Consider the following 71,749-nt stretch of genomic DNA (forward strand, 5'->3'; position numbering starts at 1 on the left):
CAGGGTTGAGGAGCATTGACAGAGCTGTATGTTGTCTTCAGTAGGGGTGTAGCCAGAGTATTCCAGGTGCGAGATGCATTGGCAGAGCTGTATGTGGGCATCAGTACTGGTATAGCCAGAGCCGGCCTATGCAAAATAGCACCCTGGGCGTGGGCGGAGATAATTATGGCACCCTTGCTGATGGTAGGGAATTAAACGAGGCAGCAGGGGCCCCTTTGTGTCCACTGGTCAGTAGCTGGATGACTAGGGACTGACCCCTGACCACAAGCATCCCGTGACCTCCCCAGCTCAAGTAAATCACGATAGCTTATCTGCCTCAAGCATATGATGGTTTTGTTGATGTGTGCCAGCTGGGGTCAGAGGGTGAAGGCAGGGCATAGAAGGGGACTAAAATACTGTTAAAACATTGCCCGCCATATGATAATGAAGGACTAAATCCACTTTAAACTGGCAAATCAGACAAAACAAACATGCAGGGAGAAGGACAAGGCTGGAGCAAGATACAGGCACTGCTGTGGGCATGAGTACTGATATAGCGGAGGTGTGTGTGTGTGGGCATCAGTACTGGTATAGCAGAGGTGTGTGTGTGGGCATCAGTACTGGTATAGCAGAGGTGTGTGTGTGGGCATCAGTACTGGTATAGCAGAGGTGTTGCAGGGCATGTTTGAGGTGCATTGGCAGAGCTGCGTGGGGGCATCAGTACTGGTATAGCAGGCGGGTTTCAGGGCATGTTTGAGGTGCATTAACAGAGCTGTGTGTAGGCATCAGTACTGGTATAGCAGAGGGGTTTCAGGGCATGTTTGAGGTGCATTAACAGAGCTTTGTGTAGGCATCAGTACTGGTATAGCAGAGCGGTTGCCGGGCATTGACTTTATAAAAGAATTCTTGAGTCACCCATAAAGCCATTCACGCTTCCACCCCTCACTGTCTAGCAAACTAATTTAAGATATTAGGTGGCTCTTGACCAGAGGTCTTCAAACCTTTTGATGCTGAGACCCCTCATGCCAAACATTTTGAGGCATCAGGACTCCCTCCTGAATTTTGTTTTCTATAAAATAGTGTGTTCTGTATATTTTTTTTAGGTCTTTCATCGTCCGGTACCTACAAATAAAATAATGGGCATCCTAAATGGAAAATACATTTAAAAAGCTGTTACTCAGTGGGAAATGCACAATAGTACTTTTTCAAACCTCTATTAGTTAATGCACTGCAGAGGTCTGTGTGTAACCAAAGAGCCACAGAATTTGATCTTGGTTGGTGCATTGGAGACTTCTGTATGTTTAGTGCTACAAGGTCACAGTCTGTGACACAAAGCACGGTGAATATTTAAGCTAGTATTTTATATTGCATTACATACAGTATAAGATAGACTGATACAAAATGTGCAAAATGTTTTAAAATAAAATGCTTCTTCCAAAATATAGAGTTTAGTAATACCCAGACAGTACGCAGTGCAATTTGTTTTACATAACTGTCTTTTTAACACCTACTCAGGGGTAAATATAATTACAATTAAGAGCATGCACTTCACAGCTCAGTTGTTAACTTTTCACACTACCACTCAAAATAATAAATCTTTGCCATCACAATACTTTGAGTGATTTGATCAATTAAAGCCAGTGCAGGCTCCCAAGCAACCTTTACATTTGCAGATTACCCTTTACGTTGCCAGATTATCTTGTAGCGCACATTTGCATTTCTTTCAGGCAAGCAGGCCCCCTGGCAGGAAGGCTTATTTAGCTGTCTGCCCAGCTTCAGTTTTTCAGCACAGGACACTCCCTGAATGACACTCCAGCTGAAACATTTTAACTACCCGAATTAACCATCCCAGGATGGTCGGGGCATATTCTCAAGAAACGGCGCTAAAATAATCGCCACTTTAGCAGCAGGAAACTGCTGCTAAAGCGGCGATAATGGGCTTGATAATATGCCCTTGTGAATTCCCATAGAAGCCCATGTTCTGGTGTGAACATGGGCTTCTATTGGAATTCTCCAGGGCATATTATCAAGCCCATTATCACCGCTTTAGTGGCAGTTTCCTGCCGCTAAAGCAGCGATAATTTTAACGCCCTTCTTGATAATATGCCCCGTTGTCTTTTACCAAAAAGCAGGGAAACAGTTTTTCATAAATCCGTTGTGTGCCGACAATAAGTTTGGGGAAAGCGAGCCCCCCATTCCCATGATTCCATGGCACCTGTGGGGTCGAGCCCCACCGATTGAAGGCCTCTGCTCTAGACCTTCACGAAACACTGAAAATCTGCTACCCGAACCTCCAACTTTCAAAAGGGAAAGACTTATGGTGATATCTCTCTCAGGTAATGTGACTAGAATTTGGAATTCACCAACTCCAAACATTCGCACCACCACCTCTTTTCGGATCTTCCATACAAACCTTAAACCTCGTCTCTTCCAAGAAGAAATTTTTCTCAATAACACTCTTCACCAAGCTCCCCATCAGGCATATGCCTTCACATTTAATGGTATGACCCTGCCTTTTACATGACACTGTTGAGAGCTACTACGACCTTTCTGTTTTAACTCTGTAAATTTGCATTTATGTAACCCTAATCACTTTCAACTTTTTTAAATATCTAATTTGTAATAAATATTTAATTTATGAATATGCAACTCACTTAATGAGTAACTGTAGTAGGTATACGTATTGTCACCTGATACCATGTTACTCTAAATTTGAGCTTGGGCCAGCCCGGTCCTGCCGCGTTGCTTCATATTCAAGGGAGCGCTCCAGGGTGGTTAGGTTACTACCGCCTAGAACGCATGTGCACGATTGTTGGTTCCACATTGCTTTGTTCTCGCGTTGTTCTGGGAACGCGTTGCCTCCCGACTGGGTGCCCGACGTCCTCGTCTTCATTGTGTGGAACGGGAGAAGGGAGTGAGCACGTGCGTCTGCCTGACTCGCGGTCCTTTTTTCATTTCCTCACTCAAGGCGGCTCTGCGCATGCGCAGGGCCATTTTAGCTGTCTCCGATGTCGGAGACTTGAACAGAACACAGGAGAGCACGTATTAATTTCCTCAGTTGTCCAAAGCCCTTGTGAGTGACTCCCAGCAAAAGCCTGTTGGCAGTGTTAGCCAGAGGGTTGGAAATATTGCATAGGTTTTGCCTATAGTGTCGTCCAGGCCCTCTCTCCACCTTTTATTATTACATATTTTGATTGGCCTGGCTAGGGTCCACTGCCCCTTACTGGTCCTGATTGGGCCTTCATTGCCCCTGAATTTCTATTTTGGTCTCTGGTCATATCCTGATCTGGGACATTGATAGCCCATCTGCATAATGGCAGAATTCTATGAGGAGGATTACTATTACTATGAGGAACCTCTGGCTCCCTGGAGCAGGACCTAGTGAACCCATTCGATGCAGGGGTACAGCATTCCATCAACCGTAAGACAACAAGAAAATGGCAGTAAGGGATTTTCTGTTGCACCACCTAACTATACATAGAAATTCAAGTAGATTGCTCTACATATGCTGCCCACCTCTTAGGTCCACTGCCAAGGGACCATACAATAATAGATAAACAACAAGCAAATGTAGAGGCAGCAATGGAAATGATAAGATAATGTATCAATACATCAAAACGCAACACGTGTCCTTCATTGATATGAAAAAGTCATGTTTTAATATGTCTTCTTGACACGATGATAAAAATAGATAGCCAATATTCTCAACATAGGATGATCAAAGAAACAGCCAAGAAACAGCCAACGCGTTTCGCCCGTTGCGGGCTTCCTCAGGGCAGGTTTTTCCAATTAATCGTAATCACACTTATTTCCAGATGAGTAAATACACACGCATGTAAGCTTGTTGGTACAAGTATCCTGTGCATGTAAGCAAGAACGAAAAAGAGGGGGGACGTGACTTGGACACGATGTGAATCCCAAAAAATTCCTTAAACAACGTAATATCTGTATGAATCTTCCTTTTCCTTCAACAGTAGTCCTCGGTTCCGCGATAAGGGTGTATACTATAATAGGCAACACTCCTAATAGGTCCTCTGTTTTTTAGAACGCCCCCATGTCGTCCACAGTATCTCGACTCCCTCTTCTGTTCCGCCAGATTTCGCGCGAAATGGCTGATCATGTGAGATCAAAGCAAAACGTGCTCTGTGGCACTACTGTTATACCAAGCTAGGCAATATAAAAGCACAAAAGTTGAATAAGCCTGCACATTCACACAAACCAGACAGCGCGAATCGCGCTAGTAATGTTAATCAACAGTAATTAATGTTAAACAAATAAATACGCATTCCGTCTCCTAAATCAGGATAATAATGGAAGTGTACTTAACTGGCTGTGAAGCAGCAAAGAAAGAGGACACTGAGACGTTGTGTAGGGTTTATATAGGGCAGTGGCTAGAAGGTTAGTCATGTGATATAATAGTATCATGGGAAATGTAGTAATATTAAAACTTTATTGTGATTGGCTGCTGTGAAATGTAGTAAAGAAAAGAGAAGCATAATCGGAGCCTCCGGTCCTGACATAGAATCAACAGCCCTATCTGGAAATTCAGAGCACCTGGTCGTGAAGATATGGTTCCTGCCGAAAAAATTCAAGATGTTCACCGGAAGGTCATCGGCTACCGAGTTCTACTGATGGCACAAGTTGGGTCTTAAGTTTGCTGTTCCAGGGGATTGATACCCTGTCATTGCAGGGCCATGAACTTTGGGCGTAACCCGAATTTGCTGGATTTCGATCTGCATTAACTGTTTTGTTTCTATGCAAAGAAAGTTGATCTTACGTTATGAGGGGAATATATAGGGCAGTGTCTCTATGGTTAGTCATGCGAGAGTAAGGTCACATAGGAAATGTAGTATTTTCAATGTAAATTTCATCTGATGGGCGCTGTAAAAAAAGTAGTAAAGAGAAGCATAATCCTTGCATCCGTGTCCTTAGTAGAATTGAAAATTCTTCTCACATAGGTTGGAAAATTGTGAATTAGGTTTCACACTGCAGGCTCTCCCCAGCACTCGCCGCCACGACCCCTTTAAGACAACTCCCCACCTTTTTAGGTCCAGCCTAACGGCAGCGCGCATGCGCTGCTCGCTCTGCAAGACTGTTGTATTAGAGTATGCACTAGAAGCCACGCCCACTCTTGCCCATATTTGGCATTGACTTGTTTCATTGTCCTTCGTAAATGCTGGCTTCTGATTCATAAATAGGCTTGGTGGTCCCTCCTTGGTAACGCCTTGTCTGCATTTGTTAACTCCCATAACAACTGGACCTTTTACTTGGTTTGTTACACGGTCTCCAATATAAGTTGGTGAGCACTATTTTATTTATTGACACTTATGGGGACAATGGTAGCTGATTTTTTGTATTTGCAGCACGCCCACACACGACAATCGCGGCCGCTTTTCTTATGGAGTGCTATGCGCTGTAACTTGCTTGCTGAGTGTGGCGCCAGCTTCAGGGACACCACGAACAGTTTCATTATTTTTATTTTTTTACTTTAATACTGATCACGGTGCCTGTTTTATGGACACTGCACTTTGCAACATAATATGTTGCGCCATGAAAGTAAAGATGCCCTCGTCCCTGCAGCTGCCTGCTAAAGTGTAGCAACACCTTCTTCCGGTTCTCTTTTTCAGCCAAGGATGGCATTTTTTCAACCCGTTTGTACGACTGTAAAATTGTATAAACCAACTGTAATTTTGCACACACATTGATTATTTGCCTGCTGCGAGGTATACCTTTAATTCGCAGTACGAAGGCGAGGCTGCTATTTCAGTGTATATATGTAAACAATCACAGACGATGATGATTTTGTTACCAGGCGCACAGGATATGTCTCCAAGACAGCCATTTGCTGCCCATCTGCCTCTCAGCCCTGCATACCACCAGCAAGGGACTAGCGGCATTGTTTGTAAACGCTGATAGGGACATTTACCCCCTGCATCTTTATGAATGCTGTCCTCATCTTTGCGCATTTGCAGTCCGTGCTTTTGAAAAGTTGGGAAAAATGAGGCTCCTCAAACCATACTTTGCAAATGCAAATCTTTACTGCAGCTTTCCCTCCAAATACCTTTGAATTCAAGCAGCTGAACTAGCAGGAATTGGTTAAAAGAAATAAACACACCTCTCGTTTTTGATCTGTGATAACCAGGGCCATTTACAGGTGTTTGTGACACATTCCTCAGTTGCTGTTTCAGCAAATGGCCCAAAGGAAAAAGGTTGGGGGCTGGGAGGGGAGCAGGGCCACACCGAGGGAGCCCTTGAAGGCCTAAAAGGGTCACTCTTGACTCAAGCCGCAAACTGAGTCCTCTTAAATAAAGGAGTTTCGTTTTACCATTGCTGCAGATTTTTCCCCCCTTTAAACACCAATATCATATATTTTGCTAACACTACTGCTTTAGAATTGGAGTTTTTCCTGGAATTAGTGCAAAATCTGAAACACATTTAAGGCATTTTAACATCGGAGTAAAGCTTTCCATTCCTGCACAACTGATGTGGAAATATTTTAGTCGGATTCGCTGTGTTTTACAGCCTCCTTTGTTGGGAATTTGACATGCACACTGACTGTTCCAGTTCACAAGTTACAAATGGCCAATGGGTCTGTCATTGGGCTATGTATGCCTTCTGGAATTAGGAAGGGAAATCCTACTGGATATCTGAAAATATGCACAAGAACCAACCGATGCCACTGGACACCAGTAACCAATGACAAGTTAACTGCAACCAATTGAAGTTTAGTCATTCATTGCATGTCCAGAAAGCTATGTGACCCTAACCGGCCCAGGAGGAACCATCTATAACTGGAACTTACAGCTGGATGTATTTATTTATAAAGTTTTATATAGGGAAAACAAGATCCCGAGGGATATCAGAGCGCTTTACAATATAATGAGAGGAAAGACAAAATGCAATATCCATATCAAGATCCATATCAAGTAGGAGGGAGAAAAAAAACAACAGGAATGGTTGCCTATTACAGTACAATTGCTCCCAGGAGGGTAATACAATAAACAGGTGTAGGCGGGCAGCAAGGGGGAGACACAGTATGCAGTAAGGGGTAGCCGTATCAGATGGAAGTACAAAGGCAGTAAGAGCGATGTCAACGGGCACTTGAGTCCATAACTATTAGGGTAAGAATTTGTTCATTAGGAATCTTTTAGCTTCCACTTTGAACGCTGTTGATGAGGATATTCTGCGAACTTCCGGTGGGAGAGAGTTCCATATCTTAGGGACAGCTCCGGAGAAGGCTTGTGACAACTTCTCTTTTTGTTAAGAATGAGTGGTTTGAGGAGGAAGGTAGAGGCGCTTCTTGAGGCTCTTACACCACAGGATAGGTTATGTTTGGTGGGTGTACTGCTGCTGAGCTTACAAGGAGCTGCTATTGTAACAGACGCGCCTCAATGAGCACTGGGGGTTAGAAGTACAGAATGTTATGTTATGTCATGCCATGTCACGACACTTTAATAGTGAGTCAGGGACACCGCACCCTGTTTCATTGAAATAGTTTTTCATTTATAAATTCCTCACACACAACTTATTTGTAACTTCCACACGTTGAATATTGAATCCACATTTAAAGGAATGGTTATTACCTTAACCCCTTTGTCGTGGCGTGAATTCTGCTGCGGTGCTGGGGGGGTGGGGGATGAGTGCGTCATGGTCGTGACGGAACCTCGCCGTCATAAGCCACGGGCGGCATATGCTCATGACGGCGTGGTTCCGCCACGGTCCCGCCCGCTCACTAATTCGCCCAAACAGGCGGGGAATCAGTGCTGTATGGGTGGAGTGGGCGCAGCATGACGGAACCACGCCGTCGGGCGGCTCATGACGGCTTGGTTCCGTCGTGCGTAGGGAAGGGGTTAAACTCATCTTTAAATTGTCACCTGTTTATACAAGCATTTGTAATGCAATAGGTCTCGCAATTGCGCGATTTTGAGCTCTTGGCATTGTAAATGGCAATGCCATTTATTTATGTGTTTAAGAAACTGCAATAATAAAAGGCAATGTCATTTACATTTAAATAGGTCAAGGTTTCCAAAATGCGTGGCCGCTTGCATTGCAAGTGCTTGTTTCTTTCCCCGTCTTGACAGCTCGCATGCTCCGCGGTGACGTCACGTGACGTCCAGGTGGTGCGTTTGCCGGCGACCAATGCGAATGGGGAGAAAGCAGCTCACCCGGTACGTCACAGAGGCAAAGGTCAGCTGACAGCCGGAAGTGAGGGAGAGGCTCGAGAGCCTGAAAGGAGAGGCTCGAGCACCGGAGAACACGGCACCCCCGGCAGGTGACCCGGAAGTGACCGGAGAGCAGAGGCGGAAGTGACTCCACAGAGAGACGGTCTGACCCGCCGGAGCCCCGTCGCAGCCGCGCCCATGACGGCCCCCCTGTCCGCCCCGCCGCGCAAGCCGTGGTCCCCGGAGAGCGGGCCCCCGCTGAGCCGCGCCTGGGGCCGCCTGTCCTGGATCTACTACCAGTACCTGCTGGTGACGGCGCTGTACATGCTGGAGCCCTGGGAGCGCACCATCTTCAGTATCCTTCCGGGGTGTGTGGGGGCTGTGGGGCGACCCCTTCAGTATCCGACTGGGGGATGTGTGAGGGGGCTGTACGTCATAGGGTGGGGCGACCCCTTCAATATCCTTCCGGTGGGGTGTGGGGGGGGCTCATAGGGTGGGCCGACCCCTTCAGTATTCTTCGGGGTGGGGTGTGGGAGGGGGGCTGCATGTCGTAGGGTGGGTGAACTCTTCAGTATCCTTCTGGGTATGTGAGGTGGGGGCTGTACATCATAGGGTGGGGCGACGCCTTCAGTATTCTTCGGGGTGGGGTGTGGGAGGGGGGCTGCATGTCGTAGGGTGGGTGAACTCTTCAGTATCCTTCTGTGTGGCGGGCGATGTATGTCTTGGGGTGTGACCTTCTGCATCCGTGTGTGGGGGTGGTAGTCGTGGGAGTGCAGGTCAGGGCTTCTGTATGTCAAAGGGTGGAGTGACATCATCAGTATTCTTCTGGGTGTGTGAGGTGGGGGCTGTATGTCATAGGGCAAGGGTGACACCTTCAGCATCCTGTGGGGGTGACGGGAGGGAGCCTGGGTGTCAAAGGGTGGGGTGACCTCTTCAGTATCCTTCTGGGTGTGTATGGGGTGGCTGTATATCATAGGGTGGGGTGACATCTTCAGTGTCCTGGGTGTGTGTTGGTGGTCGCTGTATGTCAAAGGGCAAGGGTGACACCTTCAGCATCCTGTGGGGGTGATGGGAATGCAGATCAGAGAGGTGGGGAGCCTGTGTGTCATAGGGTGGGGTGACGGTTACAGTTTACTTATGGGTGTGTGTTGTATGGAGCTGCATGTCATCGCTTGGAGTGATCATCTTTAGTATCCTTCTGGGGTCGGAGTCTTCGCGGTTTGGGGGTTGTAATTCTAGACTACAACTGGTATCTTAAGTGTCATTTGCACTAATGAGGTGTGCCTTCAGTGAGAGTCACTATATAAATGCAGAGCGTGAACCTGTAGGCATGTGGGGTTTGGTGGTCATTGTAAACTATCTTTGACATGGGTAGACTTATCTGAATGTGATAGGTGGCTAGGATGGTACCTGTTAAAAACGTGCTGGCCCCCTAAGGCGATTCAGCACTGTAGAAGCAAACCCTTAGTATATTGCATTATTCAGGTTGTCTATCGAACGCACTATTGATTAGGGTAGTCCTAACTGAAGTTCCTGTTCGGTTATGTACTGATATTCCCCGGTGCCGCATGGCTGTGCTGTGCAGGTGAAGTGTGACTGAGAGGAGTTGAAAAGTCTGTGGTGGCTTGCATTCTAGGAGTGTTGTGTGTAAATAGTCGCTAGGATCAGCAGAACTGACTTCCCTGCGTGGTATGTGACACACGTCCTCGGGTGATACCTGATATTCCTGGCCAGACCAAACCTCCTCAGAGTCGGCCTGTTCGACTTTTGGGTTATTTGCGGTTTAGCAGGCGCAGGCTTATTCTGTTTGAGGTCAGGTCATTACTTGTAGAGCTCTGCCTTTATTTAATTGCATCTGCTGAGGTAGAGCGGTGACCACTCCTTGTGTCAACCCTGTGGGTTTCGGGTGGCTGTCAATAGAGTGTGCATAGTGACTGATCATAGAGGTTGTGATGACCACACATCGAGTGGGTTTGTGGGGCATTTGTTTATAGTCTAACTTAGCTCCAGTAAACACTTGTTGAGTATCTGGTAGGGCTCAGGTTCTATTTTTTTTTTTTAATTTACTGCTTTGCATGTTTTATGTTTCACACTTTGCTGTGCTATAATAGACTTGTCATGTAGATCATCTGGCCCTTTTTTCTTTGCACTTTGGAGTTGTTCTATTTTCGTACTTTGAAAAGCTTTTCTGCAAGTACTAGAGTGCACAGAAGCAAACGACTGTAAAAGCAACTCACACGAACATCTGCTTTGTAAGCCAACATCGCTTTATATGCTGACATTTTCAAGTTCAAACTTCTAATCAGATGCGCAAAGCAAGTCATGGAATGCAAAATGGTGCTCCAGATAGATGCCAGGAGTTAGTTCTGGTGTTATCCGCAATAGTGTGTGGTTAATACGCCAGTATTTACAATTTGTAGTACTGTTGACAGTTGTTACCATCGTTCACATGCCTTTCAATCTTTTCATTTTTTGACACTTTTCTACAATTTTCCACATTCTGCATAGCTGTCCAGTAGCATAAATTGAAACTGTTTTCAAATATGACTTTTCAGTAATGTTAAAGTGTAAAATGACTCCAATTCTAAGCCGATTGTAAAAGTTCTACCCCCTTAGTACTGAATTCTATGTCAGGAAGCAGAGGCGAGGATTATGCATATCCTTTCTCTATTTATTAGACCGCAAGTTAAAAGAAAACAAGAAAAAACAGCCATGAACTACATAGCCCATGAGGCTCAGCGGTAGTCATGGAAACCAGTCCACCAATCGCAATCCAGGCAAGAGCATATAGGAGATCCCACGGCGTAGTCCTTCCTCTTTCTCTATTGCTGCTCTCAGTTAAGTCCCTTACTACTTATTTCGCATTTGTTATGGGTTAGTGGCGTGGGTAGTTAGTGTTGACAGCTTGTTTATTGAATTGTTTTATTGAATTGTTTCTTATTGTAGCGGGGTTCTCCCGCTTGCTGTCCGACGCGGGAGGCTTCGGCTCGAGCGTCTGTTTGGTGCGCGTGCGCTGTGTGGTGCTGTCTGTCAGACGCGCTGCCTGTGTCGGAGCTCTCACCACAGCGCCCTTAGACGCGCAGGAGGCAATAAGGGCGCAGGAGGCAATAAGCTTTGTTTTAATCTTCAGGCAGCCTCCTCCCCCCCCTTCACTGACACCGCGTTTGCGGTAGGTTAGACGGGCTTGGCCCAAATTTGGCAGTTTACTGTATCTTTATTTGCAGTGTTAAAGAAACTAAATTTCATTTCTTTTCAGTACTATCTACTGCACAGGGCTCCTGTGTTGGGGGGAACCCTTCTATATATATTTATAGGGTGTGTTGGTTTATGGGTGCCCGACCCTCCGTTATTATGCACGTCATGACCAGGATTATGTGTCCCACCCTCCCCTGATTCTGAGGGACAGTTCCCCCAGGTGCGCTCTCCTGCAGAGGTAGGCAAGCTCCTCTCTTCGGCCATTGCCCAGGCGCTTGCTCCTCTTTAGGACAGGGTTGATCAACTGTCTGCTCATGTCTTTAAGTCTACTTCTATTATCCTGGGAGACAGTGGGGCAGGGCCTAGTGGCATTCACTCTGTGGTGTCACGTAAGCCCGTCAAGCGTAACGCGGGGCACCTGGAAGGCTTCAGTAAACTTGCTGAAGTCTTCCATAAGAGTGCGCGCACGCTAAGAAGTGCACCCTACCGGGAGGAAGGCTCAAACGGGTATACAGGTGGCGATGCCACCCCGGATTTTGGCCCTGAGGAAGGGTTTCCTGAAGGCGGAGAGGGTGAGGACTATTATGTCTTTGCAGATGATGATGAATCCTCAGAGGATTTGATGGATTCGGGCAGGTCTTGGCGTCCTAGGCCTTCCAGTTCGGAAATGGGTGATGGTGAACCGGTTCATCCGGACATGTTTGACCCTCAATGTTTCTTCCGACCGCGTTCCACTGAATGGTTACCCGATAAGATGACAGCCGACTACGTTGCCTGTAAAATCAGACAACCCCTCAATCAGGAGGTGGGGTCTCGCCTCAGTTCGGAGTTATCGAGTTAGCACAAAGGTCTCTGGAATCCGTACAACCTCTTCCAACGGACGATGTTACGGGGTGGGCACAGAGGGCGATGTGCCTTTTGGGCAACCCCAACTGTGCCCTCTCAGCTTAGCGTTGTCGTTCTCTCCTCCTAAAGATTGATCCGAAGCTTGGGGAATTGTCTTCGTCTGAGGCTGGCTCTGTGGCTCAGGGCACCCTTTTTGGTGATCCTTTTGTGAAGGAACTTGGAAAGTTTGTGGCCACGTTCTCTGCCCTTGATAAAGCACAGGCTTCTAAGAAGAAGATTTTCCGAAAAAGGTTTTTGCCGGGGCTGGACGAGGCAGGGGTCGCTCTTCCGGCTGTCAGTTCAACCAAGCCTCCAATAAGGGACCAGGGAAGCGCAACAACAACTGAAACGATGGTAGATGGGGGTCCTTCTGTCCTTCCTGTGGAGGCAGAGGTCAAGGCAGGGGCCACGGTGACAACCAGAATAATTCCAAAGGATTCAATGGTAAGCATGAATCTCCTCTCCGGTTTGTCTGGGGGGCAGGATTTCTTCGTTTCTGGCAAATTGTGCAGAACTCACGTCGGTTCCTTGGGTGCTAGAAACAGTTCAGGGGTTTCACATAGAGTTCTACGGGTCCCCTCTTCAAATTTCTCGTCCTCGCTCTTTGGTTTTCTCCGAAACAGAAGAAGCGCTCATAGACCTGGAATTTAGGATCATCTCTCAAAAGGCGCTATTGTCCTCGCCAGTCTTCATCGAAGAGGTTTTAACAGCAATATCTTTCTGGTCGAAAAGAAAGAAAAGGGCTTCAGGCCTGTTATCAACCTCCATTCTTTCAACGAGTGGTTGGTTTATCAGTATTTCAAAATGGAGGGAATCCATCTTCTCAGGGATCTCCTTCTCCAAGACGATTGGTTAGTCCGGTTGGATCTCAAGGATGCCTATCTTTCGGTCCCCATCTTCTCTCCTCATCGCCGGTTCCTCCAGTTTCAATGGAAGGGTCAAACTTACGAGTTTCAAACTCTTACCTTTTGGTCTTTCCCCAGCACCTTGGTGCTTTACAAAACTTCTACGGCCGGTGGTCGAACACCTTCGCACAAAAGGCATTCGGTTGATCTATCTGGACGACATCCTCCTGATGGATCAATCAATACATTTGTAGAGCGCGCTACTCACCCGTGAGGGTATCAAGGCGCTGATGGAGGGGGGTGCTGCTTCTGCTCGAATAGCCAGGTCTTGAGGTGTCTCCTGAAGGTGAGATGGTCCTGGGTCAGTCGTAGGTGTGCGGGGAGGGAGTTCCATGTCTTGGCTGCCAGGTAGGAGAATGATCTTCCTCCGGTCGTGGCTCTGCGAATCTGTGGAACGGTGGCGAGGGCGAGGCTGGTGGAGCGGCGCTGGCGGGTGGTGGTGTGGTACGAGAGGCGGTTGTTGAGGTATTCGGGGCCCATGTTGTAGAGTGCTTTCTGTGCGTGGGTGAGCAGCCTAAACGTAATCATCTTGCTGACGGGGAGCCAGTGTAGGTTTCTCAGGTGGGCGGATATGTGGTTGCGGCGAGGGATGCCGAGGATGAGTCGTGCGGAGGCGTTCTGTATGCGCTGAAGCAGTTTCTGAAGTTTGGCTGTGGTTCCTGCGTAGAGGCCGTTCCCGTAGTCCAGTCGACTTGTGACGAGGGCCTGGGTGACCGTCTTTTTGGTTTCGGTGGGGATCTATCGGAAGATCTTACGGAGCATGCGTAAGGTGTTGAAGCATGAGGACGAGACTGCGTTGACTTGCTTGGTCATTGTGAGGAAGGAGTCCAGGATGAATCCCAGGTTGCGAGCGAGGTCCGTGGGTGTCGGTGCGGTGCCCAGCGTCGTGGGCCACCAGGAGTCATCCCAGGCGGATTGGAATTGTCCGAGGATGAGGACCTCCGTCTTGTCTGAGATGAGCTTCAGACGGCTGTGCTTCATCCATTCTGCGACCTCTTTCATTCAGTCCTGGAAGTTGGCTTTGGCGATGGTAGGGTCTTTGGTGAGGGAGATTATCAGTTGGGTGTTGTCGGCGTAGGAGAAGATGTTGATCTTGTGTTTTGCGTGCAATGGTGGCGAGGGGGCTCATGTAGATATTGAAGCGGGTTGGGCTGAGTGAGGAGCCCTGAGGTACGCCGCAGATTAACTTGGTGGCCTCTGAGCAGAAGGGAGGGAGGCAGACTCTCTGGGTTCTGTCGGAGAGGAACGATGTGATCCAGTCCAGGGCCTTTCCTTGGATCCCAGAGTTGTTGAGGCGGGTTATTAGGGTGCGGTGGCAGACTGTATCAAAGGCTGCCGAGAGGTCCAGGAGGATGAGGGCGTCTGTCTCTCCGTTGTCCATCAAGGTCCTGATGTCATCGGTGGCTGCGATGAGGGCGGTCTCGGTGCTGTGGTTGGCTTTGAATCCGGACTGGGATGAGTCGAGCAAGTTGTTTGCTTCGAGGAATGTTGTCATCTGTTTATTGACGGTCTTCTCGATGACTTTAGCCGGGAAGGGAAGAAGAGAGATGGGGCAAAAGTTCTTGGGGTCTTTGGGGTCTGCTGTTGGTTTCTTCAGGAGGGTGTTGATTTCTGCGTGTTTCCAGCTTCCAGGGAAGGTGGCTGACGTGAAGGAGCTGTTGATGATGTTCCGGAGGTGGGGTGCGATGATGGTGTCGGCTTTGATGAAGATATGATGAGGGCATGGGTCGGAGGGGGAGCCGGAGTGGATGGTGTTCATGACGCGGGTGGTGTCTCCAGTGCTGATGGGCGTCCATGCGCTGAGGCTGGTGGTGGGGGTCATTGGTTTGGTGTCTGGAAGCGGAGTCTGGGGTCCGAAGCTCTCCTCCACTTGCAGGTTACAGTGTCCCTTCTGCAGAATCTGGGGTTCACCATCAATGCTCAAGAATCAGACTTGATTCCGCAGCAGAGCATGATTTTTCTAGGGTTCGCATCGACACGACGGATGCCACCTTGAATCTTCCGTCTCAGAAGATTTCCAAAATCAAGAAGGAGATTCGCAAGGTACTCCATCGGGACAGGATCTCTCTTCGTCAAGTGGCTAGAATTGTGGGTTTGTTATCATCTTCGATTCAGGCCATCTTTCCGGGTCTTCTGCATTAAAGGGCCCTTCAGAGGTTGAAGGCTTTTCACCTCCGCAGAGGTCTAACGTACTCATAGTTGATCTCCCTCTCCTTGGAAGCCAGGTCGGAGCTCCTTTAGTGGACCGACCATATGGAGGCTTGGACTGGGAGAGCGATTTTCGGCTCCCGTCCGGATCTGGTAATCTAGTCGGATGCCAGTCGCCTGGGTTAGGGGGCCAGATGCGGCTCTCTCTCTGTGGGGGGCAGGTGGACGGAGGAGTCCACCTCCACATCAATTGTTTCGAACTCCTGGCGGGTTCTTTTGCCATTCATTCATTCATGACAACCAGGGTTTCCTGCTGTGTCCTACTCCGGATGGACAATACGACGGCTGTTCGATACATCAATCGCCTGGGCGGTACTCACTCCAAGATTCTGGCAGATCTCGCCAAGGATTTTTGGAATTATTCCCTTCAACATCAGATTTCAGTGACGGCAGAGTATCTCCCAGGAGTTCAGAACTTCGTGACAGATTGGAACTCCAGGCATTTCCGGGATGCCAGTGATTGGAGGCTGGATCCTGTTATCTTCCGTCAGGTCGTAGACCTGTGGGGTCTTCCTCTTGTGGATATCTTTTCTTCCAGATGGAATGCCCAACTCCTGCGATTCTTCAGTTGGAAGCCGGATTCAGGAGCGGAGGCTTGGACGCCTTCCTTCAGGATTGGTCGGGGATTCCAGCTTATGCTTTTCCCCCGTTCCTGTTCATTCAGAGAGTCACTGCCCAAGTCCGCAGGCAGAAAGCCTCTCTGATCTTGATTACTCCAATCTGGAGAGCTCAGATTTGGTTCCCGTCCCTTCTGGAATTGTCTTGGGACCGGCCTCTTCGGTTGCCGTCTTTCGAGCACATTCTGTCGGAACCCCTGGGCCATCCTCACCCCCTGGTTCTCCAAGGCCATCTACATCTTATTGCCTGGAGGATTTCAGGAGATGATTGACTGACGGCTCGCTTTCGAGAGAAGCTGAACTCCTCATTCAACAGGCCTGGGCCCCGGGTACTACCAAGCGATACCGATCAGCTTGGAGACGGGTTCGTTGTGTGGCGAAACACCTGGATCCCGTGGGCTCCTCCGTTGCTGAGGTAGTCTACTTCCTTGCGGAGCTCTTCCATCAGAAGTTGGCTATTTGTACCATTAATTCTTTCCGGTCAGCCATTTCTGCTGGTCCTTTCCTTGTGGATGGGGCTCCTGTTGGAGAACACCCTTGGGTTTGTAAGCTCTTGAAAGGCATTTGTCTTTCACGTCCCCCCAGAACCAGGTTATTCTGGCCAATGGGATGTTAATTTGGTTCTTCATCTTTTATCTTGGCAAGATAATGATTATCTGTCTTGGAAGGAGATTTCAGCTAAACTCGCTATTCTCCTTTTTTCTTATTTCTTGTGAGAGAGCTTCTGATGTCCGTGCTCTGGACAGTTCTGCACGAGTTTTTACCCCGGAAGGTGTTACCTTTTTACAATTTCCAGGCAGACTAAATCTAGTACAAGGTCAGTAACCTATCCTGCTTTTCCGGATTCTCCTACGCTGTGTGTGGTTAGATGCCTTAAATCTTATGAAGACATGACTTTGGAGGTTCAACCTCCTGGTGAGCGGCACCTTCTTATTGCCATTAAGACACCCTTTCGGGCGGTTTCCTCTCCTACCATTGCTAGATGGGTCAATGGGATTATGTCTGAATCCGGGATTGATGTCAGAAATTTTGGAGCTCATTCTACCAGAGGATCTATGGCCTCCAAGGCTGTCCAAGTAGGTGGCAGATTGGAGGACATTATGAATGCGGTTGATTGGTCTTTGGAATCAACTTTTAAAACGTTTTATTTCAAGCCAATTCATGAAGCTGCTGCGCTAGTGGTAAGGAAGCTTTGAACTTGCATAATCCTCGCCTCCGCTTCCTGACATAGAATGAGAAATTTCATAGTTATCACAAAGGAGTTTTAATTCTATTAAGGACGCGGAGGCGACGACTATCCCTCCCTGGCTTCATCTAGCCTCCCGCCCTGGGATTATCTGTATAAGGATTGTCTTTCTACGTATCGAGAAAGTATTGCTCTTGTGATTTATCGTGTCTCTGCATCAGATATGTTCTGTTTCGATTGGATTTTATTTTGCAGCTTGTGCCTTAGTGCTTTACTGCCTTTGTATTTGCTTGACTTGTTGCCATATGCTTCTGTACTGTTCTCCTATATGAGTTCTTTCTGGATAGGAGATTATTATGTTCTCTTTTATCCTAGGCTCAGATCCGTAGACGGAATATACGGTGGTCAACTTACCTTCCTGCAGCAGCGAAAGAGGAAGGACTACGCCGTGGGATCTCCTATATGCTCTTGCCTGGACTGTGATTGGTGGACTGGTTTCCATGACTACTGCTGAGCCTCATGGGCTATGTAGTTCATGGCTGTTTTTTCTTGTTATCTTTGAACTTGCTGTCTAATAAATAGAGAGAGGATATGCATAATCCTCGCCTCCGCGTCCTTGATAGAATTGAAACTTTCCTTTGTGATAACTAGGACATTTCTCAGTTACCGCCAAACAGCAAATGCTATGCTAACTCTGAATTCTCGGACTTCTGGCTTATGTCTTTAGGGGTTATGTACACATTAGTCCTTCTTCGCGCTGGACGGAGGACAGTGGGTAAGGCAAAAAGGGAAGCCGGTTGAACACTTCGTACCATGGGACGGGGAACGTAACTATTGTATGCACGATACGTCCTATGCAGATCCACCTTGACATTTCTGCAAGATTATAAAAGCCAGCAAGCGTCTGAAATCTAACTTTATATTGTCAGGTAATGTCGGCATTTTTCATTTTCTTTGGTCATTTTTGTGTATCTTGTATGGATTTCTTTTACGGTGGAGCAGTTCTTCTTTGGCAAGCCTTAGTGCTCAGTTTCACTTGTAGGTATCGCCTACAGACAGCTTTTAGCCATTGTGTTTAGACTCTTTGTGGACAATAGCATTAATTACAGCGGCTGTGGCTCAGCCAGTTAATTGGCTTTCTTGTCAGTGTCCTTGTATTTTATGGTTTTCCTTTCTGTCCTTGTGCTTGCTCCTCCAGTTGACACATAGGGTCTATGCCATCATTTTGATTGGATGGTTTCTATTTTTCCACAGGTCAACACCAGGAAATGGAGTGTATGTGTTCTCTTGCTCTCTCCCCTATGTGCTGCTTCCACACCTCCACTCCTCTCTCCTGCTCGGCTTTTTAAAACATTGAAATTCCCTACTCAGGTCCTTTTTTGTTTCCCTTACTTGGAGGATACTTACCTGTTCCTATCACTACAGGTTTTAAACCACTAATGCAGTTATGATCCTTCTTCTTTTTTTTATTTATTTTTTATTAACACACTTACTTTGGAGCTACGACTCGCTCTACAATTCCTGTTAGCCTTTAAAAAGTCCTTTCGGACGAAACTCGTGTCGGCTGCCTGTTTCTTATGTAATGGATTTTGACAACAAAAAAAAAGGATACATAGAAGGAAACAAAGATCGACTTATGGACTTCCTCTTTTTTACTATGATGGTTAATGTCTACTTTACAGACTTGGACTGATTCTGGATGTGCCTCTGCATTTGTCTAATACATTTGTGAACCTCAAAGGGGATTTTTTTCTCCTAGAGAGTCCGTTTGGTCTCCTAAAGGCGGAGGGAGGCTGTATGCTTGGAGAGCACCACAGTATACTAAGGAAATGCAAACAACTTTCCGACGGACGAAGTGGGTGGATGTGCATTTGTAATTTGACATCTCTGCCTTGTTCCTTTGTGCAATAATTAAATGAATGTTTGCATTGTTCAGCGTCATCCATTTTTTTTTGTTTCTTTTGCTATTGTGTGTTGGGTGTGGCACTAGGCAACCCCCTGGCAGGTTGATGCTCACTATTGGTGCATTGTGTCCATGGTGTGCCAGGAGGGTTGGCCCCTGGCAGGGTGGTGCCCATTATCTGTGTCCTAGGTGTGCCAGGAGAGCTGGGCTGTGCCCACTGTCAGTGCCTTGTGCCCTAGGTGTGAATTTATATAGTAAACCCAGGGGTTAATATAGTTATGAGATCGACAAGGATAGTTTTGATCTCAAACATTTGAGATCCTCTTCAGGACAGGTGTGTGAGCACCTGATATCAGGAAGGAACCATGTAGATGTCGAACCAAAGCACTGTGGTGTCTCACGCTAGAATGGATTGAGTCTTTAGATGGTTGAGGAACAGTTAGTGGGGCATCCTAATCTGGAAGGAACACGGTTCAGGGTTGCAAGGATCTTGTGTTGGTTATCCTTGTTGGGGATCAGTCGTGGTAGGCCAGCAGATTGTGATCCGAGCCTCAAGGGATGGGCGGCACACATATTGCTCATGACGCATTTATTTAGGCTTGTATTGCAGAGCGTCCGGGGAAATGGACTACAGGGGACCAGATCCCGTACTGATTCTGTAGCAATTGATTCTTCTCGCTGAGAATGAGACTTGTGTCTATATTAACTCCTGGTTTTACTACATAAATTCATTAATAGGAGTTCAATGTTATGTTTTTTAAGAGTTGCATTTTTTTAAACTTTCTTTGACTCCCTAAAGTACCTACTTTTTACCTTCTTGTGAGCACTGGATCATAAAAAACAAAAATATATATATATATATATTGACTTAAAGTTTTTGATATTCTGCAAGAATACATTAATTGCACTATACAGTAAACTGTTTTGGGGTTGTTTTACTTTATAATTGTTGTATTTCCATTACATTGTGTATTAGAGTCCTGAAAAAAACATACTGAACCTATTATTTTTCCTTTCGCTGAAAAGGAAAGTTTACAGGACCACTGCTGGATTCAACCATTGTTCACCAAACAAGATTTATTTACCTCAAGTTCTCCAATTGTGGGATCTCCTTGTTTAAAAAAAAAAAAAAAAATCTGTGTTGGGTGTGTCAGGGTGATGCCCACTGTTGGTGCCTTGTGTCCTAGATGTGCCAGGAGTTTTGGCCCCTGGCAGGGTGGTGCCTACTGTTGGTAACTTGTATCCTAGGTGTGCCAGGATGTTTGGCCCCTTGCAGGATGGTGCCTTGTGTCATAGTTGTGGCCTCAGGCTGCCCCCTGGAAGGGCAGTGCCATTGTTTGTGCCTTGTGTCCTAGGTGTGCCAGATGGGCTAAGCGGTGGCCACTCTCAGTGACTTGTGTCTTAGGTGTGCCAGGTGGGCTGGGCAGTGTCCACTTTTGCTGCCTTGTGTCCTAGGAGTGCCAGGAGGGTTGCCCCTTGGCAAGGTGGTCCCTACTGTCGGTACCTTGTATCCTAGGTGTGCCATGATGTTTGGCCCCTGGCAGAGTGGTGCCCATAGTCTTGCAGGATGGTGCCTTGTGTCCTGGCTGTGGACCTAGGCTCCCCCCTGAAAGGCAGTGGCCATTGTCTGTGCCTTGTATCCTAGGTGTGCCAGTCAGGCTCGGTGGTGCCCAATCTCGCTGCCTTGTATCCTAGGTGTGCTAGGAGGGTTGGCCCTGGCAGGGTGGTGCCCACAGTCTGTGCATTGTGTCCTAGGTGTGGCACCAAGCTGCCTCCTGGCAGGGTGATGCTCCCTGTGGGTGCCTCGTGTCATAGGTGTACCAGGAGGATGGGCCCCTGGCTGGGCGATGCCCCCTGTGGGTGCCTAGTGTCCTAGGTGTTTTCAGGATAAAGACGAGCCGCACGGGTGCAGTGTTTCAGGAGCGGCTTGGTGTCTGTGTGCTGCTCTGACGGGCCAGTGAGTGTGTGTTGAAGCTGAAATGCACGGGTACTCCTAGTACGGTCGGCTGGCCTTCATTGGTGGCCCGCTGACCTTGTTGCCATATAAGGTAAGTGGCTGTGATGTGCGCAGTCTTGAGTGGCAGGAGCGCGCACCTGGAGTATGTGTGAGCAGTGGATTGATGGGGCCCAGAGGTGCCCATCACATCTCTTGATGTGCTACAGTCCCATCACCTCTGGGGCAGCACGGGCCACATCAGTGTGCATAGAAGACTCCAGGATCGAGCAGCGATTCTCACAAGCCACAGGTGTGCCCACTGCTGTAGGGGAGAGTTGTCACTGCAGATGGTTTATGGCCCAGAGAATGCCTCACATTTATTTATATACTTTTTATTTTTTATTTTTATTTTTAGTTTTTTTATATAGCGCAAACTGGACCCGAGGATTATCGGGTATCAGAGCACTTTATATATATTTTTTTAAATCTTATATTTTTTTTAAAATATTTCTTATTGAGTAAAGCAAAAAAAGAGACCATTTTACAAACAATTAACATCATCAGGATTTTAGACTAAATGTTACACATTTGCTGAGCGAACTTTAAATTAGCTATAAACCGACAGGGATCAGAATGCCAAAAATAATAATAATAATAAACATGGTAAGTCAGTAAACAAGCCAGATCTTAAACTACTTACAGCTATACAAGTTTTGCTAATAACATGCTAAAGTTCTTAGTGCTACAGTACTTCAGGGAGATCCCCCCCCCCCCCCCCCCCCCCCCCCTTACACTCTTAGAAAACGTGCTATAGTGCTTTATAAATGTGCTTTTTCGGCACACAAAAAGTGCATCGTGCTGAACCGTCAAAGTAGTATAGTGCAAGATCTTTAAAATCTCAAGTCGCCCATTGTTTCTAAATTCTTAAAATACTTCCCAACAGCCTCACATTTTCTTGTAGCTCCTACCCTCATAGCAGATGCCTCTTCAAATCCCATAGTAAATTTCATTTTATTTATCCTCTTCAAGTAGGAGTGGACCTCCTCTGACCTCCATCTCTGGAAGATTAAGGAGCGATCTACCAAAGAACTGATTGCAATAAAAATTGCCTCTGATTTTGTCAAGTCTCTCCTTTCTCTAGAAATGCCATAGAGGGCTACCACATCTTTGGGGTCTACCCTCTTAGGACTGCCTGGTTTATAGCCGAGAATATATTCACCAAAAAATCTCTAATTTTGTACATGTGTCAAAAGTATGGAGCCAGTCCCCTCCCCCTCAGATTGGCAACAGAAACATTTGTTTGCTACTTCTGGATATCTTTTACTAAGACTGGCTCCTCCGGTTTCTACTATTTAAAGTTGATGGAATGCAAAGGTTTGAGGCTCCAAATTCTTCCTTGTCGCCTGAAAAACTGGAAAGACTGTGGATTAGAGGAGTTTGGGCATTTCCTAATGAATAATAAATTAATTACCTGGCAAGTGGTGCAAAGTAGATATGGTGATAATAAAAAGCTGTTTTTTTTGAGTATGTACAGATTACAAACTTTATAAAAAAAATATAACCCTACATCAAGCGGCGCCCCAACAAGTCAGAATGCGCCCTTTTTCTAGCCAAATTAAAGGGGGTAGGTAACCGGAATTCGCAGCTGACAAAACTCAATGTGTCCCCTGTGGTTGTTAAATTTTTAGGAAGAGTAGTACGTGAAACTAATTGTAAGTTGTCTAGTCCGGAGTGGCAGTTAATATCTCAGTTGGGCAGTGAGGCATCAAGAGCTGCCAACTTTAAAAGGATGGCCTTCCTGCCCCGTTGTTTGGCATAGGACACATTCATTTTTGTGAGGCAATGGGAGATTGTGATTTGCCCACAATCACAGGACGCTGCGAGACTCGAACCCGATTGCCCAGCTTGGAGGTCGACCGCTCTAGCCGTTAGGCTACATCCTCTCCCCATTTATCAGAAAAGGGTCCGAAATAAAAACAACACATACATATGTACTCACGCAGGTGAGCTTTGGGCAGCCCTCCTTATTCCTTGGTCTGTTTACAGTCCATTTCGTTGTACTCCCACCCGCCCCAACACTCTGAGTCCCTCAGTGGGTCCGGCGAGTGGACGCTTTGGCTCTCTTGAGTGACCGCATGTTACCGGTATCATGAACGTCACTTAAAAAACAGTGCAGATCTGCCCGTAATTAGTTTATTTTTTATCATTACTCATTTGTAATGAATATGCTCTAAAAATAAAAACATGAACGTCAATGCCGTGGCTGGTGCCTCTGACCATGTACCCCACACACGTGATGTGCCCAGGTCTCCCCCCAGGGCTGGTCCCACCGCGCCCTCTGCCGGCTCTTTCCTGCCACCTTGAGCCGGTGGCACCTGCTGTGACTGGAGTTTCCTGGAGCCGCCTGCCCATGGCCATGGCTTGTCATTGTTCGCTTCGCTTTGTGTTCACTGCACAGAAACCAGCCCTGTGCCTCGGGCCGTGGGGTTCTTGGAAAACTAACAATGAACCTGCAGGAGTGTGCGTGAGGCTTGCACGCCGGGGTTATTTCTGAATGGCGGGGTGTAAGCGAGGCTGGAGGTGTTTGTGGCGGTGGGGGCCCAGGGGAGGGTGTGGCGGAAGCCCAGCTGCTGGTAGCTACTGGGGTGTCCATGGCACCCCTGCTCCAGCCTCTTATGTAAGGTGGTGTCATGTCTGACAAGGAGCTCAGAACTAAACAATAACCCAGGCCAAGGGAAGTGACCGTGAGTCTGTAAGCACACGTGCCCTGAGGCCTGGGCTCTTTTGACTCGGCCTGTCCTCTTACAGATGCCTTAATATTGTACTGAAATCCCACTGATTCATGCGGGAACTAAAGGACAGGGCGGACTGAAAGCAGACTACAGGAAGCCAGTCCTTATGTGTTTATTTATAACGTTGTATATAGTGCGAACATGACCCTAGGGCCTAGAGGGTATCAAGAGCTTCACATGAAGGGCGGGGAGGAGATAGGTGTGGGGCCAATAACCAGTCCCATATACCAACAAGGAGCAGACATTGAGGATTAACAAGTGAATGAGCTTGACCTCCATAGGGCAGCAGATGGATAAAACACAGGTATGCAATCCATAAACAAAAGGTGTGATCTTGGGGCAAAAACGTGTTAATCAGAAATGTTTTCACTTCTTTTTAGGGCTCGCACTGCGACGCAATCGCAAAAGCGATTGTCGCAGTGGAGTCCTATTGTAATCATTCTGGCTTTCAAGGACTAACGAGGTTTAGGACAACAGACTGGCACGCACGCAGCATGCCGGAATCGGATCAGGTCGCGCTCAGATTCCGGCAGGCTGTTCACAACACATGCACACGCAGGCAGGCACACACAACACACACACACACACACAGACAGACAGACGCACACACACAACACACACATACAGATGCACGCAACCCCCTTCACCCCCACTCACCAGGCTCTTTCAGCGTGTTCTGTGTCCCCAGCGCTGGTCTTCACCCGGGCACCCGGGCCCCCTCCTGGGACCCGGGACTTCAGATTCCTGCACTCTGCTTTGGCGCCGGGGGCGCGCATGCGAGGACAGCCCCCGCCCTCTCACTGTAAACCCGGGCTGCTTTCGCTGGTCACGTGCCCGTAGCCACGACAACACGCGGCGCGCTCGCGCGGACCCCGAGAAGGAGCAGAGAAGCGGCTGGCAAGTGGTATCCCGAGCGGAGGACCGGAGCAGGCTACATAACTGAGTGGCGTAGCTAGGGGGGTGCGGGGGGGGACGGGACGCCCATTGCGGCCTTTATAATTTATTTGGGACCTGGAACGATCGAACACAGTTTCCCCACTCCTCCCCAAATACAATATAATGGCGGCCGCGGCCGCAACGGGCCTCCAGTGCCGCGGCCGGGCCCAGGGGACAGAGCTCACTTTGCCAATGGCCTGTCTTAAAACGTCTCTGCTTCCTGCCGCTTTATTTTGCCCCCCCCATTATCTCATTATCTGCATGCCTCCCGCGCCTCCGCAGGGAAAGTGACAGGCAGGTAATATTTCGTATCTCTGACATGATCGCAGAGATGATTTTCGGACCTCTGTAATCCCCTTTGGCAGTCCTGTCATTCAAGTATAACGCAGTCAATGCTATCAGTCAACCGTGGGCGTGGCACACCATGGGGGCCGGGATTAATTATCCGGATGTGCCGGGCGGCGGTAGAGTTTGCCATCATGTCCGGAGGAAGTCAGAGGAAGTGGCGGCAGTAGCGGCGGGAGACTCATTTGAGTCAGTGGAGTACTACACGAGACTCAAGTCTCTCATGGCTGCCACCGCGCAAAAGAGCATGATCGATTGCGGGGGCAAGCAGGAAATTCTGATATGAAAAGTAAGTGTGCCATCGATGTGCACTCTGCCTGCCACCAGTCTTCACCCCAGGCTGCTGGCACTCGAGTCGACTCGTCCCGACCCGCTGCAGGAAATTCTGATTTGAAAAGTAAGTGTGCATCGATGTGCACTCTGCCTCCAGTCCAGTCTTCACCCCAGGCTGCTGGCACTCGAGTCGACTCGTCCCGACCCGCTGCAGGAAATTCTGATTTCAAAAGTAAGTGTGCATCGATGTGCACTCTGCCTGCCACCAGTCTTCACCCCAGGCTGCTGGCACTCGAGTCGACTCGTCCCGACTGGCTGCAGGAAATTCTGATATGAAAAGTAAGTGTGCCATCGATGTGCACTCTGCCTGCCACCAGTCTTCACCCCAGGCTGCTGACACTCGAGTCGACTCGTCCCGACCCGCTGCAGGAAATTCTGATTTGAAAAGTAAGTGTGCATCGATGTGCACTCTGCCTCCAGTCCAGTCTTCACCCCAGGCTGCTGGCACTCGAGTCGACTCGTCCCGACCCGCTGCAGGAAATTCTGATTTGAAAAGTAAGTGTGCATCGATGTGCACTCTGCCTCCAGTCCAGTCTTCACCCCAGGCTGCTGGCACTCGAGTCGACTCGTCCCGACCCGCTGCAGGAAATTCTGATTTGAAAAGTAAGTGACCCAGAACCACCTAGAGTTCAGAAAGCAGCTTAAAACGTGGATATTTGACAAATAATCCCCCTCCCCTTCATAAGCGCCTTGAAACCCTCTGGGTATGTAGTGCGCTATACAAATTTGTTTGACTTGACTTTGACTTGACATCGATGTGCACTCTGCCTCCAGTCCAGTCTTCACCCCAGGCTGCTGGCACTCGAGTCGACTCGTCCCGACCCGCTGCAGGAAATTCTGATTTGAAAAGTAAGTGTGCATCGATGTGCACTCTGCCTCCAGTCCAGTCTTCACCCCAGGCTGCTAGCACTCGACTCGTCCGGTCTCGGCCATCGACTCGAGTGCCAGCAGCCTGGGGTGAAGACTGGTGTCAGGCAGAGTGCACATCGATGGCACACTTACTTTTCAAATCAGAATTTCCTGCTCGCCCGGCCTCCAAGATTTCATTGCCCCCCTGTGCCAAATTAGATAATTACAGGAGGAGTTCGGTGGCTGGCCTGTCACCTCCTGACCTCGACACTTTCTGCCTTTTTATTAGTCTCTGTTGTGGAGGATCTCTGAAGGTTGTGTCCCACACAGTGTGAGTCTGAGACTAGGTGCTGTGTGTCTTTAAAAGGCACAACAAGCACGGCTCTCGAGACAACAGTGCCATTTAGCAGAATATATCACGGCCATCACTACCTGAAATGTGTCCAGATTGCCAGCAGCTGCCTGCGTCCAAGGAGTGTGACAGACTCGGGACCCATCCCCAGCAGTCTTTAGATTTTCCACTGCAGCACTGTGACTCGTTAAACTTGGTAAGAGTAAAACATGAAAGCTGCTGCCATTTTAAATGTTCATGCTAAGGTCAGATTTGAAGTTTTATTAGATAGCTGCCAAGGTTTTAGATTTTGACATTTTCATAATTTTAGTAAAATTTTTGATATGTATATGTTTCCCTCATCTTCATTGCTTGATTTTGCTCGCAAAAAGTGTCACTCGTATTTGTTGAAATGTCACTCATAATTGCACTACAATTATAACCATGTCACACATAGCAATCTGAAACCTTGGCAGCTATGCTTTGGGTGGAAGCCGTGAGGCGTGAGTGCCAGTTTCATGTCACTGCACAATACCGCCAGTTTTCACCACACCATAGGATCTTGGGGAACTGTCTGCCACTTTTTTGCAGGCTCCTCAGTGGGAGATGTGCAGGGTGGTGAGGAACCAGGCATCAGTTACAGCATCTCACCAATGGTTTAAACCCCAGTAGTTTGTCCGAAAAGTGAAACCAATGGCATGTTTAGAGCGGGGATTCCCAGCTGACATTTGAAAAAGCCATGCGTAATATTAAACATCCTATTAAAAAGTTAATTTATACCCAAAATAACTTTGTAGCAACATTAGGATAATGAAAGACTGGGCCAAAAAATAATAATCTTACCTATACCATGCATTTTGCATGCAGCTTTTTGATAACAGTCCAAATGAGACTGCTATATTAGGATTGTAACTTATGAACTGCAAATGACAAAAAGATTTCTGTGACCAAAGCAGTAGCCCATTGATCTATGCACATAAAATACAGTTCTGTGATCTGTATGATACATGTTCTCTGCAGCACGGACGCTAACCCTCTGAGTTACTTTATGATGACTCAAAAACTGCCTCTAGACACAACCCTGATCTCTCTCAGCAGAAACATTAATCACCATACTTATCTTTACTTTTTTATTGTAGCCTGAAAACTACTGAACACACAAGCAACTCTCCAGCAGGTGCTTTTAAACCATAAGTTACTGCTATTATTTCCAAACACAGCGCCCCCTGTGGTCAGCGCCTGGTGCACTGCCTAGGAGGCAGAAGGTGGAGAGATGCACAAGGAGGCGCCATACAAATATATTTGCCTTTGCTTTGTTACAATATGGGCCGGAAAATAAAACGCACCGGGCCTTTTTTTGAAATGTGACTTAGCATTAAAGATGTGCTGACTTTTCACAATTTAAATTAAAATAGACCAGTGCTTTAATTAAATACCCCCTCTCCCACTTGTGATAAAGTTACTGGGAAAGCTTTCAAGTGCTCACCGTCCTTCTTCCCCAGCAAACCCTCTCCCCCCCCTCCCCTGAGGGGCAGCAATCTGAGGGATAGCCCATTTGTTGCAGCTTTATATAGCACCAAATAGATCCAAAGGTATTGTACACTGGTCCCTCTCACCCACTTCTTGTGGCGAGGTTAATGCATACTCGAATTTTATTTTGGTGTGATTACTTTCAAACCTTCCCCCGTCCCATTGCTGTTTTCAATGCCATCATCCACCTTCCCATTATTGTTTTAAACCCCTCACCCCGCCACTATTTCCAGTTCTTCCCCACTATCCCTCTGTGGCTTTCTCAATTCACCCCCACCCCTCCTGCTGTTGCTTTTAAATCCCCAAAACCCTCCAGTTGTTTCTGTCAGACCTTCCCCTCCTACCTCGGCAGATAAAACATCACCCGCTAGCCATCCCACCAGATTGCCTTTGACAATGCTTCTTTACTTAGATTTCTGCCGTGCTGCGCTTGGGCAGCATGCATTTCTGAGAATGACAGTCCGGCAACTAGCCCAGAACGTGCTCGGGGTAAATAAATACAAGTAAGAGTTACAGTCCTAAACAGCACGGACAGTGTGACTGACTCGAGAAGGGGTGCTGCAGTTCCTCAATGCTACTGTCTGTCAGACCAGAACATGTGCGCGTGGGACAGCAATGCACCGGACTTGTTCATAAAGCTCTTTGCCACCGTCCCATATCTTTGTAAACCGGCTTTGCTGCATGAAGTGACTGTTCTGCATGCCGAAACCTAAAACCCACGTGCCTTTATTATTTATCGCTCTCTCTCCTTTGTTATTTATCTCTCCCTCCCTCTCGTTTGTTATTTATCTCTCTCTCTCCTTTATTGTTCTTTATATCTCTCTCTCTCTCTCTCTCTCTCTCTCTCTCCTTTATTGTTATTGATTTGGACTGATCAAAGTGAACAACACTGCTGGAGTCCTGCTCACACGTTGTCATTGGTGCCTGAATCTTGTTTCCCGTGGGTCTCAGCCGGTCGGTCATCCCTTTGTTTTGAATCTGTGCTTTGTACATATGGATGCTGACAAAAAGGGGAGGTTCACAATAGGCTGCAGCATCACAGTCATGTGTTTTGTCTTGTTTTGGGTAATTACAACATGACTGTGGGCTCCGTCACTGCTCATGCGTCCACGTAGCAAGACTAATAAGCATTTGCAATCCAATAGGTCTCGCATTACTGAAAGTTTGAGCTATTGGCGTTGCATCATTATTTGCAATGCCAGTAGCTCAAACTTTAACTACTGCGAGACCTATTGCATTGCAAATGCTTGTTTGAAGGAGGCGGTAGCTGAGATCAGGCAGACATCTGGAGGCAGAGAGTTCCAAATCTTTGTGGCGACACCCGAGAAGGCTCTGTATCACGTTTTTCTTTTTACGAAAAATCTGGTTTCAGTAGCAGAGAGCTAGCACTTCGCAATTATACCTGGCAGGGTTTTTTTTGTTTCCAAAGTTGACTATTTTCCACTCTTAAAATTCCAGGTTTACCTTTATTTATAAAGTTTTGCAAACGTTTTTTTCAGCTTTGCGAGTTAATTTTTACGGCACGGCAAGGTAAACTGCAAGAGTTTGGCAAATATTTGCAAAACATTTCTCTACATTTTTGTGAGCAGGGGCCTGCCCTGTGCACTTCCTGTTTGTGTTATAGGTAGAGGGTCAGGGCTGTGCGCGTGAGGTGAGGTGAGCAGGGGCCTGCCCTCTGCACTTCCTGTTTGTGTTATAGGTAGAGGGTCATGGCTGTGCGCGTGAGGTGAGGTGAGTAGGGGCCTGCCCTCTGCACTTCCTGTTTGTGTTATAGGTAGAGGGTCAAGGCTGTGCGCATGAGGTGAGGTGAGCAGGGGCCTGCCCTCTGCACTTCCTGTTTGTGTTATAGGTAGAGGGTCAAGGCTGTGCGCATGAGGTGAGGTGAGCAGGGGCCTGCCCTGTGCACTTCCTGTTTGTGTTATAGGTAGAGGGTCAGGGCTGTGCAGGTGAGGTGAGCAGGGGCCTGCCCTGTGCACTTCCTGTTAGTGTTATAGGTTGAGGGTCAGGGCTCTGCGCGTGAGGTGAGCAGGGGCCTGCTCTGTGCACTTCCTGTTTGTGTTATAGGTAGAGGGTCATGGCTGTGCGCGTGAGGTGAGCAGGGGCCTGCCCTCTGCGCTTCCTGTTTGTGGTATAGGTCAGGGCTGTGCGCGTGAGGTGAGGTGAGCAGGGGCCTTCCCTGTGCACTTCCTGTTTGTGTTATAGGTAGAGGGTCATGGCTGTGCGCGTGAGGTGAGGTGAGTAGGGGCCTGCCCTCTGCACTTCCTGTTTGTGTTATAGGTAGAGGGTCAAGGCTGTGCGCATGAGGTGAGGTGAGCAGGGGCCTGCCCTCTGCACTTCCTGTTTGTGTTATAGGTAGAGGGTCAGGGTTGTGCAGGTGAGGTGAGCAGGGGCCTGCCCTGTGCACTTCCTGTTAGTGTTATAGGTTGAGGGTCAGGGCTCTGCGCGTGAGGTGAGCAGGGGCCTGCCCTGTGCACTTCCTGTTTGTGTTATAGGTAGAGGGTCATGGCTGTGCGCGTGAGGTGAGGTGAGGTGAGTAGGGGCCTGCCCTCTGCACTTCCTGTTTGTGTTATAGGTAGAGGGTCGGGGCTCTGTGAGGTGAGCAGGGGCCTGCCCTCTGCGCTTCCTGTTTGTGGTATAGGTCAGGGCTCTGCGCGTGAGGTGAGGTGAGCAGGGGCCTTCCCTGTGCACTTCCTGTTTGTGTTATAGGTAGAGGGTAATGGCTGTGCGCATGAGGTGAGGTGAGTAGGGGCCTGCCCTCTGCACTTCCTGTTTGTGTTCTAGGTAGAGGGTCAAGGCTGTGCGCATGAGGTGAGGTGAGCAGGGGCCTGCCCTCTGCACTTCCTGTTTGTGTTATAGGTAGAGGGTCAGGGCTGTGCAGGTGAGGTGAGCAGGGGCCTGCCCTCTGCACTTCCTGTTTGTGTTATAGGTAGAGGGTCATGGCTGTGCGCGTGAGGTGAGGTGAGTAGGGGCCTGCCCTCTGCACTTCCTGTTTGTGTTATAGGTAGAGGGTCGGGGCTCTGTGCGGTGAGCAAACGCCTGCCCTCTGCGCTTCCTGTTTGTGGTATAGGTCAGGGCTCTCCGCGTGAGGTGAGGTGAGCAGGTGCCCTCCCTGTGCACTTCCTTTTTGTGTTATAGGTAGAGGGTCGGGACTCTGAGGTGAGCAAACGCCTGCCCTCTGCGCTTCCTGTTTGTGGTATAGGTAGAGGGTCAGGGCTCTGCGCGTGAGGTGAGGTGAGCAGGTGCCTGCCTGTGCACTTCCTGTTTGTGTTATAGGTAGAGGGTTTGGGCTCTGTGAGGTGAGGTGAGGTGAGCAGGGGCCTACCCTTTGCGCTTCCTGTTTGTGTTCTAGGTAGAGGATCTGGGCCCTGTGCGTGATTTGCGGTGAGCAGGGGCCTTCCCTCTGCCCTTTCCTGTTTGTGTTCTATGTAGAGGGTCGGGGCTCTGTGCGCGTGAGGTGAGTAGGGGCTGCCCTCTGCACTTCCTGTTTGTGTTATAGGTAGATTCCAGATATGCACACTGTTATTGCCGATCAATAAATTCTGTGCCCAATGGCGCGAACTGAGCGAAGACACAAACCGATATCATTGTGCGAGGGTAACGCATATATGTAGCTCCAGTAAGAAAATTGGAGGGCGACCCAATATCCCCTTGTGAGCTTGGGTACTGGTATAAGCTAAAGCAAATGGCCAGCAAGGGATTATTTATACATTAATATACTGTCAATATATATTTATGTATTTAGAGATCTCGAACGCCATGAACAAAATTCCCAGGAATGAATCCAATGTCTGATTTTGCTGATTAATGCAGAGAAGAGAACAATAAATGAAAAAGTAGGCATACCATCAATGTCATTGTGATCGGTTGGTCTTTATTAAAGCAAGAGGTAACAAGGGGTTCTATGAACAGCAAGGAACGCCTTTCTATCCATCATGTTAGATCTAAATAAAAGTAGTTGAGGGTGCATCAACGTTTCGGTCTCCTGTCGCATGAATACGCAAGACCATCATCAGGACTAGTTTATATTTAATGTAGAAGGTCCCTGAAAGTTATTTCACTGGGAGAACAATAGGAGTGAGTTTAATTATTGTTATGACGGGTATTATGATATGTGTGGTATTACACAAGGAAAAATTGCGAAACTACTTAGAGGGGCCACAGCTTTGCAAATTACTTTTCAAATATCCACCTCCGTGTGGACCGGTGGCTGCAACAGGGGACCATGGTAATTCTGCTGACATGGTGGGTCATTTAATCTGCTTCGATGCTCTGTGTGCAGTGATTCCATGCCCTGCCGCAGTACGAAATGAAGAAATCTGTGCTTTGCTGTCTACTCTCCTCTGTTGCAGAACCTACTGTTTTGTCCTTAACATCCTGCTCAGATTCAATGCTGGTCTCGGTCCTAGGGATGGCGCTGTATACGGGATACGTCTTCATGCCTCAGCACATCATGGCCATCTTGCACTATTTTGAGGTCGTGCAGTGACCAATGGAGACCCCTCGAGGAGAAGTCTGGAGCAGAGGGGCTTGAGGTGCCTGCAGTTGGTTGGTCCTGAACCAGAGACTCTTGGCGCTCCATGGATGCAGAGCAACACGCACTGTGTGGCTGGGTGCAGCATAGATACCCAGCATTGCAATTCACATTCCTTTTAATCTTCCAGGGGGTTGATTATATACAACTTTTATCTATTTTAACTCGTATTGTTTCTACTTTGAGAGCAGTATTTTCTTAACATTTGTCAGTTTGAATATTGCACTGTCAAAGCAGTTTTTTCTCTCAATGCAATTAAGTAAATTGTGATGCTTTATTTTTTAATTGGATGAGCAGAGATGTGGTTGAGTGGTGATCTTTGCGTGTGCTTGGATCATTTGTAAATAAACTTATTTCACCAGCGAAGGTTGTTGGACTCTAAGGAAGAATTAATATTGTTTGATGCGTGGTGTTCGTTTGCAAAATATGTGCTGCATGTTTGCTGTCCTCACAGGGGCAGTGGCTGCGGTCTCTTCGTTGCTTGACCGAATGTGATTTATCCATGGACGCCAGCCAGGTTTTGCAAGAAAATAAAAATGTAAATTGTTCTAACGTTAGAAATTTTTGCTCATTTTATTTTCTGTGTGTGTGTATATTATGCACAGTTGGCAACGGCAGAAGAGTGATACACTGTATATGAACAATGTCTGAAGATGTATACCTTGAAACACACAAGTATTGGAGCTTAAATCGGTGTTCAAAAGCTGGGCCCCAGATGATTTGAGGAGTTGTACAGTGAATGGTGAGATGTCCTGGGCCCTCAGTGGTTGTATTTAAGATTTGCTGTTGCACCGGCTCTCTGGCTTCACCAAGAGGAGACAATGTTCAGGAACCACGTCCTAAACTTGAAGGAAAGACAAACCCCTGCAAGATTGACATGAATATATAAAAGTAAACAAACTCTACTATAAAAGCCCACCATAAAAGCAAATGATACTATTGCTCCAGGGATATCACAAATAATGCAGTAAGTTTGGATCTGTAGTCATCTTCGTTGACTCAACTGTGTCTCCATCCTGTTGTAACCCCCCAGAGTGGTCCCCTCTTTGGAGTTGTGGGAGGTTCTTGGTGGGTGCTTTGCAAACCAACACAAAACATTTTTCCAAAACTGAAGGCGTCTGGTCCACCTTTGGCTAAAAGAGGAGCTGTGTGTAATCCCCTGTGTTCTTCTTAACTAAAACATATTCCCTTTAGCACCTGGATACCCCTAGGGGTGTTTAACATGATATACAAAACTCTTGATTGATTTATCGATTGACTCCTGCTAACTTACTGGAAATGGAGAAGACCCTGAGACTACTCCAGTTCAGTGATGCAACCGTGGCGCCTGTACCAGCATGATTTTTCAGAAGGCTTATGTAGGTTTTTGTAACCTTGCATGTCCCAGAGGTCTCTGTAGTTGGCCAACTTGAGAATGTAATCATTGCGTCTTTGTGGCTCGGCCACTCCTTCAGAATGCAGACCCATTTGGCAATTTACCAGTCATGGCAAAAGTTTAAGAGAAGTTTGTTTTTGTGCACTTCCAAAACATCTTGAGGAGGCTGTTGCTTTAGATTTTAATCTGTATTTCGCACCTCAGCAGTGGACCAACAGTGCTCCTTCTTTTAGGATGAGACAAGCAGATGAAAGAGAAGGATGCAGTTTGGTCACACTAGACCTGCCAGCATTCTTTGATATTGGGAACCACCAGAAACTGCTTAACAGGGTTGCTAAAGTATTTCGAGCTAGTCTGCTGGTATTCAGTGGTTTTATTCTTTCTTGCATAATAGAGCACAGAGATTACATGGATCTTTAATGTCCTCTCCTGTTTCCCTGAAGTGTCATGTCACAGGCCTCTCCCCTCCCTGGTCCTCTTTAATATCTACATGGCCTCTATGGTTCCACTTTTCAAAGACTGTTCAACCCAATCCTATTCCTACTACACCCAGAAACAGAGTAGGGGTTCACACGTGTGCCCCCAATGCTTTCTTGCAGGACCTGTTAGATAAGATAGAAGGATGGGTGCATCGGAGCCAACTCCAGCTAACATTTTTCCTGCTGTGGAGGTTGGTCGCCTGTGCTGAGCTTTTTTAAATGAACAAAACCTACATTAGGTTGTTGAGAAACACGTACTGCTTCCATCTGTTTGTGCACCCCATCCTATGCTTTTTGGCTAAGATAGGGCAATGCATTGGTGAAAGCGCTGCATTCCTATCTCATTGCAGCCTGAAGAGATCATGGAAAATGTGAAGATACTTTAATTTTTGGACACATTTGTAGTAGGTAATGTAGTCTGCACAAACTTGTGACAGAATCTCTGTGTATGGTGTGTTGTTCATTTGATGACCAATTTCAAACCCTGGAGTATGTGGGAAGGGTATGAATGATATATTTAATAATTCTGTACAGCGTATTGGATGAATTGGTGCAACCCATACCTCCCTGGTTAATTGGTGGCAGGCATAATATGCTGAAATTGTTAGTTAAGTTTTTAGCTATTTGCTCCCCAAAGTGTGCTAATCCCTTTCAGTCTCCCTTGCACAGGGATATATGAATGCTGAGGGATGACCCCTAATTTGTTTCTTTTTGGTTTACTGAGCGTGTAGGTGCTAGACTCAATGGGTTTTCTATGTGTTTGCCTGTCCATAGCAATGAACTGGTTGCAGTAGGTTTGGGAAGTTAGGAAAGCAAATGAAAGCTAAATGTTCTTTTAGGGTGCCTGTTTTTTTTGCTTGCGGTTATTACCCTGTTCTATATGGAAACACACCATAACCATTTTTTTTCTCATCTGCATATCCCCAGGTATCTATCGCTGGGTGCCAGACTGCCTTCACCCTGTTTGGCTGGCTGTAACTTTATGGCATTTGTCTGAATTTTTTTCAGAATATTGTATTTTTCTCCAGTCTCCCTTGCACAGGAAACATTTCTTGCCCAGTTTTACCACCCCAATTTTGTTCCCCTGTATCTCCTCAGCATGGGGTACTAAACATGTATGGGTTTTCTAGGCGCAGAAAGGTGTCTGGCTTCTGTCCCGGTGGTGGCCATCTTATTTCAAAGTCTCATCGGCTGTTTTTAATGGTCTGTGTTTCCCTTTCACCCTGTTCAGTTGGGTTTTTTATTTTGACTGTTTTTCTTTTTCCCAGTACTTCAATCAGGGTGGGGGAGCTTCCCTGACTGAACAGTAGCCCTGGGACTCCAATTGCCGCTTTGTTGTCCCCCGTGTTTGAGGGAACTTAGCCACACCCTTCTGGAAGCAGGTTATATATTCAGGCCAAATTTGCGGACACAAAGGCGTTCCAAAGGCAAGTCGGTTGACGCCAGGGCCAGAACCCCTGCTTCTTTTACCTTAGGGCCGATATCTTACTTGTGAGGATAATTGCTATCGCTGTGTCACCCTACGAAGGAGGGTTGCTTCCACTCCCTGGATGTACTATCAAGCCCTAAGGCATGCAGCAGTTGTTACTTTTCCCTTCTGGACTCCACCTCGAAGGGTCCTCCAGGTTAGCAAAGGGGGCGAGTTCAAAGGTCAACCAATGCATGATACTGATTTGCCGCATAGTGCCTAAACCCAAGCACGAGATAGCGGATTTAATTGCACTGTATCAACCTGCGGCGCTTTTCTTAGTTGAAACGTGGCTAAATTTAACTCCGGCCTGGCTGCTATAGCAGAGTGGCTCACAACCAACGGTCTACAACTTAATGCCGCCAAGACGGAGGTGCTATTGGTGGGCAGAAACCCAGGAATTTGGGGAGACCATTGGTGGCCTTCTAATTTGGGAAAAGCTCCTGCACCTAAGCCAGAAGTAAAGAACCTGGGAATCTGGTTAGATCCAGCACTAAGTTTTACTACCCACTACGTAGTTTAAAAGCAGTTTTGAAATTTTTCGACCCAGATACCAGACAAGTTATTTTTCAATCTACGGTGCTGTCCAGATTGGATTATGCTTCCTCTCTGCTTCTTGGTACCAATAAAGCAGAAACTGCCCGTCTGCAACGCATTCAGAATGCGGCTGCAAGAGCTTTAATAGGCCTGCCTTGTTTCAGCTCTACCTCCAAAGCCATTCGCAAACTCCATTGGCTTCCAGTAGCCCAGCAAATACAGTTTAAGGTTTTATGTATCTCTTTTAAAATTTTAAAACAGTCAACCCCTAAAATGCTAAAACCTTTGCTGAAGATGTATGTGCCCACGCGGGCCCTACGCTCAGCTGGCCAGAATTTGGTTGAGATCCCCCGGTTCAAGCGAAGCAGAGCCGGTGGACGCTCCTTCCGGTTCCTAGCAGCGAAGCTATGGAACACTCTACCAGGCCATATTCGAGAAATAAATGAGCTGTACCAATTTAGGAAAGCCATTAAAAGTCATTTATTGCCTTAAAATCCGGATGTCCTTCTGTTCTCTTGTGTTTTGCTCAGGATCAGGATTACAAATTCCCATAACATAACATAATGGTTTCTGCCGCCTGAGACATTCTTGACACGATTTCCCCTGACTATGCTAGTCTAAGACTTGATCGACCACTGAAAAAGGGTGGAGGTTTGGCAATTTTTTATGGTTTAAGGGCCAGATGTAGGAAGGCAAATACCGGTCGGTAACGGCCGATTTCGGCCGTTACCGACCGGTATTAGGAGTTTAGGATGTAGGGGCATGTTAAAATACAGATTCGGTAATTTTACCGAATCTGTATCTTGACATGTAGGTAGCACTGTAATCGGTGCTACAGGGGTTTAAGAATTCGTTATTTACCACCAACTAGAAGTTGGTGGTAAATAATGAAAACCCTTTAAAAAGCATTTTGTTTGCTTTTAAAACGGTGCCATGTTGCAGACATACATGCCCTAAGGGCATGTATGTCTGCAACATGTGCACCCATGCACAATTGAGGGGTGCAACAGGGTGTCAAAGTGACATCCTGCCACCCTACTATGTTTCCCCCAATTACCGAATCCGTATTTACCGATTCGGTAATTGACATTCATTCCTATGGGCTTCCAGGCCCATAGGAATGAATGGCAATTACCGAATCGGTAAATACCGATTCGGTAATTACCGCATCGTACTGATTCGGTATTTATATCGGTAAAATTACCTACATCCCCATTGCTAGTTCTTCAATACCGAATCAGTATGATTTGGTATTTAAGAATCTGTAATCTCGGATTACCTACATCGGGCCCTAAATCTTTTATCAACAATATAACTATCAACAGAGGAGTGTTTTGGCAAAGAATATTTGTAGAAGAGCAAACATGTAGTTTAGTCGACAGTCAAAATATTGACTATGAAGGTAACCAATTTAGTTTTTTTTTTTTTTTTTGACGGCCCTCACTCACCGACCTGGTCGGTGACATGCCTCATCATTCATACATACATTCCACAATGACAGGCTGAGACACAGCCTCGGAAGATGTACTACAAGCAAAATCGGCAGGCCGGTGCAGGTAAAAAACATGTGGAAAGAAAAACTGAACAAAACTCACATCATTTGGGTAACATATTCCCCCCTCCCCCACCCCGTCCGTTGTCCACCAAAAAGAACAAAAAAGGAAAAGTGTTCAATGTTGAGATCTTGTTTTGAAACTCGGGCCTCACCCCCTGTCTCCCTGGGGTCAGATAACCGTAGAAGGATGAAGATACCTTGGGCAGGTGACTTCCCTAAATTCTGAGGAGAGGAGGGACAAAAAGGGTTGCTACAGCTCGGCAAACGAGGAGCCCTTCCCTGCCATAGTCTGCTTCTGCTTCTCCATCCCCAGGACATAACATAGTCGATGCAGCCAGCCTGTGAGAGTGGGGATCTGGGAGGTGCGCCAATGTGTTAGAACGTTTTGCACCGCCAAACCCAACGCTATTGCCATGAGCCGTCCCCTGTGGGATTTGAGTGGGAAGGTCACGAGGCCTAAGAGAACATAAGCCGGGAAGCGTGGTATTTGCGTATCCAAGTGTGTGTCCACTTCGTCAAGAATTTGAGTCCAATATTCCTGTATGTGTATGAAGTCCAAGAGCAAATGTACCATCGTACCAACCTTCCCACACCCTCGCCAGCAAGTCGTGTCCTGAGAGGGGTCTATGGCGTGAAGTCTTTCGGGGGTATAGTACCAATAAGTGACAAGTTTAGTGAGGGTTTCTGTCAGTCCCATGTGGTAGGCCGAGTGGCGAGCTCTGCGGTAAACCCCTTCCCATTCTTTGTGTGTGAGCGTTCTACCCAGGTCCCTTTCCCACCTTGCTCGACCAGCGTTGTACATGTGTGCAATCCGGGCCATTAGCATTTTTATAAAGATCCCAAGTAAGCTTCTTATCCGAGGTACGCGTGACAAGCCACTTTTCATATATGGTCAGAAGCTTACTGGCAAAGGACTTCATCTGGGGATTCAGGACCCAGTGGCGAATCTGACAGTACCAAAATCTCTCAGACTCGGGGAGTCTGTAGTCTATTTTGAGCTGGTGGAACGGTATAATTCCGTCCAAATCGACTAGGTGGCCCGCCGAGTGGCAGCATGAGGTCCTCCATCAAGCAGCGGCAGCAGTGTTCATACCCGGTTGGAAATCAGGATTCTCCAGTATTGGAGTGTATTTCATAGATTCACATCCTTGAATATTCTCCATCGTCGGAGTGGGAGTCCCACGGTACATGAAATAGTAGTAAAAAAATCACATATATAAAAATGTCAAAGTAGTAATAATAATATAGAATTTAATAATAATAGAATGCTTGAAAGTACCGTAGAACATTATTAACACATAAGAAAGCATTGAGGGAGAATCACTTTACTGGCATAACCATGTCGTTATGATAGTCCAAATTCCATCCAATCAGGCTGTCGCACCCTCTAGAACCTTCTCCTCAGAAGCTCTGGCCCTCAGATTTTCTACCGCACGTCGTGTGAAGGGAGTCTCCCTGAGCTCTGCTCAGTTTTTTTTCTTCAAAATTTCTACAATCTGCAAGTATTTTTACTTTTCTTCAAAGAAGTCTTTATTTTCAACTCTGCTTCGCTTGTGGAAAGCTTCACCCTTTTTCTAAGGACCCTCCCGATAATCCTGTCTTTTAACTGAACTTCAGGTGAGGAGTCGCAGATTCTGTGGAACCCTTTTCTCAAAGGATCTTTGAGAGCGGAGAGGCCCGTCTCCTTCTGTGGCTACAGGAGTTGCAGACTTTCTATCACCCCTGTCTCTGACATGGTGAGTGTTTGTTCTGGGAATGCTAAGTCCTCTCTAAGTGGGTGTGGAACTGAGATTTCTTCTTCTTGGCCTCCAAGGATGAAGTAGGATCCTCTGGATATTGTTCCCCCACGGAGTCGGCTGGCCTCCACGCCTACGGGACATGGTCTCTGGCGTTTTCAGACTCTTAATGCCACGTTACACTTAAAAAGGTGCCAGTCCGTCGACTGGCTCGTCGACATGCCCGTCGACGATGAAAGACTTCGTTGACGTTGAGCGTGTCGACGAGTGTATAGGCCATTTTCTACTTCCAAGTTTCCGTCGCCGACGGTGGCTCTGTCGACGGCAGTGAGGACAGTGCCCTCTCGTAGACTGTAGGATCGTCGACTGTGGCCTCGTCGTCGACGGCCTCATCGTAGACGGTGGCTCCATCGACGACAGTGAAATATGCCTCGTCGACGATAAGGCTCGTCGACGGTTGCCCTGTCGACGGTTGGCCCATTGGCGATAGTGGGCTCGTCGACGGTAGCTCGACTGTAAACTTCGTCGACGGTGTACTTCGTCGACAGTCATTCTCGTCGACTGTAAACTTCGTCGATCATTGGTTTCGTCAACAATTGGCTTCGTTGACGACAGAGCTGCGTCGATTGTGAGCTCGTCGATGGTGGCCTTGTCGACTATCCACTCCGTAGACGTTACAATTCAGCAATTACTTCATCAACTTTGTCCAACAATGGACTTTGTCGACGACGGAAAGCTTTGCCGGCGGTTAGATTTGTCGAGGGTTGGCGTCGTTGCCAGTTAGCAGTTAGCTGTGTTGACGCAGATGGCCTCATTTACGGTTGACCTCATCGACGGTTGACCCAGTCAACGGTTGGATTCGTCGACGGTTAACCTAGTTGCCAGTTGGTTATACGCACAGTGCTTTTGTAGCCTATTTATTAGTCGTACACTGCTTTTCCGCTACATCAATGTGATCGGTGATGGCTCCTTACTCAACGCCATAATTTCTTGGACTGGCAAACAACTTTGCCGGACTCTCAGCCTTTGGTTCCTTAAGACCCAAATTATGTTTTTTTGATGACGAGGCTGCCATGTCCTGTTCCATGGTGAAATTATACCCTCTCTTACACCTGAATCTCCATTACATTACCCTCCGGTTGATAGTGGAGGATCAATCCTCCTCATGGAGGGAACGGCGGCTCGCTTTCATCTTCCCCCTCGTCACGAGGAAAGAAGAAGACCATTTTTCTCTTTGATTTTACAATTAACTACGGACACAAGTTCGTTCAGTTCCTCTGATAACTTTTAATTGACAAGGTCTTTGACTCTTCCTGAGCCCAAGATCTGCGCTGGCGATTCTTTCAAGCCTCTAACACAAATTTAAAATGCCAGACAATTCACCTGCTTGTCTTTTCTCTCAACTACAACCTGACAATGGCTGCACCCACAGTTTCAGCACGCAACTCTTTAGCCATTTTGGGCTGGTACCGCTGCCTGAGGTAGTCTGGCATGTTGGCGCAGGTAGCCCTTATTCCCGAATCCTCCTCGGCTGATGCTTCAAGGATCCTGCAGAAGAATGAAGGAGTGCATCAGAAACCATAAACCGTGCAGTGCACATTGCGTCTCCGAGTTTTTAGACAACTCGCAGCAGCGACAGTATTGCATGAACAAGGTTGGCAGAACGCTCTGTTTTTTCGCAATGAGGTTCAGACCAAAATAATGGAAGTACCTTTTATGGGTAATCCCACTTTGGCCAACATGTTGAGCAGACACTACCCGCGCCGTCGGTTCTCTCCAGTACAGAAAGCAGCCCTTTCGTGGTGCCCGAGGTTGCAGCTCCACATCCTCTTTTCCAAGGAGTTCCACCCAGTATCACTGCTACAATCAGAACCAACTGCATTATTCGACTCCAACTCGTATACAGGAGGCAATTCTTCCAGGAAAGAACGAATTGCCTTAGAACCCACCCTTAATCCATCCCAAAAAGGCTGAAGGTGGAATTTCTCTCTCTCTTTTATTCCATTTGGTCAACGATGCCATTTGTCTGTTGGGGGTTCTAATAGTTGTGTCGAAAGGGCACGCTCTAGAATTTGGCAAATTCCCTCTTGCTACACCTTCAAAGGGGGACCTCTACCGCCTCATTTACGCGAGTCGTTTGCACAAGTGTCTATATTGTTACACACAGGGAACGTCTGAGTGGTTCTGAATCTCCTACAACAGAGTTAGGGTTTACTCTCAGTTCCTCATCAACAAGCAAGTCAGGAAGGAGGCATCTGATTTTTGATTTTTGCGCAAACTTTTCTAATGTTGTACCTCCAGAAGGTCCTGAAGTACTACTGCCAGAATGATTTTCTAATTACACTCGACTTCCAGGGTGTCTATTTTCATGTGGCAATCCAACACAGCACAGGAAGTGGCTACACTTTACAGTAGGTACAAACCTTTTGGTCTTCGGTCCGCTCCACGTGTCTTTACGTGGATCCTGGCACCAGTGGCAGCCTGTCTACGTCTACAAGGCATACAAATGTATCATTACTTAGACGACTGTATCATAAGGGCTCGCTTATATCAACAGGCAGTCCAGCACATTGACTTGTCAGTCACTGTTTCAAAACCTAATTTTCAAAAAATCATGACAAGTCCCATCTAGTCCTAGCTCCGATATGAACATTTCTCGGAGCATCAATCAATCAGTACAAGCCTGGCAAAGGTGTTTGTCTCACAGGAACGACAGGCCTGCATCTATCACATGGTGGTTCTTCTACTTACAAAAATGGTCATTTTCAGTAGATCCTCAAAGTCATTCCTGGCCAAGGCCTCTACCTGCATCCAGTTGGTTCCCAACTGCAGATTACACATGAGAAAATGATAGAGGAGCTAGACAAGCAGTGGCGACAGCTATCTGGCTCATTCGACGACATCTTATTTGCCTTTCGAATGAGGACACCGCTGGGCTGGTTGGCCCACACTCCCAGTGTCGCAGCAGGCCGCTCCCTCCTCGGACGCCCCACCCTTACCAACGATGCCTCTCCGGAAGGTTAGGGAGCGCACATTCAGGGTTTTTTCCATCGAAGGTCGATGGATGCCTTTCCAACACACTTCACACACTAACCGCTTGGAGCTGTTATCCAGTTTCCTGGCTCTGAAAGCCTTCCGCTTCCTAGTGCCAGAGCAATCAGTTTTAGCGTGTACAGACAATACTATCACTATACACTATCTCAACAAGCAAGGAGGTACGCGATCACTGTCGCCCAAACAAGCACAACACATTTGCGAATAGGCCATTCACCATCGCGTTAATATTTCTGCAATATATGTTCCGTGGGTCTCGAACGTCATGACTGACTCCCTCAGCGGATCTGCCTAGCACAACCACGGGTGGGATCTCCACCAACGGACCCTGGACCACATCTTATGCCTGGGGGGACAACCAGGCCTGGATCTGTTTGCAACGCCTCTCAACTGCAAATGCCTATACTATGCAATCTGCCTTCCCCACAAAAGATCGTGCGGAACCGCATTAGATGAACTCGTCAACCGTATTTGCATTTGCTTTTCCACCAATTCTGTTTGTGCCTCATCTCTAGCGGAAAATGAGGTTCTAACCATGTCACATCCCACTCTTTGTGCTCAGACGGCCTCGCCGACTGTGGTGCATGGGTCTCCTCCTACTACCTTGCTGCGAACCTATCACGCTTCGCCCTCTGCTGCACCTTCTGACAGTACAGTACGGACGGATTCACCATCCGTATTCCTCAGGCCTCCAGCTTGTGGTTTCAACCTGTGCAATCTGAATTTGCTCTCTTGTGCATTGCCGTATACTCAAGGGAGGTTTCTCGCGAACGCAAGAGCCCCTCCACTACTTAAACTAAAATGTAAACACTTTGGTATCTGGTGCGAGTCTGTCTGCATCAATTCTCTGCATGCTACACCAGAGCAAACCCTACCTTTTTTTTCCTTATGGCAAAGTCAGCACTTTTCTCATTTCGTCTTGGAAAAGTACTGGCTGCACTTCTCGTTTTCACCATGATTGATTCAGGTCTTTCTATTCCTCCCAGATTAAATGCAAGTCCTTTACAGGATGCGTCTGCCCATCGGGCGTTCACTGCCTCAACGTCGTTTTAGCTCAGCTTCTCTAAGCTTCTTTTGAACCAATCCATTTTCGGATTCAACATTTTCTAACCGGGAAAGTTTCCCTCCTTCTCGCTCTCACGTCTTCTTGACGTGAGTGTCCTATTCAAGCTTTTACCATCAAATATATTTAACTTCAACTTCCAAGTGACTCTCTGGTGCTGCGCACCAATCCATTATTTATACCACAGGTTCTATCTGACTTTCACCTTTTATGAACAAGTCATCCTATGAAACTTTCTTTCCAAACCCTCAGTCTTCAGCTGAGCGCACTCTACACTCTTTAGATTTCGAACAATGTATTAAATTCTACATACAACGGACAGCTGCCTTCGCAAGCTAGACCACCTTTCTTGTGTATGAGCGGATGCGTTTAGTGCATTCAGTGACCAAACAAACCATTGACCCATGGTTTGACATCCGCTATCTTCTTTTGTCATACAAAGATGGGCAAGCCCTTACCACCTACTCCGGTGAGGGACCACTCGACAATGGCAGTTTTCATACTACACTGCCCTATTCGCTTGAGTGCCTCCATCAGATCTGCTGAGTGGCAACGTGGTCCTGCAGACATATGTTTCACAAGGCACTACTGTCTGGAGGTAATTGACAGCACAGACACTGCTGTGGGTCAAGCGGTGCTTCTGAATTTTTTCAAGTAAGGTGAGCCTCTGTTGCTTCCCTCCTCCTGCCATACAAGGTTTTTCCATTTTCGCATCAGTGTACCATTAATAGTGTTTGTTTAAATATGCGATATGTTCATGCATTACAGTTGTAACCTTTTATAGATATATTGGCTATTGCTTGCTATTCTATATCTATGAAAGACACCCCAATACTGGAGAAGAACAAAAGTTACTTACCTGTAAACTGTGGTTCTCCAGTATTGCTGTCTTTAATAGATTCACATGCTACCCACCCTTCCTCCCCTCAGAGGATCTCTTCTCCTCATCCACTCTTTTGTCACTCTTGTGCTACGAAAATCTGAAGGCCTGAGCTTCTGAGGAGAAGGTTCTAGAGGGTGCGACAGCCTGATTGGCTTGAATTTGGACTATCATAACGACATGGATATGCCAGTAAAGTGATTCTCCCTCAATGCTTCCTTAAGTGTTAATAATGTTCTATGGTACTTTCAAGCATTCTATTATTATTAAATTCTATTTTATTATTATTATTGTTATTATTACTATGACCTATATTTTTATATATGTGATTTTCTTTTAACTACTATTTTATGTACCGTGGGACTCCCACTCCGACAACTGGAAATATTCAAGCATGTGAATCTATGAAAGACCCCAATACTGGAGAACCACAGTTTACAGGCAAGTAACTTTTGTTCTTCTCAAACAACGGGGTAAGCGGCGAGTGAAAGGTGGTGAGGTGGTGTTTAAGGTTAGTGTGATCCCATGTTTCTAGCAAGACCCGTGTGATACAGGACTCCTAAAGATTAGGCGGTCTATGTTTCCTACCTGTGAAGGGAATACCCTGCAGCGGTTTAGCAGCTAGTGCCTGATCTTGGAATAGCAACTGTTATTCGGACTCGAGGCGACTCCCCTCAATTAGGTGGTGTAATTGAGCCACCTGAAAATAGAGGTCGGGGATGCCCAGTACCCCTTTCTCAGGAGGAAGCAACGTCAAAGCTTGCTTCATCCTATGTTTGCGGCCGTTCCATACAAAGCATGCAAGTTCAGATTAAGTCTGTCTGATCCATTCCGCTGGGAGTCGGAGGGGTAAGATGTGGAATCTGTATAGAATCTGGGGCTGGATATTCATCTTGAACGCTGCTTTTTGCCAAGCCAAGACCGCGGGTAATGCTTCCATTGGCCCAATTCTGTACGTATCTTTTGCCGCAATCTTGTGTAATTGATGTGCACTATTTCTGCCATGGAGGACGCCAGCTGGATCCCCAGGTATGGGATCGCTTCAGTCGCCCATTGGATGGGATGATGATTCTGAAGGCAGGCACTTGTGGGGGCCAAGAGGGAGAGGTTAAGAGCAACTGATTTGTCCATGTTTAACTTGAATCCCGATGCGAACACGTCTAGCTCTGCAAGGCATGCCGGTAGCGTAAGAAGAGGGTTCGATAAGGAGATCAGGACATCGTCGTCATACAAGCTGACTGTATGGGTGTATCCCCCGAACCGGTTCCCTGTGATCTCAGAGTGAGTGCGGAGGCTGTGGGCCAGAGGCTCCATATAGAAAGCAAAAAGGAGTGGCAACAGGGGACATCCTTGGCGTGTGCCTCTCTCTACTGGGAACCGGGATGATGTGTGTTCGTTGACCCTCACTATGGCTGGTGGGAATTGATAGCAATCGAGGATAAGTGTCCAAAACCTCTCTCCCAGTCCCACCAGAGCAAGAACCTGTTCTAGGTAAGGCCAGTGGACCAGATTGAAGGCCTTTTCGGCATCGATGGTGAGCAGCATATATTCCCCTCGAGTCCGAGAGGCCTTCTTAATAAGGTGTAATAACCGTTTGGTGTTGTCACTCGTCTGCCTTTATGGAATAAACCCGGCTTGGTCTGGGTCAATAAGCTTGGGCATATAGGGCGAAAGGCGAGCTGCCCAGTGTATAACTTAAGATCAATGTTGTGGAGGGAGATGGGGCGATACACCCCACATGCCGCACTGCCCGTTCCCGGTTTCTGGATGACCACTATGGAGGCCTCGCATCTCCACTGGGATTGCACCTAGCTCAGCAAACTAGTTAAATAGCTTAGTAAGCACTGTGGCCTGCAGAGAACAAAACGTTTTATAGAATATGGCAGAAAAACCATTGGGTCCTGGGGCCTTGGCAAGTTTGAGCCACGATATGCCCGCAATGACCTCCTCAACCCTTATGTCCTGGTCTAGATGTATTTATTTGTGTTTTTTATATAAGGAGCAGCTACCCCAATGGGGTGTCCCGTCGCTTGTGCTCAAAGTACTAAATCCTGTCAGGGGGCGCAGTTAGCAGAAGAGAAACGTTTTGAGCACTTTGCGGAACGCAAGTTCCTTCTGGATCTTGCGCAGGGAAATGGGAAGTTTGTTCCACTGAGGAGACACACACTTGAAACGTTCTGCCCCCAGAACGAGCTTTTTTTAAAATCTGGGAGAGACCAGTAAAAATTTGGAATTAGAACGGAGATTTCTGACGTTGCTGTAGGGACGGAGGCATGATAATAGATAGGCAGATCCATGTCCTTTTGTGGCCCGATAGGCCTAAGTCAGAGCTTTAAACTCGGCCCTTTTGTGGACAGGCAACCAGTGTAACTTACGACGATAAGGTGTTCTATGTTCTCGGAGAGAGATGCCACAAACTAGCCGAACAGTGGCATTTTGAACTATTTGCAGCCTATGGCACAGGCTTGTGGTTAATCCAAGGTAGAGACCATTGGCATAGTCCAGATGAGATGTAATTAATGCCTGGACTATTGTTTTTCTAGTATTGCTAGGTAAATAGTTAATGAATTTTTTGATCATCCTGATTTTAGAAAAACAGGCGGCGGAGGCTGAGTAAACTTGGCTGTGGACGGAGAGACTAGTGTCCCATCTGACCCCAAGGTTTCCTACTGATTCCCTAGGAGAGGGGGCAAGGCTCAGATCCGCCTGCCACCAGAGGTTCGAGTCCAGAGGGGAGGATTGATTGAAAAAAAAGAACCTCGGTCTTTCCTGCGTTCAATCTCAGGAAGTTATTTTCCATCCACCGAGCTATGTCTCGGAGACAGTTTTTCAAAGGATCAAATGTGGTCAGGGTGGAATCGTCGTATGAGAACAGAAGCTGAATGTCGTCTGCGTAAGATGTCATCTTAATTCCTGTCTGGGAGATTAACTCGGCCAGGGGTGAAAAATAAACATTAAATAAAAGAGGACTCCATGAGGAGCCCTGGGGCACCCCCCATTTGAGCGGGCGGCTAGTGGAGGTGTAAGGTGGAGTAAACACTTGTTGTGTGCGATTGGACAGAAAAGAAGAAATCCAGTTGAGTGCCATACCCTGGATGCCTAGTGATCGGAGGCGGTTGAGCAGGACAGGGTGAGAGATCTGCCTGAACCTTCGTCTTGGTGGGCAAACTGTCTGATGCAAGATAGGCAGCACTGTCCGCGAGGGAGAGAGGAAAGGTGGTATAAAGGCAGGCATAGACATCCAGAAACGCCTCTGCAATTTCAGAGTCTCTGGAGACTCTCCTTCCGTCGTCAGCTCTGGATCTCCCTTACCCCCTGCTTTTGGTGGGTCTCGCTTAATTTCTGGGCAAGGAGGCGGCCACACCTGTCTCCTCCTACATAATAGGTGTGATGCAACCAGAGGGCTGCGTACTCCACTCGGTCCTGATCTAGAGTGGCTAGCTGTTGCCGCATAGCTTTGAGCTGGCGCCAGACGCGAGGCAGTCCTGTCCTTTGGTGTATTTGTTCTAATTCTTCCGTCTTCTGGGAAAGATAATCTCTTTTCCGTCTGCGTTCTATGTTCTTCGCAGATGAGATGGCACTAATTCAATCGGATGACTGCCTTAAGTGCCGCCTATTGCGTGGAGAGTAAGGTGTCGGTGTTCGTGTTGTGGGAAAGGTAGTCTTTTATGGAGCGCTGTACCTGGTCAACTACTGTGGCCCGGTGTAATAGAGTTGCAGAGACGCCAATCCTTTGGGGAACGTTGCGTGAAGGTAGCATTGACTGGTGCATGGTCCGATAGAGAGGCCACCCCCAACTCCAAAGTCGTAGCCAACGCCTGCAGAGGTGTGGCTGCCAGCAGGTAATCCAATCTAGCATATGTTTTGTGATCATTGGAGTAATGGATTACATTTCTGGCTGTGAGGGTGAGTGCAGCGCCAAAGGTCATTAAGGTCAAGATTGTGCAGTTGAATCAGACCTGTCGTGGATAGTGCGCCCGCCTGGTTAGTACGCTGGTCAGATCTATCTGCAGCGTTATCAAAGACAATGTTTAAGTCACCCCCCCAGTAGGATGCTACGCTCCATTGTGGCAGTTGCCTCTTAGTGCGGTGTGAAGAAATTTCTCTGGACCTTCATTGGGGTCATATACTGAGCCAATAGTGAATGTGAGACCTCCTAGGACGAAGCGGCAGGTAGGAAGCCGCCCTTTTATTTCAGCCTCTTTATGGAGGATGTCTCCCTGGAACCTCTGCACGACCAAAATAGCCACCACTGCTGTTTTAGTGGAACCTGAAGAAAACAACTGCGTCTGGAACCTAGGGGATTTGAGGCGATGACCGTCTTTAACCCTTTCGATGCTGATGACGAGCTCAGCTCGTCATGATGCATGGTTGAGCTGTGCTGATGACGAGCTGAGCTCGTCATGAAACCATAGCAATGATGAAATATCAGCACAGGAGGGGAAAACACCTAGCAGCCAAGGTGTTAAGTAGTAAGTGCGATTTTGGAGTATCCGCCCCAGAGTTTTCCAGGCAGGACAGGACCACCTTAAGTTTAGAGGGGTTATCAAGGCCCGCACATTCAGGGTGAGTATTTTAAGTGTGGAGGGGGTCATGCAATCAGTAGGAGGTGATTGGCCTTAAATGGGGTCCAGGGTTCCCTGCGCTGCGAGTGCATGGCAGCTGTTGTACAAAGGAGGCACAGCTTGAACGAGAGTGTGGAGTGAATTAAAAAAGGTGAACAAGGAACCCCAACCTCCCCAAAAAATGCTACCCCCCAACAATAAAATCAAATGAGCGTCCTTTCACAAAATGTAGAACTGAAGAAGAGAAATAGAAAGAATTAACTCGTAGTCCATCATCCCATGATGGTCGGGAAAAGTTAACATGGGGGAACGTTGTGGACGAAGGTGGGCTCGCCCCCGCCAACAACCCAGGGCAAGCACTGGACCTTTCAGATCGGGCCTACGGGATCGTGAAGGTCAACCGGGTTGGGACTTGGCCAGTTCTGCGGACAGGGTCACAAGGGGTGATCTCTGGCCCTGTGAAATTTCAGCAGGAGGAGGTTTCTTTGGCCGGCACTGTCGGCCTTGTTGACCCCAGCGGGGTTTTCCATCGTCTGCTTCCTGTTTAGGGCCGTCATCTCCGGTATCTTCCACCGGAGGGTCCACTCCGAGCAGACTGCAGGCTTTGGAAAGGGAGCGTAGCTGAAACAGCTTTCCATCCTTGCGGAATACCAGCCGGAATGGGTGACCCCAGCTGTATGAGAGGTTAGGTTGCCGAAGATACATTGTGATGGGCTTGAAAGTTATCTGTTTTTGTAAGGTGAGGGCTGCCAGGTCCTGGTAGAGGACAGGATACTGGCCTCGAAATGTCAGGGGATGCAGTTGTCGTGCCTTTTTGAGGATTTCTTCTTTGGTTCGGAAGTCTTGCACTCAGACCAGGATATCGGCTGGCTTGGCTGTCTCGGCCCATGATGGCCCCACTCTGTGTGCTCTGTCCAGGCATAAGCCAATATCCAGTGGTCTACCCAGTATGTGGTTGAAGAGTTCCCTGGTGTACTTAAAAATGTTGCCTGCTTCCTCGTCAGTCTTCACTCCTCGGATCCAGGTTTTGTGGCGACGGGAGCGATTCTCCAGATCCTCGAGATGCAATTGCAGGTACACTTGCTGGTCCTGGATTCTAAGGACCTCCTATTGGAGTGCGACATCTGTGTCCCTCCCATCGCAATTTTCCTCCAGTTAGGCGACTCGCTCTCCAATGCCATCCATCTCCCTGCGGACGTCTTTGATTTCCGCCGTGAGGTCTCGCTTGAGGGTTTGCAAATCTTCCTGTAGCATGACGAATAGGGACTCCAGAAAGGCTTTGGTGATTGGTTCACCGCTGTCGACGCCTAGGGGTACAGCATGCTCTGGGCCCGTCGTCATGTCGCCTGTGTGTTGATCAGCCTGCACCTTCGCGAACAAGTCTTTAAGGGTTCTGTTTTTACGCCCTCGGGAGGCGGACAGGTCTTACCCCAGTCGAGGTGCCGGCTAAATGGTGTTTAACTCTGGGCTGTCCCGGACCTAGAGCGGCAAGTTAAGGGTCCCCGCTGAGGTGTTGCGTTGGTATGTGTGCTGGTACCTTCGAAATCCGTGGCCAGGGACTGGTGGTGACCCTAGCCGGTGGGACGGGATGCTTCAGCTCTGCAGTAGCGCGTTTGCTTCAGGGCCCGCCTCTCGAGTTATGCTATACCCCTAGGTCGTGCGCTGGACGACAGGAGGTGATGGGCCATGATAGCTGCAGTGGGGGGCGGTACTGTAAAGCCCCTTCGCTGCCCTCAGATGGTCACAGGTCCCTGGAGTCTCCTCACTGCATGGCGTAGTGGATGACCAATCCACTGCCACTGCGGCCCACCGCTTAAGGACACAAAATGGCCCCCAGGGCCTGTAAGGCAATGGAGGGCTGCGCTGCAGAGTGGCCGGTGGTGACCTGTCTCACTGCTGGTAATTCAGTTGCGCTGGGGGTCTTTGCGGCGTCAGGCACAAAAGCTGTTTCTTACCCCGTTGTGCAGGCTCCGTGCTAGCAGTCTGACCTCGTACTCCTCCTCCAAAGCCCTGCTCTCTCATGGCCGACCACCACCTGGCTCCTAGTGCCTCCCCGCTGCGCTCCCTTGTTGCTCGTCTGCTCCCGAGGAAAGTCACTTGCTAGGGCGGGAGAGTCCCGGCAAGCTCACGGGACCCTCGACCAATCCTAGACTTACCTGGCCTCGCTAGGCCTTCCTACGATGGCAAATGGGCGCCGCACCACTGTAATTTCTGCTGCGTCAGCCCTGATATGCTGGATTTTGCCGAAACCTGGATACCGGTGAAGCAGCTGCGTCCGGGATTGCTGAGGCACGCTGGAGTCCCGGTGGACACCCCCACTTCACTCTCTCTCCACTGTCTGGAACTGGGCAGATAACCCGGTGCCGGACTTCTCCGCGGGGAGTCCCTATTCTCCGGTGGCCGATCGCCACCAGTCTCTGCCGCCCCCACCTTCCACAGACTCGTGCTGTGTGGCGCTGCACCGGAGGAAAACTGGCCGACGGTTGTTAGGGCGGGAGGGCCCCGAACGGACCCTGGGAGCCTCAACCAGCCCTGGTCTCACAGTCTCTGCGTTTGGCCGCCCCAAAATGGCAGGTAGGTGCCGCTGATCTCCGGCCTCCTCTACCCCGGGAGCGAACGCTGCCTCGATGGGGCTGGCAGAAACCTTTGTGCCCTCGAGCGGAGGATCGGTGCGTCAAACTGTGCCAGCAGTCTTTCCTGGACCCGTGTTTCCACAGGCCAATCACCTATCTCTGCCGCCAGTCACTGGTGTCCCCCTGCACCTCCTCGGGCCTGGCCGCAGCACAGCCGGATCCCCACTCTCTGCGGGAGAACAAGCCTCGGCAGCCGGTCGCACACCGTAAAGTAACTCCTTCTGGTTCTTCCGCTCAAGCGGGTGTAGATACATGGTCGACTTGAGGCTGAAGACGGCAAATAGCCGGTGCTGTGATGGGCCATTGGCGGGAGCGACAGAGCAACTCGCCTGCTCACACCGCCGTCTTGGCCACGCCCCAGGTAATTTTTTTTTAAATTACATTAATCTGCTATGTAGGCTGATGGAGCTGGACATTGCTAACTCAGAGGCAGCTTTTTTTAGTTTAGGTCTTACCAATCACCACACTATTTAACAGGTCTGTTAATATATCGTCGTCCTGGACCGTTGGCCAACTTTAAGTCCGATCTTGGACCCTATTTTTACAGACTCAAATTTGATACCGATGGGTGCTCCGGCGACCTGGTCAGACCATTATATGGTCCCTTTTGATATCCTTGTACCTTCCCCTTCGTAAATGGTCCTATGTCACTTCAAAAATGTTCACAGCAGTATCGAAGCAGGAAAAACCAGCACTCAAACCATGTCCCCAGATTGCAAACTGACAAATAACAAGGTGGATTAATCGGGCCCTAGATGCTCTGGTCCTCAGTAAAATCCCAAGCTATCGGCTGCAAGGTTTACAGAGACACTGCTGGCAAAAAAGAAACCATGGAAGCGGTTGGAGCGCATATGGTGCAAAGAATGTGAAGGAAACCACAAGACTACATATCTGGCCTTCCTGAGAAACTATCATAAGGTCTAAGGCAGGTACGTGCGTGGTTTTATGCAAAAAAATGAGCTGTCAAAATACTCCTCGAAGGACCTCTTCCAGATAATTAAATCTCGGACATCTCTGGAATGGACGGCTGCGTCAATTCCACCAACCACTGCCTTCTGTGACCCTGAGTCTCCGGCTATACATGAGTGAGGCCAGGAAGCCATTGTCCCTGTACTTGCTGAAATGCTAAATCTATCCTTTGCCCTTGGGCAGGTCCCTCAGGAATGGAAGCAGGCTATGGTGATTCCACTCCTAAAGAAACCTACCTCAGATCCTTCTGTATCTGAGAACTTAAGACCAATATCCCTGCTGCCTTTCTTTGCGAAACTTATGGAAAAATTAGTCCAACAGCTGATTAATTTTGTGGAAGAAACTGCTCTTCTCCACGAATCACAATCTGGGTTCAGGCCACTTTTTAGTACAGAATCTGCCCTCTTACTCGCATCAGAATCTCTCCACCAAGTGGCTGAGGAAGGTAAGACAGCTGCACTTGATACTGTCTCCCATGGACTGAGGCTGGAAAAGCTACAAAAATCAGGGTTCGGAGGCACTGTACTGGACTAGCTAGCGGATTTCCTATTGGGCCGCACGTTTCAGGTAACCCAACAGCCGCACACATCCAAGTTTCAGACATTGCAGCAGGGAGTGCTGCAGGGCTCTGCCCTCAGTCAGACTCTTTTTAATCTATACATGCGACCATTGGCTGAACTTGTTGAGGGTCCTGGCGTTGGAACAGTATCCTACACCGACGACACCTAATTGATTATCACGCTAGCTCAAGATTACAACCAAGCGGCGGACGATTTCAAACTTTGTCTAGTAGATCTGGCCAATTGGATGAAGAATAGTTGCCTGCGACTGAATGCTACCAAAACTGTTATTCTGAATAACTGTCCATCTGGCCTACACTACGGTGGCTCAATGAGTGGGCCCTTTGCCGACTCTGAAACCTAAAATGAAAAATCCAGGAGTCTGGTTCGATTCAGCCCTATCTTTTGGAGATCAAATCTCAACTCTTGTAGGTACTTGTTTTGGCACTTTGTGAATGCTCCAGAAGATCGTGGGGCTTCTCCCAGATTCTGCAAAAAGAACAGCAGTCCAGGCTCTTGTGATATCACAGCTAGATTACTGCAACATTTTCCATCAGGGTGGCCTGTAAGAGGTGCCTTCTAATGCTCCAGAGGATACAAAAGGCGCCAGCTTTGCTGCTGTTAAATATACCCAGACGTGCCCCAACGGGGTCAGTCTTTACCAAACTCCACTGGCTTCCCATTGAGGAAAGGATTTCTTTTAAAGCCATGTGCTTCGTCCACAGGATCCTCCGCGGAAAAGGCTCTAGCTAGCTCCGTCCTCTGATTCAGTCTTGTCTCCCTAACCGCTGTCTGATATTATCTGGAACAGGCCTATCCAGTGTCCTGAAATTTTGCAGAGCGCGTTTCGGAGGCATCTCCTTTAGATTTTTGGCAGCTTAACAATGGAATGGTTTGCCGCACCATCTTAGATTAGAGCCTTCGGAGACTCTTTTTCGGAAGCATTTGAAAACTTGGCTATTCAGGAAGGGCCTCGCCCACTAACCACTAAGGGAGGCTTGTTGCCAGTTATGTTGATTGGAATTTAGTGCAGGGACACTCCGGATTGGAGTAACCAGACGATTTACAAATTGCTAACATAACATGGATTTGGGGTACCTGCTTAGGCTACCTGCCTTTTGGTTTTAGGTATCACTGCGTGATTGCTTGGAAACGCACCACAACTATATATTTTTAACATCTACAGATCATAGGCTTCTATCATTTGTTATCAGACAGTCGTCTCCCTCATTGGCTGGATTGGTCAACTGACTGAACCAGAAGTCAGATGTTAAACATTTTCCCCCCAAACATGGTAATGTCCCTCGGTCTTCCTCTCAGAAGCATATCCCTGTCAAGGCGTGACCTAAAGCTCTGTTCTCCCTAGGATTTCTGAATGAGGGGTTATCAGTTGTGTTTTCCATGGGTTTGAGCAGGGATCTACAGTCTAGAGACAGTGAATATTTTTGATAGGTAGAGATTCCATGGGGCGTTTCTGCAGTATTTCAGCCTGGGGCTGGCTGGCAAACAAGATAACCTACCAACCCTAGATTTTTAGGAAAACTAGACACACACCTAAATGCACATTAATGTGGCTGGCATGAATTCCAACATGATTTGTTAACCAAAATCCCATGCAAATGTCCGTGTGTGTGGGTCGAAAGCCCTTTAAAGGGCCGGGGGTGATGTAGGGACTACAATCAATCCAAAAACTTGTAAAGCGCGCTACTCCCCCGTAAGGGTCTCAAGGCGCTGGGAGGAAGGGGGAGGGCAGGGGGGGCGGGGGGACGGGGGGGAGTCGCTACTGCTCGAACAGCCAGGTCTTGAGTTGTTTCCTGAAGGAGAGACAGCCGTAGGTGGGTGGGGAGGGAGTTACAGGTCTTGGCCGCCAGGTAGGAGAAGGATCTTCCTCCGGCGGTGGCTTTGCGAATTTGTGCGACGGTGGCGAGGGCGAGGCTGGCGGATCGGAGCTGGCGGGTGGGTGTGTAGAATGTGAGGGGGCTGTTGAGGTATTTTGGTCCCATGTCGTGGAGAGCCTTGTGTGCATGGGTGAGGAGTCTGAACCTGATCCTCTTGCTGACGGGGAGCCAGTCCAGGTCTTTCAGATGGGCGGAGATGTGGCTGTGACAGGGGATGTCCAAGATGAGTCTTGCCGAGGCGTTCTGTCTGCGTTGGAGTCTTTTCTGGAGTTTGGCTGTGGTTCCAGTGTAGAGGGTGTTCCCGTAATCCAGACGGCTGGTGACGAGGGCCTGGGTGACCGTCTTCCTGGTTTCGGTGGGGATCTACCGGAAGATCTTTCGGAGCATTCGCAGGGTGTTGAAGCAGGAAGACAAGACGGCGTTGACTTGCTTGGTCATCGTGAGGGAGGAGTCCAGGATGAAGCCCAGGTTGCGTGCATGGTTTGTTGGCTTGGGTGCTGTGCCCAGGGCAGGGGGCCACCAGGAGTCGTCCCAGGCAGAAGGGCATGGTCCCAGGATGAGTACTTCCAACTTGTCTGAGTTCAGTATCCGACGGCTGAGCTTCATCCATTCCGCGACGTCTTTCATTCCTTCCTGGAGGCTGGCTCTGGCGGTGGCGGGGTCGTTGGTGAGGGAGAGGATCAGCTGGGTGTCGTCGGCGTAGGTGATGATGTTAAGGTTGTGTTGGCGTGCGATGGCTGTGAGGGGGCTCATGTAGACGTTGAAGAGGGTGGGACTGAGCCAGGATCCTTGCGGGACGCCGCAGATGATTTCGGTGGCTGCGGATCGGAACGGTGGGAGGCGGACTCTCTGGGTTCTTCTGGCGAGAAACGAGATGATCCACTCCAAGGCCGTTCCTTGGATTCCGGTGTTGCTGAGGCGCTGTATCAGGGTGCGGTGGCATACGGTGTCGACGGCTGCTGAGAGGTCCAGGAGGATGAGGGCAGCTGTTTCCCCGTTGTCGAGCAGGGACCTGATGTCGTCGGTTGCTGCGATGAGGGCGGTCTCGGTGCTGTGGTTTGCTCGAAAACCGGATTGCGAGGGGTCGAGGGAACAGTTAGTCTCCAGGAAGGCGGAGAGTTGTTTGTTGATGGTCTTCTCGATGACTTTGGCAGGAAAAGGGAGGAGCGAGATGGGGCGGAAGTTCTTGACGTCTGTGGGGTCTGCAGTGGGTTTCTTCAGGAGGGCGCTCAGCTCGGCATGTTTCCAGCTCTCCGGGAAGGTGGCGGATGCGAAGGAGCTGTTGATGATGTCCCGGAGTTTGGGTGCGATGATAGTCGGCTTTGTTAAAGATGGGGTGTGGGCATGGGTCGGTAGGGGAGCCGGAGTGGATGGTGTTCATCGTGCCGGTGGTATCTTCGGTACTGACCGAGGTCCAGGCGCAGAGGGTGGTGGTTGGGTGCGCTGGTTTGGTGGTTGGGAGCGTGGTCTGTGCGCTGAAGCTCTTGAGTATGTCGGCGATCTTGCGGTGAAAGAACGAGGCGAGTGAGTCGCAGAGGTCTTGTGAGGGTGTAATGTTGTTGTTGCAGGCGCTGGGGTTGGTGAGTTCTTTGACAATGCTGAAGAGTGCCTTGGTGTTGTTGTTCAGTCGTTCTTTGAATGTTGTCCTTTTGGTGATGCGGATCAGCTGGTGGTGTTTGCGGGTGGCGTTCTTGAGGGCTGTCATGTTTTCTGTAGTTTGGTAGTGGCGCCAGACTTTCTCGAGGGTGCGGCAGGTTTTCTTGGAGTTTTTGAGGTCGTTAGTAAACCATTAAGCTTTCTTGCTGCCGGGTCTGCTGGTTGGGTTCTTCAGTGGTGCGAGGTTGTCGGCGCAGATGGTGAGCCACTGTGTGAGGTTGCGGGCTGCTTCGTTGGGGTCCGTCATGTTGGTGGGAGGGTTCTGGCTGAGGGAGGTGGTGAGCTGGTCGGCGATGATCTTGCTCCAGCTTCTGCGGGGAACCTGTTGCGGGTGGTGGTGGGTCGTGGTTTTCCTGAAGTTGAAGTGGACGCAGCTGTGGTCAGTTCGGTGGAGTGGCTGAAGGAGATGTGCTTGCTGGAGGAGAAGATGGGGTTAAGAGTGTGGCCGGCGTAGTGGGTGGGGGTGTTCACCAGTTGCTTGAGTCCGAGGTTGGCGAGGTTATCCAGCAGGGTGGTGGTGGTGTTGTCGTCATTGTTGTTCTCCAGGTGGAAGTTGAGGTCCCCTAGGAGGATGTAGTCTGAGGAGGTGAGGGTGTGCGGGCTGATAAAGTCTGCGATGGCTTCGCTGAATTGTGTGCGTGGTCTCGGGGGTCTGTAGATGAGAGTGCCTCTGAGGGTGGTCTTGGGGTCGGTGTGTATCTGGAAGTGAAGGTGCTCGGCGGCGTTGAGGGTGTCGTCGGAGTTGGTCGTTATGCTGATGGTGTTTCTGTGGACGATAGCGATGCCTCCTCTGGTTTCGTTAACGCGGTCCCTCCGGGTGATCTTGTAGCCATCTGGGATGGCTATGGCGATGTCAGGGGCTGAGGAGGCGTTCATCCAGGTTTCTGTGAGGAAGGCGACGTCTGGTGCTGTTGTGTCAAGGAGGTTCCAGAGTTCGACGGCGTGCCTGTGGACGAAGCGGGTGTTGAGCAGGATGCACCTGAGGTGATTGTTGCTGGTGCTGGACTTGGTGGATGCTGTGCAGGTTTGGAGGCAGGTAAATGTGCAGTCTTGGCAGGTGAAGGGTCCTTGTGTGCGTTTCGGGGTGGCTCGGTAGCAAGCGGGGTTCCGGCTGGTGTTGAGGGCGTGGAGGGTGGCAGCGTCGTAAGTCTGTCGGGTGGGTTGGCATAGTCAAGGGCCAGGGGTCCTGGCACTGGGCGCGGTCCAGGCGCAGACAGGCTTACCTTCGGCGCGCCTGCTGCGTGTACGCGCGGTCCCCGCCATTTATGGCAAAGTTGAAGGGAGGAGCAGCTGGGAGGTGGGAGCGGGGCGGCGAATGGGGAGCGGGAGACAGGAGAAGGGGGCAGGGCCGCAGGAGAGCAGAGGCGGGGGGTTGGAAAGAGCGGGAAAGCAGAGCGGGGGAGAGCGAGGGCAAGCCTGGAGAGCGAGGGCAAGCCTGGGGAGCGAGGGCAAGCCTGGGGAGCGAGGGCAAGCCTGGAGAGCAGGGGCCCTAAGGAGAGGCGGCAGCAAGAGGGCCAAGCAGGCAGCGGCAGCAGAATCCGGGCACACGGGGGCCGTGCGGTAGTAGATTGACCGGGTCAAGGGTCAACTGTGGGGATTTAGTCCTTTTACTCCTGATGTCACAGGGTCAGACATGCTATGGGCTCTTGATAATTGTTCCAAGTACGTCTTCTGCACTTGACTCCGTGGTCCAAGCACTCAGTCTCTCTCTCGGGGGACGGGTGGTAGGTCTGAATACATATAAGTGAACACACTCCTAACTCAAAATGCACACAGCAGCAACAAATCATTGCTCAACTAAATGCTCTATTGAAAAAAGAGAAGTGTATTATTTCTACTGCTTACCACACAAAGAAAAAGTATAAAATCCACAAGCAATTACACAGCCCTCCCTCTTGGTTGGACTCTAGTGTTTCTTTTGCAGTTCCCTGTCCTACTCACTTCTCGTATTAGCGATAGTGGCTATTCCCCATTCTTTAATAGTAATATCCAAGATATGCCCCACTAGTAGTCCGAGTGAAAGAGCGTACTTTAACTCTGGTTTAAAGTCAATAGTGTTCTAGCGCTTCAAGGTTCTATTAGCAAGTTCCCCAAGAGTTGACATGCCCACAACAAGTCTCCCCTGCACCGGCATGTGTGGAGTGTTTAGAGTTCCGGAGTGTGCCCCGTCCGTGGGCACTCGTAGCATCTGCAGCTCAGGTAAGCTGGCTGTACTCCGTGGATGCAGGCTCTCACTCGCTGTCGCCCCTCCTGAAGCTACTGGAGGCTGTCGCTAACACTTCCTGCGAAGTGGGGGGAGGGGTGGCTATGAACATTCTGTCTTGGGTCCTTCGCCTGGGTGAAGGTGCACAGGTGTTTCCATGGCATCCTCTGTTCTCTCGTGGGAGGGTAGACCAAGTCCCAGTCCTTGGTGCTTCCAGTGACCTCCAACATACAGGTGGCCCCTCCTGGCATACAGGATCGGGACTGCCAAGGTACTGGACAAGGATTCGGCGCTTACCGCATTGCATTATTTCCCACAGTGGCCCTTATTGCATGACAGTCTATCACTACTATTTTCACGGCGGGCCTCTCCTGACATGTGGGGGTTGCTGACTCAGTCCTGCACACAGCAACAACCGAATCGGTGCAGCAACAGTTTCCTCGCACAGGGAGTAAACTTGACAAGCCTTCCCCTGGACCTCACTATATCTCATATTACTCTCTTCTTCCTCACAGAGCTCACTGGTCTTGCCAAGCCGGCAGGGGCTGGTGCGCCAGGGCAGGTGGTCATGGATTCCCTGGGTGACGTCCCCTTACCAAGTAGGGAGACTAGCAGGACTTGGCCCCCAGTCCTTTTTACAGCCAGAAGTCTTGAAGCTCGAACCTGCTGCACACAGCTAGGCAGATGCCAATTTTTGGGTCTCAAACTTCCCTTCTTTTAGTCCATTTTCACACACCAAATGTAGTTTAAAACCTGAGTCTTTGGAGTTTAATTATGTTGGGGTTCTGCTTCTTTTGTAGTGTCTTCTCTTTTGCTGCCTTTATCTCTCAAAAAGGAGTCCGCCACAGCAGGAGTGTCTCCGAAGCCGATAGTCCCACTACGCAGGCCAAGGGACTGACTAGAGTCCACACCTGGATGCATCACATGGTTAGCCCAGGATACCCAGCAGAAAGGAGATGGGATGAGAAGAGAATCATAATCTCTTTATGATTCTCTTATCATCCCATCTCCTTCCTGAGATGTGCCCAGGCCCATTCCTTGTGAACTCTCTGAATCAAAGAGCACCCTTTGGAGTGGTCCTGCGTGTGTCCCACCCAGCTTACAGGAATGGAGCAATACACAAATCTGTCTGGGGGGGGATCTCTCTACCTCCTCTCCATGTTTCATCATGCAGGCTCGTGTCTCCCAAATTGGAACCCAGGGCCTTCCATGCAATGTACAATTCAAAAACTCACATGTTCCTAGTGCATGTATACAGCATACACACTGCACAGCACTGTATCCTCCATGTACTGTACCAATCATAGGCACACATATCCAGCACTTGCATTTAACATGCACACACTGGCCAGCATTGTATCCTTATTGTAATGTGACACTCGTAGGCACACGTACACCCAGAATATGCATTCAACCTGCGCACACTGCCTAGCACTATCTCTTGTGTATTGTACCACTCCCAGGTACACATCCACCAGTATACCATTCACAGGCACACATTCACGGAGCGCATGCATTTAACATGCATCCACTGCACAGTACTGTGTGATCCCTGTACTGTACCCTTCCCAGGCGCACATACACCTAGTGCAGATACACCACTTCTGCACTGCACAGCACTCCACTCCAAACCAATATATACTAAGGATGAGTTAAGAACACAGAAGCTGAACTTTAAAAGTGAGTGAGCTTGTAGGCCTCCAAAAAATAGAACCTGTTCACTCCTGCTGGTCTCTGGACATTATGCTGCCACCACTTCGCTCGTACTACACAACTCTTGGTGAAAGCGTTAGCCTTTCACTGATATGTGGGTAGTGATTTGGGTGCCCCTGCTGGTCCGACACAACTGCAATCCATGAGACTGGCCTAAGTCACGGCAGACACGCATGATCAGCAGACACGCATGATCTGTGTTTGCCTATGAAAACTAAAATCCGAATAGGGGATTCAGATATCAATACATTTGGGCATGGAGGGCATCAGTGCACATCTGTTTCCATGTAGAGTCCTTTTCCGACCAAACAGACCAGGCCAGGCCAGAACACCCATACCCAACTCTTAACCTGGATAGGTTAGCTGGTAGATCAGCAAAACTGGCGGGAAAGACCATCCGCATTCCTGTAGCTCAGTCCTGTCCATTGCTCCACCACAAAGTCTAACCCTTGCAAAGAAATAAACCATCTCAACAACTTGGGATTCTCTCCCTTTATAGTCATCAACCCTTTCAGTGGCTTATGGTCCATTTGCATCACACACGGTAAGAACATGCACAAGGCCTACTCTATTGCAAAACACATCTCAATTGCTGCATTGTTCTGCTCTCTGAGTAGTAATCTCCTAATAAAGGCAATCAGACACTCCCTACCCTTGTCATCCAGTTGAGCTAATACAGCTCAAACGCCTTTGTCAGGTGCATCCGTCTGTTCAAGGAAAGGCTGACTGTAGTCCGATCCTTTCAGCACAGGTGCAGTGCATAGCACCTTCGTTGGTTCTTCAAATGCTTTCTGACACTTGGCAGTAAATATCACTTTCCTGGGCTGCTTCTTAGAGGTAAAAGCAGTCAACAAGGCAACTATACTCTCATATTTTGCCACAATGTTCCTATAATATTAGGCAAGTCCTAGAAAGGCCCTCAATTCAGTCTTGATAGTAGGCACTCCCCACTTCTGAATCGTCTCCTCAAACGAGTGAATCTTCCATTTTCCACCTCATGCCTAAGGTAGACCATTGAGGATTGCCCCACCTGAAACTTGGACCTTCATGCTCAGTTTTGCCTACTATATCCTAGCCCACATCTGTTGTAGGTTTCTCAGGCGGTCCTGCCATTAATTGCTGAACACTGCAAAGTCATCCAGGTAAGCCACATACAACTCTGCCAGCCCTGCGAGAGCATGAGTCCCCACGCTCTGAAAAGTGACAGGAGCTTTCTTCAACACAAAGGGAATCACTTTAAATTGATACAGCGCCATGGCCCAGAAAATGCTGCCTTGTCCTTGACATTAGGTTCCAAAGTGGTCTACCGATATCCACTGGTCAGATCCAAGGTGCTCAAGTACTTTGCAACACCGAAGCACAAGCTCATCCTCTCTTGGAATTGGATCGGCACTGGGCTTGGTTATTTCATTGAGGGCTTGTGTAGGAAGGGGGAGGCTCTAGTTGGCGCAGTGCAACACTAGCGACAAGCAGGGACTCTCTCTTCCTCGTCAGGGCTGAGGGTTACCTTCCAGACAACCTCTGCTTACCCTCTAGGTAGTGTGGCTTAAGCAGTCGTAGGCTAATCTTTGGGGCACATAGGGTTAAACACTTGCAATAGTACACCCTTACAACCAACCCACCACACAACGAGACCGTTGCATCTACAAGCCCCGGCACTCTCTCGTGCACGTTACTAGGGACTAACCGTAAATCCAATGCACCAATCATGGATACCAATCGTATGTACAATTTACAGTAGGGAGCACTTGCACTGCGGCACGGATCAGCCGTGGCGCAGTGCCCTGAGTATCGGAAAACCAGCAAAACATCGGAGGTACATCAGCAAAAAGTGGAAGGGAGACTCACGCCAAGGTGCCAGGTCTAACAGCTTGGTAGTCCACACAGAATTGGAAGTCGGTAGACTCTTGCTTTGATATTAAAACCACAGGTCTAGACCAAGGCCTATGAGATCTCTGAATGACTCCGGGGTCCAGCATTGTGGCAACTTTTGCATTAATGCATCCCTGAACCTGCTCAGATATTCTTTAAATTTCTCCCTTCACTGGTGGACTGTCGCCTGGGTCTGTCATGGACAAAGACCAGTGCCTACCCTGAAGTCGTCGAGAAGAGGTTGGCAAACTGTCGCGGCACCTCTCTATATTCCCTCTGCTGCTCACGCATTTACTCTGGGGCTACGGGAACCTCTTCCAAAGTGCCAACCTTCATGACACTATACAGCAAGTCGGAAAGAGGGTCACTGCCTTCCTCTACTTCATCTGCCGTAGCCAGGACATTGACTGTGTAAGTTCTCCAGAGGTGAGACTTCAGCATGTTCATGTGGAACACCCTCTTTGGATTCCCTTGTGGCACCTGTGCACACCAAGTAGTTTATACCAGAAACATTCTGAACTACCTTGTATGGCCCACACCATTTGTCCTCTAAAGCCTTGGGAAATATAGTTTTAGCACCAACACCTCCTGGCTTTCCTGGTATCCAGTCCGCGTAACTTTCTGGGCGCACAATTCCTTCATCAGCTCTTGGCTAGCCTGAAGGTTTTCCAAAGCCATACTCATATCTTTCGCCATCAACTTCCGGAGGCCGATCACATAGTTCACCCACATCCTTCTGTGAAGACTGAGGTTCATATGTCCTTTCTCTGACTAAAATGAGTGAACCCCGTACCAGAGGCCCATACATAAGCTCAAAGGGACTAGACCCTACCCCCTTTCGTGGAATCTCTCAGTAGACAACCAATAGTCATGGCAGGAGAAGATGTTACTTTATACTTGGGTTTTCTGGCAGAGTTTCCATCATGCTATTCAGTGTCTTGTTAAACCCTGCCATCAAACCATTGGTTTGTGGGTGATATGCCATGGAGAGATGGTATGCCGCACCAGCTTGCTCCCACATCTGTTTCAATATAAGAGATGGAGTTGGTTCCCTATCCAAAATGTACTGTCCTTGAAAATCCATCCCTGGGAAGAATCCCTATGAGAACTCTTGCGACACTTCTGCTTCTCAGGGGTATAGCTTCAGGGTGCGTGGTGACATGATCAACCGGCTCGTGTGTCTCTCAGAGCCTCCACTCTGGGAAGTATTTGAAGGCGTGTGGGCTTTGGGCACCATCTCTCTGTCATCCAGGGACACTAGGGTAACCTCCACTGTCCCCCACCCCACTTAAGGGGCCAATGCCTCCAGAAGAACTAAATTGGCCAACCCAGGGGATACACCCACCAGTGGAGGCTGGGCACTCTTGGGACACTTGTCATCCCCCATGGTATGCCCAAACTGGTAACACTCATAGCACTTGGGGACAAATTTACCAGTCTTTTAATCCACACACCCTTTCTTCTGGTCAGAGTGGGGATGGGTCCTTTTCCCCTGTGAGTGATTATTTAAAAAAGAAATTATTATAGGTATTTTCCATTTTACACCATACATGGCATATCATACCCGCCAGTAGCTTCTCCCTCCCTGAAGTTCTCTCCAGTTGCAATCTACCCCCACAACCCCCTCTCACGGTCGCCAGAGACAGCGAGCTAGCTATTCTGGTGTCTCCCAACAAGCAACTAACCCAAACAGTGAAAACAACCCCCAACTCTAACTTCTCCCAAACAGTGGCATGTGTTGCATTATGTGGCTATATGGGGGCCTGGGGGGCTACCCCAGTATAATCATAACACAAAAACTTCTCGGTCTGTGCTAGCATGAAACCAGTGTAGAAAGAAAGCAAGAACGAGTGAATCAGTGTCTCACAATAAAGCCCCAAAGGGGAGCAATCCCTTTTAGGACGAATGCCCTCACCCACCATAGGTGGCATGCTTCATCATATGGGCTTCTCCTCCCAGTGGGAAAACCTAGTCCCACTGAGGGCTACAACTCCCTCATGGCGAGGTAGGAGCTCTGGGATGTTTTTAGATTGTCCTAAGCTGTTGAGGGTGCTAAAATCCCATATGTGAGTAGCAGGTGGCGTGAAGGTGCTGTGCAAAATGTGAGTGAAATTGAAAAAGTGAGATTAAAACTACCGAGTGGGGACAAAAAACTCTATATTAACTTGCCCGAACTGGCAGGATTAAAAAGCAGTGCAAAGCAGTATAGATTCAAACTGCTAAGATGTATAAAGCGGTCGACATGTTTCAGCCTAAGTGATCTGTATTAGTATCTAGGCTTTCATCAGGACCAGAACCAATAAACAAAGCTGCTGCTGTTTGTGTGAAAGAACAATGAAAATAAATGAATACAAAACCAGTAATGCTCTGTTAAGTTCGGTGTTACTGGAGCTTATCTGTAAACGTGAGACACAAAGACAAATTGCAATAAGTCAAAACAACACAACAATGCATTATTTCAACATGGTACATGCTAGCATTCATGGATTATTAATATATCCTGTTGAGTCCAATAAGGTACACTTCTTAAATCTAGTGACCCAAAATGTAGGATAAGTAGCACCACCTCAACCTGGTAACAACTCGGGGAAGGAGGCCGCTCTGTAAAAAACAAGATCATGTGTCATACATATGTGTTTTACACAATGTGGGCACTGGTCTAGTAAAAAGGAGGAATGTGCTGGTGGTGCACCTAACAGTCAATCAGTGAAAAGTGGACTTGAAAAAGATTTGCAGTCGGATGTGCTCCTAGCGCCATCATCAACGGTTAAGTAATTATTAAGATTTGCATGATGTTACTGGCAAGTGGTATCATTTAGAACTACTTCATTGTTATAACCAGATGTTGCCTAGGGGAAACGGATAGCCTTCCACTTGCCATTGGGTGTACCTACAACGCGCTGTTGCATATAGATGCAGGCCCAATAACCCTGTCGTGGTTATCTAGACCAGGGTGTTTGCACTGCTGTGGGTCCCACCGAATATTGCACATGAAGTCACAAAGTCTATATTATCACTACCATTCCTGCTCAGAAGCCAACTAGACCTTCACACATCACGATACCGTCACACGTGCATTATCAAGACTCACCTCTCTGTCTTTACCCCGTTGTGGTACATGAGCTGCAACCGGAGGTACCAACGGGAGGACTTTGCAGCATTTAAATATTGGCAAAAAACCTGTGTCATGCCCGGGCATAGTGTAAGAAGTACGCAGTAGCCTTGGTCTTCGATGCAATGTGGGGCATACTCAGACTGAGTGTTTTCTGTTTTACCGCTCACCCTTGTCTGGATAACCAAGACAGGGTTTTTGGGCCTGCTTCTTTATGCAACGGCGTGTAATATAATTAATAGGATGCAGCAATTACGTATATTTTAAAATATGAGTGACCATTTCCTCTTATGACTATCTAGGTGGTCATAGCAGGTACACATGTTTTTCCCAGCTGTCCCCTGGTGTGTTTCTCACCCTACCCCGAGCTCTTGGTTGCTGTCTCTGTAGCGTTCTCACCGGCTTCTGCTTCTCCGCCCGCCCTCTTTGTGCATCTTTTCACCTTCCTCTCACACCCACCTCACCTGCAGTCCTTTTCTTTTTAATTGGCACTTTTACAATTTGCAGATGCCACTTTCATTGGCAAAGAAACAATCTCAGATGAAGCAACTCGCACCCGCCCCGTTCCACTGGGGTTCACGTGTTCTGATACATGTAAAAACCATGGGAATGAGGTGCCAACAGTGGGCCTTTTTTCCCCTTTTTTTACACAATGCTCTACTATCTCCTGACACCTGCCAGCCCTGACACAGGCAGATGGCAAAGCCAATAGGTTGCACATGTGAAACTTTGTGGCTTTGCCAATGCTTGTTTTAGATACTACAATATGCAAGTGTGGATAATCCTGCTTTTCTGCGTGTAAAATGTGCTTCTTCGCATCATTACATTGAATTTTCTCTGGTAGATTCTGCTGCTATTTCGACTCGGTGGGGTTGGCTGATCTGGCTCTTTATACACCTGTTTCCCTTAAGACGTGAAGAGTGAAAGCGACTGAAGCACACGAGACGCTAGAGAGGGCAAGCTGGTCGCCTTCTAGAACCACAACTGTTGGAGCGCAGAGGAGCCATCACATAGAATGCTCAGATTCACAGGATTATGGTTGAGGCGTGGATTTAAAAGGACCTGCGAACAAAGGGGCTGATTATGATGGCGGTCGGACGAGCCATTGTGGCGGAAACAGGACCGACTGACAGGAAGTCGGTGGCCCCGCCCACCAAATTCCGATCCACCCGCCATGGAGGCGGTCGGAAACATGGCCACGCCTTGTCGGGTGGTCCCATTTCTTACACCATGCCGGTTGGACGCTCGTCTGACCGGCATCATAATAGGGCCCTACGTTGGTAATATCGTTCTAAACCTATTGTTGTTAAAAATTTTGTTAATAATATTGATTTTAAAAAAATCAATATTAAAAATGTAGGCTTTTGCTGCGGCCTGAAAAAGGGCTGCAGCACAAGCCCCACTGCTACGATCCATGTTTGTAAACACCCCAGGGGCCGATGTTGGTTGGCCCGGCTCATAGTCACTGCCCATAGTTCAGTCAGTTACAATAAGACGAGCGGAAGAGGGAACAATGAAAATGGGCTTTTTATCTGTTAATCAGTTGTGATATTTTGTAAAGGTTCGAACTGACCACTTGCTTTACAAGGTTTGTTATGTTAAATGTTATGTTAAAAGCACTTATACAGCGCACGGACACAAGGCGGTTTCATGGCGCTAGAGACGAAGGGGTAATGATGGACATGTGATTACTCGTAGGCTTGCCGAAACAGATACGTTTTAAGAAGTGTCCGGAAGGAGACGTAACTGGGGAAGAGTCTAAGTTCACTCAGAAATGAATTCCATAGCCTGGGGGCCAGAAAAGAAAATCTAAGGCCACCATGTTTTTTCCGCTTATATACAGGAATAACAAGCAGGTTATGGTGGGAAGAACGAAGGGCACGAGAGGGGGCATAGCGATGGATTCTGGAGGCAATGAAGGCAGGGCCCTGGTCAGAGAGAGCCTTGAAAATGGTACACCCGAGTTTAAAGATGCAGCATTTGGCCACCGGGAACCAGTGAAGGTTCCTCAGTAGTGGAGAGACATGTTGATGTTTAGGCTGGCAAAAAACAAGCCTGGCAGCTTGATTTTGCACCAGCTGCAGACTATGGAGCTGGTAAGCAGGAATGCCGACATAAAGAGCGTTGCCGTAATCAATGCGAGAGGTGATTAAGGCCATGATGACAAGAATAAGAGCCTCTGTGGTCAGAAACCTACAGATTTTTCAAATTCTGCGAAGATGAAAAAAGCAGGAAGAGGTCACAGCATTAATCTGAGGTTTCATAGAAAGATCTTTGCAAATGATAACGCCAAGACTCTTAACCGAGTCTGCAGGGTGGGGGGAGAACCCAAGGGGGAAGGCCAAAAGCTAGCATTCCAAGGGTTAGCATGCCCTCCAGTTAAAACAAGCTCCGTCTTATCGGGGTTAAGCTTCAACTGGCTATGATACATCCAATCGCTAATAGACAGCATGGTGGTTTGAAAGTTAGTGCGGGACGCTAAGGTGGAGTCAAGTTTGAGGACCAGCTGGAGGTTGTCCGCATAATTAAAGACGGAGACCGGGCTATTACAGAGGGAGGTTATCAGGGGGTGCATGTAAAGGTTGAACAAGAGGGGTGATAAAGCAGAGCCCTGAGGGACTCCGCAGGTCAGATTGGAGAGGGATGCCGCGAAGTAGGAAAGATGAACCGCCTGGGAGCGCTGATGCAGAAAAGATCTAATCCACTTCAGCGCCAGGCCTTGGACGCCAGCATTGTTGACATGGTCGATCAGGAGTTCATGATCGACCGTGTCGAAGGCCGCCGATAAATCCAGTAACACCAGAGACTGGAAGATGTTATCAGCGCCCTTCCTAAGCTCGTCCATCACAGCCACAATGACAGCCTCGGTGGAATGGGCCGGCCTAAAGCCCGCCTGCTGAGGGTCAAGGAACTGAGAGTTTTCAATAAATATGCTCATGCAATGAGTGACATGAGCCTCCAGAATCTTCCCGAGATACGGGAGTAACGAGATAGGGCGGAAGTTACTTAGAATTGAAGGGTCGGCATTGGGCTTTTTTAAAATGGGGACCACTACCGCACGTTTGAACGAGTCTGGAACTATGCCAGTTGCTAAGGAATTGTTAAGCAAGGCGAGTGGAGGGTTCGGAATAGCAAGAAAGGCCTCCTTAAGGATCTGAGGAGGACAGCAATCGTGAGGCGAGCCTGAGCTTACTTTGTTCAGGAGAGCCTCAAAATCTGTCTTGGAGATCGGAGGAAAGGCATTTAGCGAGAATGAGTTCTTGCTGGGCAAGACCGGGGTAGCGGAGGAAAGAGGAGTGGGGATGTTATTTTTTATAGTAGCGATTTTACTAATAAAATAGGAATTGAGTGAATCACATAATGTCTGGGAGGGACTGGATTGAATGATCACCCGATCGGGCAGCGTAAGTTCATTAACGATGGAGAAGATATCTTTGGGCCGAGAGGCCGAGTCTGTGATCTTTTGTGAGAAATATACTGTTTTAGCCTGAAGAATGGAATTTTTATATTGTTTTAACAAGGCAACATAAGTGGATTTCTCTTCGGGGGCATAAGAGCGTCTCCAGCGGCGCTCCGCCTGTTTTAACCGCAAGTGAGTATCCTGTATAATCCTGGCAATGTCCGGGGAGTGGAAACTGATCCCAGGGACTTGTCTGCCACACGTGTTAGGATTAACTGCATCTGATGGGTCAGAGGTCAAAGCTTCAGGCGTAACCTGGAGATTTCAAGATGGAAGATTGTCAGCTGCCAGTGCATGGGGCTGGACACAGCAGCCACACAATGTGGCTGCAATCTGTGTGTTGGGTAGCTTGTTGCAGCCAAGGGTTGTTTGTGCTTCTGAAGACACAACACAGCTTGACGGCTGAACACAATGGGATGAGAGCCGGAGCGCAAACATGAGTGACACTGAACGTGGAAGAAGAGAGACTGCTGGAACTGGAGGAAAGGGTGGTAGCTGTGCGGGCTGGTGACACTGTGGGTCATGCTTACGAGGGCCTTGCGTCATCCGTGCACCATGCAACGCGGCACATGCACCACATGAAGCTCCAGGTCATATTTATGAAGCCGCGCAAAGCCACTTTGCATGGCTTAGAATGCTTTCATAAATATGGAGTGAGTCAACGCAGGGCAAACTGCTGCGTTGCATTACTCTGCGCAAGGGAGGCGTTCTATGAGCGTTGCGTGGGCGTTCCATGGGTGTTCCATTGGTGTTGCGGTGGGCGTTGCCGCGCAGCGCCCATGATATTGATGCATTCTCGGATTTACTCTACTTGGTAAACCCGGGACTGCGCCAGAAAGATGCGCCTCCCAGGTGAGGCATAACGAGGAGAAATATCTTTATTTGTCCTCGTTTATTTCTCTCGAGGAAAACGCCTCATAGGATTATTTTTGTGCAGGAAGGTGCCCCTTCCAGCACAAAAAACAACCCTGCCAGCAGCACAGGCCCCCTTGCACCATGGAGCCAGGGTGCCGGCATTGCTGCTAGGCTGATGAACCGGCGCCAGCGCAAGGAGAAAGGAAAGGAAAGCAGTGTTTTGGATAAATACAGCACATTCCTGCCCTTTTCCTGTGACACCGGGCAGCGCAGCGAAGGACTTGTTCCACTGCCCTGTTCCACAATTCCCAGAAATATGCCCCTGTGTTTCTAAAAGAGTCTCGGGGTGAACTGATATTCGTGGCCCGAGAAATCTCTGAAAGGACACTAGACAGGATTCTGAAGCAGACCAGTTGACCAGTTGCAACTGGCTTGTGATCTTTGGGAAGATTTTCGTTGGGGTTTGAAAACGAGTAAGAAATCCAACTAGCCCTCACCGTTCCTGGCTGAGACGGAGCGCCCTCCGGCTCCGCCCGCTGGGGGGACAGGAACACATCCTAAAGAACTCTGTGAAGTTTGGAAGCTGTGAACTGATCCTACTGCACAAGGCAACTGACTCTCGCCCAGCCCTTCCAGCTTGACTAAACATAACAGGCAGCCTGGAGCCGTTAGTCGGGCTTTACTCCTTGAACATGTGCCCTGCAGGGCTGTACATGCAGGATGTCGACAAAGGGCCTTATTAAGAGTTTCAGTGGTCCTGGAGCTTGCGGCACACCACAGCTCTGCTCCAGGACTTCGGAAACGCACACGCCATCTGGCGGGCAGGCGGCTTGGCGGTCCCACATCAGTGCTGTTTAAAGCAGACCCTCCAGTATTTCGCGATATCGCGATTTCATTGTTTGCCGCGAAATCGGCACTTTTGTAAAAATGCCGCGATTTTTACAAAAGTGCCCGCGAAATGAACCCAACTTCATTAATAGTGAAAGGTCGACAAGCAGCAAATAACAGGAACCATGCCTTTAATAAATCACATTTTGAAATATCGAAAGTGTAATTGATCGCATTACTTGTGTTCTTTAAAGGATTGTTAACCCATCGGTTCTCTGGTATAAAACAAATGACGGGCAGAAGCGGACACTCTGGGGTAGGGAATGCTCAATTCACACAGTCATGCGAGTTTTTATGACTTTATTATAATTATTAACCATAGGCCTCTTTCCTTCCCCTTGCTTTCTTTATGTTCATTAGGCTTGATGGTGATTAGAACTGTTAACGCTGCACAACTTTTAATTTCATATTTAAAGAGTGTTTGTTACTGAAAAGTGCTGCCAAGGAGTGGGTGCGTAGGGCGCCAGGAGGCTCCGCGGGCACTCTGCAGAGATGACTGGCTTCAGGAGAACACATGCTGGCTCGGGGAGAGATGAAGGTGCAGCAGAGGGCGCCAGTGTTACTGCCTTACAGAGCCAGTCCTCACAGAGTCAAA

The 71,749-nt window shown here is 48.5% G+C and overlaps 1 protein-coding gene across 1 annotated transcript; it reads left to right on the plus strand.

Annotated features, from left to right (window-relative positions):
- Positions 1-8,161: 8,161 nt before the first annotated feature.
- Positions 8,162-33,184, plus strand: SPTSSA (serine palmitoyltransferase small subunit A). Its single transcript, XM_086949297.1, has 2 exons — positions 8,162-8,496; positions 32,475-33,184. The coding sequence occupies exons 1-2, from the start codon at positions 8,340-8,342 to the stop codon at positions 32,576-32,578; spliced, it is 261 nt and encodes an 86-aa protein (XP_086805423.1). The 5' UTR covers positions 8,162-8,339; the 3' UTR covers positions 32,579-33,184.
- The last annotated feature ends 38,565 nt before the right edge of the window (positions 33,185-71,749 follow it).

This window comes from Lissotriton vulgaris, unplaced genomic scaffold (assembly GCF_964263255.1).
Source record: "Lissotriton vulgaris unplaced genomic scaffold, aLisVul1.2 SCAFFOLD_2305, whole genome shotgun sequence".
NCBI lineage: Eukaryota > Metazoa > Chordata > Amphibia > Caudata > Salamandridae > Lissotriton > Lissotriton vulgaris.

Excerpts from the sequence above, each read along its gene's own strand:
- SPTSSA (XM_086949297.1), top strand. The coding sequence starts at position 8,340 with ATGACGGCCCCCCTGTCCGCCCCGCCGCGCAAGCCGTGGTCCCCGGAG. Across the intron at positions 8,497-32,474 it reads CTGGGAGCGCACCATCTTCA|ATTCAATGCTGGTCTCGGTC; the intron begins GTATCCTTCCGG and ends CATCCTGCTCAG.